The following is a 72,089-nucleotide window of genomic DNA, read 5'->3' as shown; positions in this document are numbered from 1 at the left end:
TCTCACACGTGGCCATACCCCAAGGAGGAATCCCTCCCTGGGCTGTGCATCTGAGGGCAGCAGCTCCTTTAATGTTCCACCAGTGAAAGTTCTGCTTCCAGATCAGAGGGAGTGCGCTTTTGGAAGAAAGTTCACTCTTTTCATCAGCATTGGGTCTCAAAAGGATTTCTCTGGTACCTGAAAATTCATGGCCCTGTTCCAGCTTCAACAGAAGTATTGTTATGGCTGCAGCATCCACAAGGTATGTTTTACAAGAGAAGCTACATTTCTTTACAATTTCTTTGCATTTAGAAAAAGAAAAAAGGACTTAGGCGTAGTGCAGCCCAGGAGAGTGACTTGTTAGGTTGCACCACGTGCAGGTTTTATGCCTGGTACCATGAAATGTTATGGTGTGAAGCTGTGCTCGGCTTGTGCTGGAGATGTGCATACTTTGCCTGAGAGAAGAGCTCTGGGATATTTTGGAGATCAGGTCTCACAGAAAAAAGAGATTATAAACACGTTACTACTTGTCCTAGCCTAGAGTATATTCAGCAAATACATCTTAAGGTTCTGTAAATAAGGTTACTACACATAATCCCACAGGTACCAACCAGTATTATACGTGCATAATAAAGCTTAAGATCTTACTCAATTCTCAGGTATTGTATGAGGAAAGATACTGCCAGATTCTCAAGGGTCAAATATTTCATTCAAAGGCAAGGAGATATTATCATACTCTGAATAGATACAGTAGTTAGTTTGTACAGCATCTCATAAAAACGTAATTTGAAGACTTCAGGAGGAAAAAAAGTGCTTTAAGGAACACAGGGAATATTTATGTAGCCACACAAATTACTTGATTGACTGGGATTGTCATTTCAGGATGATTTTAGAGACTGAAGTCACTCTTTGCAATATGACTTTTGCAATTATTATTATCTCTTGCATTTAGAGATATTGAAATTTGGTTCATGAACACGCAATTATGATTAAAGCAGTTCATCTTTTTGGCCCATTAATTCATCACAGCAACAAGCCAAATTCCTCTGCATGGAAATTCCAAAAGCAATGGAGCTGGGCCAGCTAACCTCACTGCAACACAGCGAATACCCCCACAAGGTGAACATATCACCTGGGCTTAAATATGCACTTTTAAGGTGTGAAGAGTTGGTGTGAAATGCAGTCTCAAAGCAATGACCCAAATACCTCCAGAACTGAGTTAGAGCCCTTCAACAAAGGCTCATCATTTAAAGACTCAGAAACAGGACCCTCATCCAACAAAGTGCCAGAATCCATCTGAGTGCTCTTATTGCTGCATCCAGCACTGCAGCCAACAGCCAGCCCACCACTGGCACGCACTTGCTACTCATGCCCACATTGGGAGGCAGTGATTTAAATGACCCACGGAAAGGTCTCATACAACCAAAGCACAGAACGAGCACCTCAGAAAGCAGAGCTACCTGGGAAAATGAAGTGGCGTTCACATTTTCTAACCAATTGTGAAAATCAACTCAACGATGAATTATTAATGTGAAAGAGACGCGTTTTTCTCATGCTTTGCCAAAGTTGCTCTAGCGAATTCCTTCTCTGCTCTGTTTCCCTGAGTGAGCTGTCTCTCACAGCAGCATGAAGCATGTTTTACTGAAGATATATTGTTGGAAAACTTGCATTAGGTAAGACTGTGAGATTCAAATCTTATGCAGAAGGGCTCTGGGACTGGAGTGTTAGTATACTTACTTCATTATTAAAGTTAATGAAGGCCATTGCTTCAGACAAGAAGATATGCTTATCACACTTGTATCTTATCTATCATTACTACGTTTAGTCAATAGACAATGATGCTGAACATATCAGTGCAAACATACCTAATTTTTTACCCTGAAAGCTAATCAATAATATTTCTGTTAGCATACTTCAGCCTAAACATTGGAAACCAGTGACTGGAAAAACGTAACTGATATTTCCTCCTTGTCCCATATTCGGGGGTACTAAATCCTGATTAAGAAGACTGCTAAGCTATGTCACATTCATATACATACCACACATTATATATATACATACACATTCATATCACATACCAAAAAAAAAAAAAAAAAAGGTATTCTGAAAATGAGAGCACAACTCAGATAAGTCATTAGGCAGCAAGTCAGAAAGCTAAACAGTGTCCACATAGGACTCCTTGTGTTTACACTGGTCACAAAGAGGTATTGTCCTGAGTGTAATTCTTCTGTAATATTCAAAGCTATGATTGCATCAATTGGTAATGACTGAAGCACGGATGTAAAGTCATTACCACTTTCCAGGGAAAATGGCAATAGTAAAAATAATAACCAGGAGAAAACAAAAATGGAAGGAGTATATTAATGTCTGAAAAACAACGTGGCTGTAGCCTTTGAGCTGGAGCTGCCTGCCTGTGTGTGTGCTTTCATCACCTGTGCAGTGCTCTCCAGGAGATGCTGCTTGAGCAGCAAGAGCTGGAGGCAATGCTGGCCCTGCTGCACAGATCAGCCTGGGTCAGGGTCCCAGGGCTGGGATTCTGCTCTTTGCTCTTTCTCCTCCTAGCACCAGACTGCTCTCTCTGCTAGGTTTTCAATGAAGAAGACCACAAGTTTCACAATATTAACTCGACAGAGGTGCCCCCCAGCTCATCCTAGCAGACAGCAGAGGGTGCCATGTTGGTACAAGCTAATGATAACCAGCACACAAAGCCACATTCCTCCACTCCTACCCCCTGATCTTCCACTTACAGCTCTAAAACATCACAGCTTCAAAGGCCATGACAGAGAGATGCTGCAGGTGGCTCCCAGTGCTCTTCTGCGACTGATGTACCTTTGAAAATCAGTCAATATTCACTGCTAAGAAATCTCTATTTCATCTGTTCCCCTTGGCTATAGTTCTTCACAGGTACACATGATATTAAAGAAGAGAACAAATCAGGTTATATGATCAAAATTTCATATTAAGCTTCTGATAATTCACTCCCATGTGACTCATATAGGAACCAGAGCCCTTAAATGAAATTACAGCTCCATGTAATACAAAATCATCTGCCAATTAATATATGTTAGCACTAACACCAATGAAAGCCTGACAACGCTCAAAATATGTGCATATTACAATAGTGAAGACTTCATTAGAAACCCTTTAAAAAAGTGACTTCCATATGTTTCATAAAAATTGAATGCTGGCTGCTCATCGATTCTGCTTTTGCTTCATTATGGAAAGCACATTTGAAAGCATTAAAAGAGTTACACACTATGTTTTATCTTTTTCAGGACTTGGAAGCAGAGAACAACGTGTCAGCTGGCCAAAGAACAAATTATTTCCCATTTTAACTCCAACTGGCTACAACTGGCAATATCATATCAATTAATGATATTCTGAGCAGTGCTGATGCCATTAAACAATATTGCAGTTGCAAAGATGCTCTCTTTTGTCAGTACTTTAGGGGCAAAAGCAAAAAAGCTTTCATAAGGGAAAAAAGAAAAACAACCAACAAAAACATACACAATAAAGTTCATTTCCTTTATGGAACACATTAAAAAGCTTTAAGATCTAGAGAAATCATGCATACTCAGAAAAATAAAAAAGTTAGTTAATTGTTTTGGGTTGAAAGGGATTCAATTCTACCAATTATATTCCATTGAGTGGGAACCTGTTGATTAGAAATTATAAATCTGACATGCTTCCACCCAGATCAATGCAATTCTATCGACTAGCCAAAGGAGCATTGATAATCAGGCTCATTAATTTCATATAAGCAGAAATTGATTTACCGGTCATGAGGAAGAGCCAAATCAGACTCCCAGATATATGTTAATTCTAGTAGACCTCCATGCAAACATTCTGAGTATGAAGATCTCCAGTAAATATTTTAACAATCTTACGAACACGATGAATAAGCAAAGTTGCAAAGTTTTGCTGTCTGAAAGGAAGGAGAAAAACTGCAATTTGGAAGGAAGGAAAGGATAGGAAAAGTCAAAGGAAAGTCTGTGAAAGTGAAGTTCTGGAAACAAATACATTCTAGAGACTGCAGTAAGGTATAACCTCAGCACAGCAGGGGGAGACGAATGGGTTGTCAAAGCTGTTCTGAGCATTCATACTTTCAGAACAGCCTTGTACTGGGATGATTGTCTGTTGCACCAAGGGACTTCAGCTTCCTGAAGTGTTTTTTATGAGTAGCTAGATCGAGGAGACAAATATTGGCCTATTTTTTGAGAAATATCAATATTAAACTTCCACCTGCCCAGGAATTAAATGGATGGTAGAAAACCTGGGGGAGAATGGTGAAAAAGAGAGGGGAAGTGTTCTACAAAATGTGAGACCTGTATTTTTCCCCAGTGAAAGGTTTGAAGGACTTCATTTAGTTTTGATCTTTCAAAAATAGAGGATATTGATTTAAACTCCAAACCCAAATGTTATATGTGCTCTCCAAATGAAAATTTCACTTAAAAAAAAAATAATAATAATACTTGAATATATGTATTAATGATGAAATTTGTCAAATGCAGCTATACTCCTAAGAGAGATGCTTTTTTTTTTCCCATTTCTCCTTACCTTCAGGTGGAAAATCAGGATAGTTGTACACAAACAGTAGTCTTACTCTGCAATCTCAGAAGCTCTTCCAAAGTACCTCCAGGACTGTGGGATTCTCATGACCTTTATGACCTTTCTTTTTTCTTTTTTTAATAAAGATGTAGGTGGTTATTTTTTAACTTTATTTTATTTACTTTTATCATTTTAACATTATTTTTAACTTTGTAAATGCATCATAAATGTACAAATCGTACTGTACAGTGTACAGAAGATTCAACAAATAACACAGGGCAGGTAGTGTTACTAATGGAATTAATTAATTTAGCAATGAAAGGAAGTTAGAAAGGAGTCTGGGCCATGCAGGATTTCAGTGGCACCTTAAACACTGGGAGGATCATGGATGTTCCACAATACTTGAGAAAATGCCATACCTGGAAAATATTTTTAGATTTTGCAGAGTTTGTAGATACCTGTGCATTCCGACCTCCAGTGAAGATGCTAAAAATAGGAGTCAAGGTAGATTTACACTGTGCCTTCCAAAAATAGCCTTGTAGCCTGCATTTAGACAGCTACAAACAATAGAGGAGCTTATGTAGGCATCACCTCTGAGCCTGGTGGTCAAGCAGACCCTGTCAACCTGAAGGGTTGACTACCAATTTCCCATTTTGTTGCAGATGTACATTTCTTATTCCCTTGACTGTTCAAAACAAGATGCACTGATCCCATGACAAAACCCATCAAAGTCACCAGCAAAGCTCTTCTGAACTTTGTGGCCACCAGCTGCAGCCCAGAACAGACCAGCCAAGGTCATTCCCAGTTCAAAGGGAAGATAATTTTATAAAACAAATAGAGATTATTACAGAGAAATCCAGTGGAGAAATTTGCTGCAATGCTAATTTAAATGCTCAATAATTAATAAGCCTGATGCAGGCTGTTTTTATCCTGAGCTCTCCAAGTCCAAGCTGCAGCCACTCCATTTTCTGCCACCATTATGAATCATTAGAGATCATCTGGAGAATCCTTTGCCTTTCCCCTGCAGCTCCAATATAATGCCAGCTCTATATGGCTGAACTGCAACCCTTTAATTACTCTGCTAATTTTTCCCTGAACTCCCCTGAATTTTCAGCTGGCTTCATAAGTCGTGGGCAGCAGAACAGGATGGCAGCATCGCTGCCTCGCCTTCCCCAGCAGCAGAGAGAAAGAGCAGTGCTCTGCTCAGACTTACTCAGCCACTTCCTATTGTACACTGATGCTCAGGATAAGATCTCCTATCCTGCAAGAATCAGCTACATTCATTATTCTTGGTTATACGACCTTACATTTTGCGGTACGAAACACATATTGATTGAATACTCATCTGACAGGCCTATAATTACTCAGGTCATCCCATTTGCCCTCTTTAAATAATGGCAGAACACGAGTTTTCATCCAGCCTACTGAAGTTTCCCTAGCGATCCAAGACTTATTAAAAATAAACATTAATGATCCAAAGAGTAGCTCAGCCAGCTCTTAAAAATTTTAGGTGCCCATTACCCAGACTTGTCCATTTAACAGAGCCCAGCTTCACGAGCTGTCACTTAACCACCTCTTAACCACTCCAGATGTAAACGGTCCCCCCCTGCCAGGCAGCAGTATTACCGTGCCAGGGAGGATGGCAGCACTGACAGCAAATCCCCTGCTGCACTTGTTGCACTTCTTGTCCATCCTGTCCTATCTAAAGAACATTATAAACAGGCTTAGGCTGGCTGGCCATACATTTTCTTATGCCCTTTAACCCTCTACCTCATCCTATCTGACTCCCTATGGATTCATATTTTCTGCTCTACATTCCCAACCACCTGAATTACAGTTTGATTCTTTTGCTAAGGGCGAGGGGAGGAATTTAGGGAGTTTTACTCTTTCCACCTGTGCGCAACTGGATCTTCTGGAGAACAAAAAGTAAATTACTGAGACCTCTTTCCCCATTAGCACACATCAGATGTAATCAAGTCATGCACCACACAAACCACTCTCTCCTCGTTCAGTGATCAGTTGCTCTCTTGCCATGGAGATGAGATCTGCCACAAGAGCTTCCTTCTGGTTGCACTGCACCTTCACCCAAGGAAATGTCAACCACAGTTTTTAAGAAAGTCCCACGGTTCTCTCATCCCTGGAGCCCTCCGGGTGGAGGAATGACCCACAGCTCTGTCCTCCACTCCCACCACCCTCCCACCCCGCAAACACAGCTAACAGCATCCTGTGTGGTTTGTTTTCCCAGCCGGCATGGCCAAGTGCCCCAGCTTGTATTTTAGCTGTTAAAAAACTGAACTCAAACGCTGATGGCTCATTTGTATTAATTGTCTGTGACTGACAAGGGTAATGCACTCTGATCTAAGTGCCATTTCTCCATGCTTTCTGCTTGCTTCCTTCTTCCAAAAGAGCAGAAAGAGCCACTAATTGTCATATTCAATACTCTATATTTCCTGCAAGCAGTACCAATTTAATTAAATTTACATGGTCATAAGTGACCGGCTACAATTCCTCTTGTCTGTTTATACAGGGCACTAGAATTGATGAATCTCCATTTCATTGCTGACATCTTCATGTGAAGTGCTCCCTCAGTCTCTTCCTGACCTTTTTTTTTAAAGCTATTTTCTACCCTTTGCACTCTGCTACTCACACTGCATAGCTGAGAGGGTTGGAAAAAAGGTCCTCTTCTTCCAGAGGGATTGGAGAGCAGTTCATAAAACCCAAACCTCCATACGTGCCACTACCTCAACCAGCAGCTCACTGCCAGAAAGAGGAAAAAGAAGGAAGGAGAGGAAGAAAGAGGAGGGAGAAAGAAGGAGGAGGAAGAAGGCCTCTTCTGAAGAGGAAACAATAGCAAACTTATTGGGGAAAAAACATAAAAGAAATCCCACCCTGCTGAGTTGAGAGATACACAAACCGACAATAAAAGTGCAGCTCAAATTCAATATCTTGTATGCATCACATCAGAGCTTGTGCCATGTCTAATTCACCTTGAATTGAAGTCATCACATTTTATTTTTCATGAGAAGTGTAAGAAAAATAAAGGATGTTTGGGTCTCTATGAAAATAGGGCAAATCTTTAGAACAATGGTAAATTATTTCTAATTCATTGCAAGAGAGTCATAAAATAAATGACATAGAGCTGTCAAGTAAAATTTATCTAAACAGCCCTACAAATCTCAGGGGGAAACTTCCTTCTTCTGCAAAACAGTTACAAGGAAGTGGGTCAGCTGTATAAATCTAAATGTAAATTCCTCAGTATACCATGACTAAATCAAACCATGAGGAAATCTCAGATTGAATATCTGACTTGATTTATATTAAATGCAGACAGCATACTTGAAAGGTTTGCAATGAAGGCAAACAGTTTCAATATAAAGACTTCTTAACAGCAAGTGAGGGGTTTATGTCAGACCCCACTGCAAAAATCAGACATCCTTGCATCCACATTGACCACAACTGCGAAACAGCAGAAGATGGAGGCTCTTTAACCCTCATCAGGTTTGAGCTGGGTTCCCAGAGCTGTCTTTCTGCATCCTTACCTGCTAGATGGGTCCCACTGTACAGCTGTTATGGAAGACAGATAGACACACATACATATATATATAAATTTATATATATATTCATTGTACATATATATATATATGCAGATATATATACACATATACATACACTTTTATATATATATATATATATATATATACATATATATTTTATGCCTTGGCTGCTGTGTGCACACCTGACCTCCATCAGAGCAGCCCTCAGGCCATTCTCTCCAATTCCTGCTGTGGCTGCTGCAGGAGTTCTGCAGAGGTATAGGCACTGGAGGAGCTCAGCCACTTTCTTCTCATCAGACAGCTTTTTCCTGTAGCAAGAAGATTGTCTTCAGAGTTAGCTGTGAAGATGCATTTGATATGGAGCAGAAGCAAAGCAGACTGATTATACCAGTGTTGCCATGTGTGTTCAGTCAGAGGCAGAACTCAAAGCAGCCAAAAGGCAAATCTGGCCCAGTTTCTCCTCTTTCCCTCCGGGGAGAACTCAATCAAGAATTGATTAATGCTTGAATTCTCATCAAGAATTAATAAGTTCCTGATGTGGTGAAAATGAATAGTCTCAGAGAAGCAGCTAGGCTTGTTGCTTTGTGCGGGGGGAAAGAAAAGATGTTTGGCAACTCTGATGCGATGTCTGAGCTCCAGAGAGGGGGGAGATTCTGAATTCCCTGCCTGTTTATGCTTTTTTAATAACATAATGAATGAACTGACTGAAGGCCAGTTCTCACAGATTGGAAGGGATGGTGTTTCCACCGCTGATTTCTCAAGCTCATGAGTGATGCCCAGACTCCCTACAAACACCTTAGGAGAGACCTGGGCACACCCCTTTGCAACCACAGCAGGAGTTAGATCCTAGTAAAGAGGAAACCCTGCAGCTCGGTGTGCTTTGGAAATGCCTTAAGGCTTGTGCTTCAACAAAGCTTTTTCAAGGAGAGCAACTAATGTTAAAAAAAGAACGGAGGAGATTTCTTGCAATGGGATTTTTAAAAAAAATATTTATAAATGAATGTTGGTCCATTGTCCATTGGTTGGAGCATCCACTGAGAAAGGACTCTCCCAACCTTGGCCAGGTCAGGCTTCTGTGTCACACCTCAGTCCCAGGGTCCTCATTCCCAGGCCATCCTGCTGGGCCCCAGTCCCACCACTATGGGAACATTGGAGGAGAACGCACCCCAGTGACCTCCTGCCCCCATATGTCCTGCCTGGCCACACCTGCAGAAGCTGCAAGGAGGCAGATCTGTCTGGAAATCTGCTGCTCATGCAGAAGATGCTCTGCACAGTTAGGACTGAGCTGTAGGTGCACACATCTGGAGAGACAGTGAAGGGTAATATTGAAATACACTTGCTCCTATAGAGAAATTGGATAATAAGCACTCGCACAGGTCAGGTTGCTGCTTTTAAACAAGAGTTTCAGAGCTGGACTGCAAAAAAAAGCAACTGAAGTTTCAAGAACAAAAAGCAGATGCTGAAACGCACTTAAGAGTTGAGCACTGGAGGCAAGAGAGAGACATTACTGAGGTAGGGAGAAGGCTTCTTTCACTCCAGGAGGGAGAAGAGGCAGGGAAATAATAATCTCAGGTGGTTTCCTACAATCACTATGTCCTCAAATCCTTCCAGAGGGCACAGTCAAGGAGGTTACAAAAGTTATTATCTGAAGAGACACAGGAACAAGCAATAACCCTGGCACAATTGCTGCCTGTAATTATCTTGAAGCATTTCCTGGAAGAGTCATCATGCGAGTTGCAACATCTGCCTATTTCCCCCATGTAACCACAGCAACACTTGTTTTTCTGCTCCCACTGGCAAAGAACGGAAGGAATTGGGGATAACAGCAGAATGTGGAACTCTGCATTAGGCCCATAGGAGCATTGGTTCCTTTTATAAAATAAAATAATTAAACAACAGTTATCAAATAGTGAGCACCTGGAATTTACCACCCAAGAACTTCAGTCCCCTTATCTTCCCTTATGGGCCCCAGCTCCCAGCCACGGTCCTTTAGCAGGGGAGCAACACAATTCATATGTAAAAACGCATGTTTGCAACAAAAGGTCCGAGTAGCACTCAGCCCAATAGCAACAGCTCCATTTGGACTATTTGGGAGCGTTCAGGAATAGCCCACCTGCTGACTTTTGTCAGAACATAGCCAATGGGCTTTGCTGCTGTAGTACAGCTCATTCCCTTGCCCAAGAAAAGCATCACAACATGGTGAAACTAGGGAAAAACCACAAAACCACTCAATATTTTCTCACCCCAAACCTCAGTATAACTGCATACAGTGGGACTGCACAAATACAGTCAGAAAGTGACGATGATAAGAACATTCTTAGCACCTTCCTCAGCTGCCTGGACAACTGAAATAACACACACAGCCCACCCCTGAAGAAAAGAGAAGAATAAAAAGAGACATGCTGCTTCAAGACTAATTGAACCAATAATCAAAGGCTGTCTCTAATTCCTGGACTAGGAGGTCAATTACTGAAATAAATTTGACAGCAGATAGATGGCAACAGTGTGCAATTACCATTTAAAGACTTGATAATTATGGCAAGAATTAGTCTGTATTTTCAACTGCAGCAAAAAATCCATCGGTTTTTAGCAGTTATTATCATGATTATAAGAAGAAAAGGTTCGTCTCTGTCTTGTCAAACTGACAGAAACTTGAAAATACAATGGGCACTGATAACAGGCTGATGAAATGAGCCGGTCGAGTTTAAAAGTTTCTTTTCCTTATGTGGAAACTTAAATCACAGACGGGAGAAAACATCTGTCAGGGAGGGATGTAGATAAATTTACATTCATAAATAATAGGATTGAGAAACTCATTTTTATGAGATTTGCCAAAATTAGTCAGAAAACAGTCTGCTCATTCAGACAAACTCCATTTTGAAAGCTAGAGGCACTGTCACAGTCCCGTGCATCTGAATAATTCAGGTGCTGTTTTTCCATCCACCTCTGCTGCTGGAACCATTAGGTTTGTGCTCTTGGTGTTTAGGGTTGGCTTTTTTGTGTGATTTTTGAAATCTAAAGCTCTCAGTAGAACAGGAATCATGCTTGATGACTTTTCTGCATTGGGGCCCATTGTAATTTTTTTCCCAGCTGAAACAACCCACAACCAAAAGAGTTAAACACAGGTCTGGAGTCCTGTGAGCTCCAGACAATCATAGGCAGACATTCCCCCTTGTCACAAGCATTCTTTACATGCAAACTTCAAACCTGCGGATCGGTTCTCCTCTCCCTTTTCTTTATTTCAAAGTCTCAAACTGCTCAGAAACATTAGAATCGTTAAGGTTGGAAAAGACCACTGAGACCATCAAGTCCAACCATCACATCGACCCAAGGCACTGGGTTGGAGCACGACAGAAACAACCCGTGGCTCTTGGTGAATGAGCTTACAAACCTGCAGTGCTTACCCGTTGGGCAGCAGGGCTGATGAGTGAGACCAGTGGCATTTCCCCAAGGTGTCCGAGGTGCATTGCTGTAATTCCATTTCCAGCAGGTGGCAAAAGTCCCAAAATAATGACATTTTATTGTACAATCGAAGAAAATAATAAAAGATTTGATTGTTAGAAAAAATGCTCTGCCCTCAAAATAGTGCCAGTTTGGTATGAAGAGCAAAATACCAACATGTTGTCTCCTCCAACGTCTGCAGCAGTGCCAGCCTCGCTGCTTCGTTCTCCCTCCAGTGAACCACATGATTGTGAGACTTCTTTCTCCATTATGCTATTAGGAACAGTGTAAATCTCATTATTCCAGAATATGAATAATAATAATAAAGATGTGGAATGCCCTTGATACCTTCCTGAAAGGTGAACGCTTGTTAGCACAGCTCTGCTTGCTCTGTGTCTACACAGAATCCATTCAGGAGGGTTGCCAGGTGAAGAAAGCATTAGAAAAGTCCTGAAATCTTGCTAAGGCGAAGCAGGGAAGCACGAGAGCATTTCTTTTCCTGAGAGAACTGTTCTCATGAGAGCACAGTAAACACCCCAGGGTTGGAAGCCAGGGATTGCTGTGTAACTCACATCTCACACCTGAGCACAGATTAAATCTTTAACATTTCTATTAACGACTTCTTTTTTTTTTTTCTCCTTTTTAAATTGATTTTGTAGCAATATCAGTTGCCACAGATTTGTCTGATGACTTTTAGTGACTCCTCAATAGCAGCGGTGTTGCTGTTCCAGGTGCTGCCTTGTTAACACCCCTGCAAAGTCAATGTAAAACCAAAGAAATCCCATTGTGTTGAGGATTCGAAGGAAAATATCATGCTATGAAATGAGGCCCTTGGGTTCAGGTTCACCCTGCTGGGTGGTCAGGTCTGTCTGTCCATATGTGGTGCCCCACAGCCCCCATAGAATCACTGCACCACCAACACTATAGATGGAGCCTGGAGCAAATGCCAGCACAGCTGTGCTACCCAAAAACAAACAAACCAAATCTGCTGATTGCAGCTAAGGCTTTTGAAGATTACACCAAGTCAAACTTTTATTAGCAAAGTTGAATTTCATGTAAAATGAAAATATATTTTAAAACCATACGTGCACATATGCATGATACAAACAGCCACTACGGTACAACACAGTTCTCTAAACTTTAATCAATGCACACTAACATTTAGCTCATAAAGGAACATCGTAATGGTGACACCACATTTGCTTTGATCTTTTCTCATGAAATTACAATGTGTTGTTTAAAGTAATAATAATGAAGAAAGGAAACAGAGGATGCTTTGGCTCAAACCCATGTATTGTTTTCTGCATGGCAGCTGAAAAACCAGCACAGAGCATGGAACTCACTCATCTCATCGTGTGGTTGGAACTTGTACATGAAAGATACAGAACTGCAATGTTAACACATACTCCAACGTTGGTACTCCAACGTTGCTATTTGCCATATATTGGGATGCTGAACATTTGAAGGGATGCAACTGATGCTCAATCTGTTGTCAAAGAAAGGAAATTCTCTTGCCATGAAGAACTGTAAGTACGTATTTTTAATATCTGTTCTTTCAGGTACTTAAACTAATCTAGACTTACCACACACCTGAAAGATAGTGGCTACAAGAAATTATGATGAGATTTCAGAAGTGAATGCTATTTTAACTTTAGTTTACAAAACTACATGTGAAATTACTGTAAAAAAAAAAAAAAAAAAAAAAAAAAGATAATCCTTAGTATATAAAGATTGTGCTAGCACTTGTTTTTACCTCGACTACTGACCTGAAAACCTCTCATGCACTGCATTTAACCTATTAAGTCAATGGAAGTAGTCATCAGAATAAAAAGCTGCTCATTAAAATTGGGATAATAAGGCCACAACAGAATAAAAATCATAAATCATTAAATGATATACGCTATTTAAATCCATTTAAAACTTGTATAACAGAGAAGATTTTATGCTTACTATACATGCAGACATTTTAATCCCGAGTGAAATGCCATTTCCTGGCGTGGTTTCTAACCCTGCTCCTGCTGAGGACCCAGCCCTGTATGCAGCCCACTGCTGAGGAGTGGCAAAGAAAAAAGAACTTCTGGAGACCACATCCCCAGATTTGGCCTTTTTTTTTGTATAATCCATACATGGAATAAGATCTTAGGACTGAAACTGCAACCCATACCAAATCAATGATGCACTCCAAACAGCTCACCAGCACTGCTTGCACATGAAGTTGTTTTCTTCAATTATTTGCTCACTTCTCAAGGGTGCGTGCTCCCCGTTAGTTAGGAGGAAAGGATTTTATTTGCTTATCTTACACACAGTCAAATCCTGACCACTTTTTGAAAAACATCCATACCTCTCTTGCTCCGGAACGGGCTGCTTAAGGCCACAAGTCATTCCTGCATCCAGGGAAATGCCTCTCCTTGCTGGATAAAACTGCATTCTACACTGGCACGGATATCAAATCTGAAAGTGTCATTTCTCCTCTTGTAGCAAAAAGCAACGGCATAGGATAGCCAGCTGTAACCAAAAAGCCCTGGAACCCATAGTTACTAATTGCCTGACACAGCCTGCAGGCTCATGCACTGGTCATCCCGACTCCCCCACCCCCTTTTAACAAACACCCCTGGCCAGAGCAGAACTGTTATATGCTGCATGGCCTCCTGTCAAAAAAAAACAAAAACCAAAAAACAAAAGAGAGGGGGAAATAAATGATTGGAAAAGAGAAAAACATTCATGTGAGCGAGACTCCCTGGGAGATTCAGCCATTTGTTTAATATTCATTGGGTATATTCCTCAAAAGTCAGTGCACACTGTACAAATTCCACTGCACATCTTTTTGTCACTGTGTGATTTTTAGGCCCTGAGGCACAATGGAACACTAACGTTAAGATTTAAGGATCGGAATTAAAATTTTAATAGAAAAAGCACTCATTCCAAGCATAGATGAGTAGCACATCACAGGAATGTCATAAACATAGCTTAGCAGCAGCAGAGCAAGTGATAGCACAGGGGATTTATTCATTCTTCCATAAGCTGACACTCTCTAATGCGATTTGAAGTTTGTGTCTGTTTAACATAGGTGTTTTCCAGGACAATGAGTTTGGTAGATTGCATCAACCCACAACACAAGAAAACACAGAGCTGTGGCTGCTGATAAGTGGCATCACAGAATGGCCTGGGTTGGAAGGGACTCAAGGATCATGAAGCTCCAACCCCCTGCCCCAGGCAGGCCTCTAGTGGTATTCTGGGTGAGAAAACCCCACTGCTGGGAACACTGCCTGCTTCAGCCCTTCCCAAGCTCTGCACAGGGACAGTGGTGCAGTCTTGTGGGGTGCCTACCCTGATTGCATTCCTCAGACATCCATACCTTGAGCATCTTTGCCTGAGGACACTGCCAGTGTCCTCCAGGTGTAACACCCAGGGGGGTTCAGGAAGCTGTACAGCTGGGGATGCTAAGAAAGGAAAGCGAGGAACCATTTGAGATGCAGCTGGAACTTCACTGTGGGCTGAAATATCTCCATGTAAAACACAACACGATCAATGAAAATGACAGAAAACAAACCAACGCAGCAGCCTGAGCCAGTGAGCAGGTGATTCCTAGAGGAAACACATTTAAACCAGAAAACGATTCCAACAGAAGCTGCCACAAGCTTCATCAGCTCTCAGGCTACAGCAGATAAAGATCCTGGCTCTGTAGACAAGATGCCCATTTTCACATTTCTCCACTTATGCTCCCTACTTCTTAAATGAAGCTTTTTTTTTTTTTTTTTTTTTTTTTTTAACATGCTGATGACTTTGGATTTCTTCATTATTCAGACCGAGTGAAAGACAAAATAGAAAACTTTATGAGTAATAAAAAAGTGAATGACATGGCCAAGTCCTTCACAACACAGGGCTAATGGATATGGACTGGGGGCTGTTTCTGACAGAATCCTGCCCATCCTGCTCACACATATGGCAACACAGCTGGCTTTTTCAAAATAGAGGCTGCAGGAAAGGTCCTTAGAAGCAAAATGCAAAACAAATAAATGAGGAATGGATAGACAGGAACATCAAGCACCAAAGCCCTTTCCTGTGTTCAGAAACCATGCACAAGTAGCTGCCTGTAGTCCATGGCCCTTCCATCGTTAGGAAAGTGCACTTCTGTGCACAATCAACAGAGCTTTAGTTGTGGGGGTTGTCTGTAAACCCGTAATCATTTGAGTAATTCTTGCTTCCTTTCTTTCTTCCACTGAAGTAAGGGAGACCATGAAGGAGCCATCAGGGATATTTGCCTAATTAATACCATGACATAAAATGGCTTTTAGGACCTCCTTGAATAACTGTTCCAAAAATATTTTAATTGAAGCGATGATGACTTGTAAGTTGAAAATGTAATAAAGCAATATTAACAGTCAACTCAAATAAGCACGTTTCAAAATACAAATGTTTTAAGAAGAAGATCAGGAGGTTCCAATACAAAAAGATCAAAAAAAATGTGCTGGGCAACGTTGCTGATTTAGTCGTGGGAAGCACTGGCAAAGAACAGAACCAGATTTAAACCAGCACTCAGTAAACACAATGTAAAGAAACTGTACTGTAGTATTTTCTCTTTGCTTTTGCTTCTGTTTATTTAACAACAAATAATTTGAAAATAAACAACTTTTTGAAAGTCAGGTAGATCTATTTTATGGGATACTAAAAAGATGACTTATATGACCGGTATACACACAACTCTGCTGAAATCCTGTTTTGCTGGTTGAAAGTCATACTGAGAAGCAATTCTATTCCTACACAGCTATACAGACCCATGCTAGCAACACGTCTCATTTCAAAATAAAACAAGGCTGATTTTCACTTGTGTCACTATTAATATCATCTGTACAACATCTCCATGAAATGTATGCTAGCACACAAATATACAGATATGAGACAGACAAAGCACTTTGCTTAGAAATGCAGCTTGCAGAGACTGAGGAAAACAAATTAAAATTCCTTCTAATGATGGTGGATGGGAACCCTGTTTCACCTTGCCACAGGAAAGTTACTGCAGCTTAACTTATTTAAGGAAATAGTGCCAGCTACTGGACAGATCATCCACAAGGCCAGAGCTTCATCTTCTGAGAGCAAATTTTCTGTGGAGAAAGTTGCACTGGCAATTGCAGTCAGCTGTAACCACTAGAACAATTTTAGAGTATCATAAGCAAAGGAGTTTATGCCTGTACGAAAATATTATACAATATAGAGAATATTTTTCTCCAGTGTTTTAAAATATCATTTTTCTCAGTAGGATGCATTGTGCCACTATGCAGAGTACCCTGCACTTTTGCTCACTTTCCTTGCTGTGTACTGACCTCTGTAATACTGAGATCATGATACACGAGGGAATACCACGCATAAATGTATGTACAAAGTGACAACAGCCACAGAAGGAAAAAAATAACACTATACAGAGAACGGCATTACAAACGTAAGAAACATGGAGTAGCAGTTAATCATACGTATGTGACACTGAGAAACTCTGTTTTGGTAAGACTGACATATTTTGTACAGTAAAGAATGCTTTCTTTTGTTTCAATTAGAAGAAAATACCTACGTATTAGGATGGAAAAGTCTCAAAAATCATCTCTTAGTGGCAGTGACTTTTTTTCCAATTACCTGATGTCAGTCTTGCTCAGTTGGCAACCTGCTTCCAATCCCTTCTGGTAACTGTGGAGTACTGATCAATATAAATATCACAATTAAACATGAACCTTCTCACTAGAATTTTATGCGTGGAGAGGAAAAGTTGCTGTAGAGCTCCCATTGCCTTCGACTGATCCTTTTTCCTTAGATCCAGAATAAGCTCCAATAAATGAACCATCTTCATTGAACATCCCGTGCTCCCCTTCTCCATAATCTACCAGACTATCAGCACTTTCGGTGGCTTTAATGTCCCCGTTAACGGACCGCAGGCTGCCTTTCAGCGGCTTTTCATCGCTGTCACTACAAAACAAAGAAACGCCTTTCCAAAAATCTAGCTTTTGATTGCATGCAAGGAAACGACTCTTTTACTGTGAAGAATGCAGCAGGAGGGAAGAGCAAAGGAAACATTTCTCTGTGGGTTGTACGTTCAGAGCAACCCAAGTCCTCTTTGGTGCAGTGCATCTCACACCGTTCATCTACTCTGGTCTAGGTTATGCCTGAATGCCATATGCATGATTTTCTGATTAACAGAATTAAGAACATATTAATCTGCTCAAATGTTGTATTTGTTCAATGGTATTTTGAGGGGTGAATGGACAAATCCGTCACCAAAATTAAGAAGAAAAAAAAAAAGAATCATTTACCTATTCATTCTATTGGTAATGCAGAAGAATAACCAAAGCAGCCTAACTTCTATTGACTGACTGACTTTCCATTGATCTTTAGAATCATCACATAATCATAGAATGGCTTGGGTTGGAAGGAACCATCAAGCTCCAACCTCCTTTTGCAGGCCGGGCCGCCAACTTCCATACCTTTACTTATTTCTAAACAATTGAGAAAACAGTTCCATGAAGGGCCACTGTTAACATCCTACAAACTCAGATTTTGCAGGTGGCTTGCTCAATAACAAATGCTGGTGAAGCCTATCATAGATATGGAGAGAAGTCTCATAGCATACGGCAACGAGCCCCCAGTTCGCTGCAGCCCCCAAGTGCAGAGCCCTGCCTGGCTCTGTAGGGGCTGAATGAAGAGAAGGGGACATCAGGATTGTAAATAAATCTATCATGTTCTAAATATAATTTCAATTCTCAAAAATAATCAAACACAAAGAGGAGAGGGAAATTAAAAGCTTATTAAAAGCATAAAATTATAGCTCTGAACTAGTCCTTGCTAGTGCTAATCCAGTTTGAAAGCTTTGGTAATGTTATATAGGGAATGACAGAAAAACACATTTGAACTTCAACTCAACCACACCTAAACTTAACCTCTTCAGCATATAATCAATTACACACATAATCTATACAGCAACAATATTTCTACTTATAAAAAAAGGCAAACTTGGAGTTTTGGGGGGTAGGGGAAAGGTCAAAGTGATTAACCTCAGGACTTTCTTACCTTTCTAATTATTTGTCCCATTAGAAAGCATTAAAAATTAAATAAAGATGAAATTATGCAGAAAAAAAATATTCCAGTACAAATAATGTAGTATATATAAGTGGGATTTCATCAGAAATGTTACGTCTTTAAGGCCAGCTGCAGCAGTGTTCCAGCATGGCTCTTATAATAATATATTTTTCTTCATACCATGGTTAAATAGAAATATTGACAGCTTTAGTTATTTTGATTCAGCCAAAGTGATAATTTCAGTTCTCCTACAGAACTTCTGCAGTGAGATGATATATTTTTCAGTTGGTTGTTTCTATTTTTTCTTGCCATCTCTCTTACAAGCTCACTGAAGACAGAGAATTCTTTCTATTGGCTTCAGTGCACATCAGAGCACGACCCCAAATTATCCAATATATTTACATTATTCATACAATGTTTAAAAAAAAAAAAAGTGAAAAACAACCACTGATGCATCAACATTTACTTGTCCCATTCTGGACGGATTTCAGTGTGCTGGATATACCTGTATATCCCTACTGTTATCCGCTCATGTCAGGTTTGCTTTAAAAATGAAAAATAGCATTACTTGCATGCTGTAAAAATGTCCTAAATAATGATGACGTCTGGAAACAAACAAAAGCCCAACAGACAGAAACGCTTGTTAACACAGGTCCTATTTACCTATATTCCCCAAAGATTTCATCTTTTATTGATTGAGCTTCAGGGTCTGGATGCAAATCTTCTTTTTCTTTCACTGTACAAATAAAATAAAGCACAGATCTGTATGCCATGTTCCGTGGCAGATTTTTCATTTTGCAGGCGTGATGGGAGAATCGCCTGTCATCTCCTACAGCCTAACCCAGGAGCAGCAAGGACCATACCCAGCAAGCATGCTTCTACCAACAGCTTGGCGCCATCACGGAATTGTTAAAAAGCCATTAGGTGTTCGCGCTTAAATCTTTACTCATTGTTTTGAAAAATAAAGAATTATGTTTAGCAAAACGGGTGCTCAGCAGCGTGGCTACTCATGCAAGTTATGGCAGTTGTTAAGCAGCAGTTATCAGGTAGGAAGTGGGCACATATCCCAGCCAGACGGGGCTCAGAGCCTTTGCTGAAGGACATGGCTCTGTGGGTGCATTACACACTGTGAGATCCAATAAGCAGAATCCAGGCCTGAGCTGCAGCTCTGACCTGCACACTGCACTGCCTCACACAGAGAGCATGGTTTCACTTATATTCATTAGAACCCATTCCGTGGATATTTATCAAAAGCTGCAAATCCTAATTGGATGTTTTCGCTTGCGGCTTTGCAGCCTCCAGAGATAACAGGCTGAAGAATATCTGTTATTAGCATGCGAGCACAGCAGAAGGACAATAAATCCATTTACCTGAGTATTTTCCTCCTTTATTTCTTCTGACAAAGCAAATAGTTAGCAGCATCAGAGTGAGCAAGGCAATGGCACACATCAGTCCGATAAACCAGCCCTGGGTGGAAATCCCATCGTAAATGCCTGCGTAGGCTTTGTGAAACAGGAGTTTAAAAAAAGGAAAAGAACATTAATCAGATGCAAATGGCATCACCCTGCCATTCAGCGAATATATAACATTTTATTCACTGAATCATGGTTGCATCAGACTATCACTACTTAATCGTGTTCAGCGTAAAGAAATACAAGGCAGAAATATGTCCAGAGCGTGACATTTCTAGACTTCAGGTGAACATGCTGACTACAGGTCACAATATAGACATTTTGGAAAGGTAATTCTGAGAAAGTATTTGACTCGAAGGATTAATGCCAAACGGGAAAGCTGAACAGAGAATTGTTAAGCTTCTCATGCAAAAGTAGTTTTGTGAAAGAAATAGAGTTAAAAGTACACCTGATGCATGCAAAGCACTGGACCGGCACATTTAGAATGGATTATATCACAGCACTACACAAAATCACACTGGTAAAGCTATGCTTTGTAAGGGTTTGTAATTGTTCCAGGTTCTCTTGCATCAATTAAAGCACAAGGCTCATGTCTGTTCCCTTGGGACTCGACTACAAGAGCCAGCTTAAAAATCACAGAACACAATGATGCAGTAAAGTCTTTGGTGCGCTTTCACTGCACAATCTCATATACAATGCCAACATTTACTGACATTCAAAATAAATCTGTATCATCTCAAAGGGTTTCATTTCTCACCTCTCCCCCTCGTCTCAATTACATCTTCAAAAATGCTATTGTTATCAACCCAATTCTTAGTCACTAGACGAACTGTATATTCAGTTCCAGGCTCAAGTGCCTCAATGGGGTGAAACTTTTGGGTGGGGTTTACTGCTTCTGAATTCTTGCCGATCCCTTTACCTACGGAACGTACATAGTCAAGTCACACTGATTAATTGAATTCATTGAACAAAAGTCCTGCGAAATGCACAGTTAGAAATGACATTAGTAGCATATAATACGAGACATGAGAATTTTTAACCTTTGTCATCAGATAATCTGATTTTCCAAAGCAGACAGTATACTAAAAAAACATTCCCCCATTGGATTTTTAATATTCCACCAAATAAAATAAACAGCAGACTGAAATAATCCTGATGTTTATGAAGGGTTTTGTACATTTTCCAAGATGAAAGCCAATCTTGATGGGGGATTATGGATCTGCTTTAACTAATGCGTACTTAAAAAATTACAACTTGAAAATGGGCTTGCTTTGTATAGATAATCTGAGCCTTGATGCTTCTCCCATTGAACCGAACGCAGTGGGGAAGCACACATAGCTTGTTAGCTGGAAATGGATTCTTATGCGTCTCATGAAAAAATTAACACTGGGATTTGTACTCATTTCTCCCCTGGCAGTGATTTTCCACGTCCTTTTAAAGTCCACAATGCCCATGGAAAGCACTGTTTTAGATAAAGAGGAGGTTTTCTTTTAAATTGATATTTAGGCTTTTAAACGCTCTTGACTGATTTAATACTTCACAAAGAGGCAGGAGGGAGATTCCAGTAGGCCTCACTTTCCAGCCTTTTTGCAAAAGACTGGAAGTCTTCATTAAGTCTGCATTAAGATTGCAGGATATTAACTCTGCTTTGTAAAAAATATCATTTTTGGATAACAGAGAAAGGATATCCCAGAGCATCAGCACCCACGGTGTGAACATCACAAAAGATCCACTTAGATCTGTGTGATCCTGGGGATCCCTATAGAGAATTTGCAGGTACGTGCCCTCAGTGATAGAAAACAAGTTTTGGAAGCTAGCAATGATAAGTACAGCTCTGTAATTGCATTCAATTGCCTAACTTGCCAGATTTATCTTTTGAAGTCTTCTAAATTAAGGACTGAGCCTGCAGTATAATTTGAAAACTACTTGACCAATTAGCACTGACAGTAAAACAACGCTCATTAATACTTAAACTAGTAAATGAGCAAAGCAAGAAGCTTTGAGAGATTAGGGCTTAGTCAACAGTGGAAGGAAAAAATAAAGATTAAGACCAATTGCAAGCACAATCAAAGGAGCAGTTCAAGAAAAGCATTCCAAGGCACATACACAGGTATTGCAATAAGCAGTTAAACTGGTACACTACTGGGGCCCAGAGGGAGCAGATACAGCTGAAATACTGCTGATAGCAAAGCACAGCATATTAGCATAAACTAATCCCTCTATCGGTGGTTTTGGCTGAGTATGTGAAACTGAGCTGTAATTTTTAATCAAACTACAAGTTAAACAACAGGATATCACAGGTATGTTTTAACCACATGTTCTAAAATCAAGACATTACAAAATACAGCTAATCAAAAGAGCACCCATAAAGTAACAAGAACAAATATGAACTTAAACTCATTGTGCATTAAACACCACGTAACATATACGCATGCCAAGCAGAGACGGTCATCACATGTTCCAGTCTGCCAACAACATAGGTCTCCTAGGGGTCACTGAATTCCTAGGAAGCAAAATCCTCAACCTGGAGCTCAACAGTATACCACAGCAGTGGTTCAGGAGTATTTGGTTACACTTGTCCACATACCCTACCTATTCGTTTCTACTTTTTGAATGCTCAGCTATTTACAGAAGCAGAGAGGGGGAATACAGCCCCTCCAGTGTCAGGATGGGATGTGCCAAAACAGTACCCAGCACTCACTGAACCCAGAGACAGGGCTTTACCATTGGCTCCCCAGGCTGTTCAACATCCCTTGTTCCACAACTCTAAACAATATTTTTTTGTGGGGGAGGGGATCTGTAAAACTTAGAATGGGCGTCCAGTGATAGGTGATTATGAGGTTTCTTTCCACATGATGTCTTTCTGGTCTGTGTTTGACAATCAAATTGGCACCTAGAGAGGAGAAAGAATTGCTAACTGGGACAAGCATGGTGCTTGAACAGAAAAAGCAGTGTAGCGTCCTGAAAAATAAAAGCAAAGATATTCAGATAAGGAAAAGCTCAATGTACAGAAAGGTCAGCGAGCTGCAGAAATTAGCTACAGAAAATTGAAAGCAGTTGGGTTAGATTTTTAATCTACAACATGGGAGAAGAAGCATTAGTAATAAAGGCATATCACCAGCACTTCTCTTCCTCCCCTGCTATTTATCAGCCATACCAGGGGACTCTCATGAACATTAAACACTGAACTGCAATTTTACAATATTCCTACTGGGCTTAGAGATTTATGAGAACAACAGAACACACTTTTTTTCTTTTTTTTCTTTTTTTTTTTTTTTTTATATATATAGAAGCTTATGGCATAAAGGGAAAAACAATATAAACTGCCCCCAAAGACTTACAAGAAAACTAGTTCTCCAAAAGTCAGCACATCTGTTATAAAGCATACTTATATAAAAAAAAGCTGGCAGTCTAACAGCTAAATACTAATTGTGGGCAACATCCTAATTTATTAGTGTACCTTTCTAAATACATCTGCTGCAATAAATGGAAATTTGAACTTAGTTTTCCCCAACTGCCTGGCTATGAAAACTGTATAAATATGCATCAAATGTATTCTTCATCTTCTGTGCTTTTTTAGTGCAGGAAGTAATTCATGCTAAATTGGGAATATTTAAAGCTATAGAGATTAGCAAACCTGCTGTGTGTAAAGATTATTGAGGGTTTATAGGTGAGGCTACTAAGTTTGCAATCAGTGGTTTGTAGGAGAAATCTGAGCTCAGACAAGAAAAGATGTGGTGGCTTGTTTCATCTCTTGCTGCTGCTTCTTTGTGTTGGCTGCACTGGGAAAGGCTGCTAGGAGAGGAAAAGCAAAGCACAACACATAGCTGAGACAGTTAACTGCAAATTTGCTTAGAGTAGCTGAAGGCTGATATGTTTAGCACATTATATTTAATAGGCCTATTTTTCCAGCTCAAAGTGACAGGGTTTTGAAACAATTCTATATCACATCCTTCACCCTATGCTACTAGTCTGCTGGCTGCAGAAGAGACAGAGGATGAGGCAGAGACATAAACAACAAAATAGGAAACTTGTCACCGAGTTCATCAAGTTCTCTCCATTATGAGCAAACAGGGTAGACTTTCTGCTAGGATTTGGGACTCTGCTGCTAACAATATAGTAGTTACATGTGGCTAAAAGTTGTGTTTTTCCTCTTCCATTTTGCCTGTGGCAAAAGAACTAAAACCATATTTTTGTTACAAATGACTGCTTTCCTCATCTTATGATGTGTCCTGAAGGTTAGCACCCTCCAACCAAGGTTTTCAAAAAGGCTGTGGGTGTTTGGTGCCAACTGCCATTGATGTGTGATGAAACTGGTGAACTTTCATCTTCTCTGAAAAAAATAATAATACTCCAGCTGTGCAGCATCCACTGCATGGAGTTTTCATTTAACTGAGTTTTTGGACACACAGCAATCATTGTCAACATGTAATATGTATGTGGTAATCCTCCAAAAACACTGTCAGCCCTAAGATAAAAAGGAGCTTTGTGTCAAACATGGACTGCTGCATTGCCTCCGAGCTCTTGCAACACATGGACTGTCATATTACTTTTTTTTTTCCACTTATGTAAAAACATTTGGTTTAAACTTCTGAGGGTTAACAATTGTTGGCAAACTGACATTTTCAAGGGGAAAATTAATTAGTTTGTAGGTCATTTAGGAAATACTGCCTGAAAATGAAGAATGAGAGATAAAATGTTTTCTAAAGACAGCATACCTTCTTCTGTGAAATGAATCCAAGATAAATCCACAAAAATTAAACTTATTTATTTTTCAGTACAATGCAAATATCCCTTTGCTCAGGTTCTTCACAATTGCCCTCAGTATTTTATCTAACATAGATAATGACCTCTGGGTGTACAGCAGTGTTTCAAATCTGAATAATTCTGAATACATTTGATATATTTCTTAGGAAATTGGTCTTTTAGTTTGGGGACTTTGCATTAGCTGCCAATGGCAGTAGTGTTCAGTCATGCAACAAGGATGCTATAAACGAAAGCTTTTCTATAGCCTAATTCTGTCTCACTAATTCCAGTGGGTCTTGGCTTAATCCCAGAGACTAATATTAAAGTGTGCTTCCCCTTGGTTAAATACATATAGGGAAACAGCATCTTCTGCAGCACGGAGGTTTCTGCCCCTGCTGCCAGACATATGCAAGCTGCAGGCATTGCTCCCCAGGGAACAAAGAAAGAGAGATGGGAAATTATTTTCTTTCCCTATCATAACCACTGATAGACTTCTTGGTAAAGTGCTGCTAATTCAAGGAAACATGCAATTCCTGACACAAAGAAGTGAATCAGGATGATTCATTCACAGAACAAGATGCTGGAGTTGTAGATGGAGAGCAGGATGTACTCTTTTATCTGCACAGGAAACTAGTTATTTAATTGGGATGAAGCTTGTCTCTCAAATTTTGGACTTTGCCAACAGGGATATCTGCAGGTAAATGAAAGCAACAGAAGTGTTGTAGTTGCAGTATATCAATAATAAAACGTGATTGATTCCATTGCTTCTGCCTTAACCCTTCTGCTTTCCTGGCAGAATGCACTATGCCATTCTGCAACACCCCAGCACGGGTTGCACTGCAGCAGCAGAAGCTACTCAGTCTTAAAATGAATAATGAGAGATTTATCTTCACAAGACAGCAGAGTCTGTTTCTGTAATAATGCTGAGGACAGATTATTTACATCTTCAGTTTTCTGTTCACAACGAAATGCAAGGTGCTGGTTCTAGTACAGCTCAAGGGGTTGATGGTGGGGACACAAGCACAGCACTGCACAGCAAAATGGAACAGATAAGCTCTGCTTTTCTGAATAGCTGCATGGCTACTTTAAGGAGTTTACTGACTGTTCTCCTCAAAAGGAAAATATATGTATTTCCTCTAATTACAAAGGAAACGTCAATTCTCAAATATTCCCAATAGATTTTCCCATTATTGCTAAAACTTCTCCACAAAAAAAGCATACTGCCCAATAACTTACTCCCTTGAGCCACTGTCAGCCCTTCTTCTGTCACTGGCTTCCCACAGCCTTTGGCTGTGCAGGCCTTGACGTAGAACTTGTACTTGGTGCTGGGGCTGAGGTCCATGAGCCTCCAGCTCAGTGTGGTGTGGTTGGCCACGCTGATGTCCATCAGAGGCCCAATCTCGTGCGTTTCGTTTACTGAAAGAGAACAAAAAGCAGAGTCAGTTTGCAAAAGTAGCCTCGTTATTAGCAAAGAGCAGTGAGAAGTGAATCACAGAATGGCCTGGGTTGAAAAAGACTACAATAATCTTCTAGTTTCAACCCCCTGCTATGTGCAGGGTCACCAACCACCAGAGCAGGCTGCCCAGAGCCACATGCAGCCTGGCCTTGAATGCCTCCAGGGATGGAGCATCCACAACCTCCTTGGGCAAAGGTAGCATTCGGTCTAATCCTGTTCCACCCTCAAAGAACTCTCAAACCTGATGGCACATTGGGCAGCCAATGCCACTCCCTGCCTGCGGTTATCTGCTCAAGGTCTGCATCCCTGTTACACAGTGCTTCACAGGCATGTTTTGCACTGAATAAGTTTCAATTCAGTAAAAGGCACCTCAAATTTAATAACCTTCTTAATCGTCACATGAGGTATAATTTGTGATTATGAAATAACTGAATTAGCCTGTATGACATGGAACAGAGCATGGCAGCAGTTAAGAGCTTATTCAATCAGAAACCTACATTAAAAAGTTTTTTGCTCTGGAAAATGACTTTGCCCTGCCCTCTAGCAGGCCTGTGTGCAGATTGCAGCTCAAAACACACTGCTCTGCTGTGTGGCTGTTACTCAGAAATACAGCCTCTCTCATCAGTCTCTATCTTAAAGGACTCTACACATACAAAACTATTTAAAAAAACAAACAGAACACCACCACCTAACAGTGCATGAGTTTAAAAATCGAAGAAAAACAAGGACGTACTTATCTGGTATTGCAAAATGTAGCCAGTAATGTGGCCATTGGCTCTCTTGGGAAGTCCCCACGACAGGGTGACAGAGTCCTTGTCAAAGTTCAGGATCTTCAGAAAACGGGGCTGTTCAGGGACTGAAGAAACAAGGATTAGCTTACACAGAACACTGCTTCTACATGTGTTTGTTTACTGAGAACAAAGATTAGCTCAATACCTACAGTTCCCCACCTGTGGCTCTATGAATACTGGAGATTTTACAACCAATGCATGAAATCCAGTTGCCTGTTAAGTGAACAATTTCAGTTTATTCCTCTCCATCCCACTTTTTCTTACCTCCTTCCGGAGTTTCAAACACCACAGGAGCACTTTCTGGTCCATCACCCCTGGAGTTGTATGCCAGCACAGTCAAGCGGAACTCGCTGAAGGGATCCAGGCCAGGGATCATCCCGTAGTTTCTGTCTCCTACAAACGTCAGGAAGTGTTTCTCCGGATGATGCCTTTTTCCATCCAGCATGCTTTTTGTTTTCCACCAACTGACCTGCGTTGAGATTGGCATTTCTATAACAAATTACCTTTGTTGGGGCTGAATACCATATTGATTTCTCTCATCGTCCCAGAAATGACAGACTGCGATCTATCATTGACAGAGGACTTATTTAATAGCTTGTTAAACTGCATGCAATTAAAGAAAAATTCATAACCTTATAGCCTCTTAAATGTCCACGAACTCTGTCCCTTGGTATTCCAAACCAGAAGACTTTGACCAGCGTGCTGTTGACAATATCCACCGAGACGCCGGAAGGAGCGGCATCTGGAACTACAAAAATAGGAGTGCTGCATATTAAAGACACTTAGGAGCTCAATTTCACAGTGTTTATATGCTACAGGGTTTGGTTTTTCAGCTCAAGCTGTGCCAGCTCTCCCCACAGGCAAGAAAAAAGCCATTCCACCTGCATCCAGTGGGTGATACGGGCCAATAAACATTATTTTGTGGTATCAGAGCTTTCTGCTGAGGGCTGGAATACAGGGGAACTGGGACATATGAATTTCTATTTATGATTTCCTGTTTTGAGTAATGCTTACAGCAGTGAGAAGAATAAAAAAATGATTAACACAGCACTCAAGAAGGCAATCACAACAGTTTTGTTCTGTGCCTTTTCTTTTACAATCAGTTTCATTTTACAGCTAAACTCATTAAACAGTGGGATTTTAATCACTGCACATCACAGACAGCTATTATAGAGCAAGAAAAAATATTTTTTATTTTAAAAAGTCTTGATCTACTGACGACTGAATAGCAAGGAAGATTTTCCAGTGATAGAAGCAGATGTAAAATTAGACCTACCTCAGACACACAGTGCAAACAAACACGCCATGGTGTCTCTTTATTCTCACTGTCTTGCATAGAGGGCAGACGAATGTATCACCAGAGGTTCCCATTGCCCACACCTCTGACTCAGGCTCTGAAGCCTGTTGGTGAAACACTGGGCAGGTGTTAAGTGTCTGAATATGCTGACTGCTTGACATCACCTGCAATGAATTCTGGTACACTGTAATGGCTGCTGCAGGAGCTGCAGCAAGTGCAGAGGTGGCTGTAGCATCATGTCCTGACACAGCAGTGGCAGGATAAAGTCAGGTCATGGCTGGATGTTTCAGTAAGCAGCACAGCACATGCTGGTCTCAGTTGGTTAAGCCACTGTAGACCTTCCAAAGGCCAGTCAAGCTGTTAGTTTAATTCGTTTTGGGGAAAACAGCTGCAAGATTTCAGATTGTGCATGGGATGATAACTGTCTGACTTTAATAAGATTAATTGGCAGATCTGAAATGCAGAGTGCTCACAAACACCATTGACCCTCCTTTGCCAACTGTTCCCAGCCCCTGCTGCTAAGCGTTTGCAAATGTAATAAGCATTTGTATTTGGGATCAGGGAAGCTTGGAGCCACACACTGGCTGGCCACAAGGCTGCTAACTCCCTCGATGATTTAAATCCTTAAATCCCACAGAAAATATATTCTTTTTTAAGTGGTGGTACTGCTTAACTATGTTGATTTCTTAAGTAAGGCTGGCATTTCATTACTGCAGCTGGATACAGTTCCAGTTTTCCAAATCCCTTCTCTTGTCATGTAGTAAACACCAGAGGGGAAAGGCTGCTTTCAGAGATGTTGGGAACTGATGGCCACAGCAATGCCATTATCCACTGTCCTATACGTCATATCAGTTGTCACAGCCTGGTGACACTGGCATTACCTGTGCCACCAGGGAACCAAGGAAAGCTGCTGGGCAGAAACCCAGGCTGGAGAGGAGGAGCTGGCCAAAGGGACATGGGACAAAGGGCAAAATTGGGATTACAAGTGGAAACGTGGCATCATTTAGAAATTAATTTACAATGTCCAAGAGCTGAGTGCTTGTACTTAGTTCTCAGACAATAAAAGTTCCCATTACTCACTGTCCTCTCCCGAATATCCAGTGGTAATATTTGGTTCAGGCCCAGCTCCTAAATTATTTATTGCTTGGACCTTGATCTCGTAGGGCACGAAAGTGGGGGTGTTCCTCAGGGTCAGGGAGTGCTTCTTCACTGTTTCTTCATTCCATTCAGTCTCAACACCCCGCTGCCTCCAGCTGACTTTGTACTCCAGCCCCGGCCCATTTCGCTCCATGGACTTCAGTGGCTGTGGAAGAAGGAGAGAAATTAAAAGAGAGCCACAAGTTGGGATTACATATTTATTTATTTATTGCTTCATTTTGCTGGGAAGTAAAACTGCATGTCTTCTCGCACAACTAAAATGCATATTGTGGCATAAGGCTGTTTGTGCCTTTCAGTACAGCTAAGATGCATTTTATCTTGGAATTTTATGTAGCACAGCAATTCGGGTCATTAAAATTTAGATTTGTTCTAAATATGCACAAAATGCCTGAAACTGAGCCTGGACATTTAATGGGCCACTGCTGCGCTACTGGTTTTTACTGATCAAATGAAGAATTCATCACAGCATGGTTCTCATCTAATTAACATGAATTTGTAAAATATTAGAAGACACACAGCAAAGGCCTGTCGTGACACATTCTCCAATTGAGTTCCTTTCTCTGAAAAGGTATCTCTGTCATTAATAATGTTAATTTGTCACGTGTGCTGCCCTAAAATGATGGGGTTTGGGGAATACTACACACTACCACACAGCCTACTTTCAGTAATACTTGAATTATACATTATACATATCAAATACATAACATCTGCTGTTTAGCCAAGCCACACATAGAACCCAGATCAGCATGCATTGGTTGGAGAAACCTTCTAACAGGCAGTGCTGGGTGAAGCACCTCCTCAGCCAAGATCCCAGGGAATGGGATTTGCAAGAGAACCTGGAAAAATAAAATTTTCTACTCAAAAATAACTTCTCATTTGGACTTAAAATTCAGCACTGCTTGACTCTTATTTTGATCTCCCTTAATGCCGCAAATCCTTGGCAGAAAAGCTAGTCACTAATGCTCATCTGGTCTCCTAATCCAAAGTAGGCAGATTAACATCATTTTGCAGCTTTTGTCTGCCAGAAATAGGTTTGGTTTGGTTTTGTTGCTTTTTTTTTCTAGCATATTCAGTGCCTAGCATTTCTTCTGAAAAGCATGCAGGACACACACAAATAAATGAATATCCTGCTTAGGACGTTCAAATGATTCAACAAGATTTAACAAAGCCTGTCCATCCCATTCTCTCTCTTTAGTGTCAATTTTCACTTTTACTTTTGCCCTGTCTGAGCTGGGAATTATTGGCTGCCTGGCAGGGAGGGTGGCCAAGCTTTCTGCCCATTGCTGTTCCCAGCATTGCCCACCCAGTGTTGAGCACCACCTCTCTGCATTGCTTCCAAGAAGCAGATGTGTCTTCCCTGACCCTGGACCGTGTCATCCAGCAAAAAACCACATCCAGATCCAAGTCAACAGATCTAGAGGGCCACCTCCTCTTTGGCATCATTATAGCCTGGTGGGGATTCACACTGGGGAAATGTTTATTGTTTCTTTGCTGCGAGCAGCAGATTGATGAGTAAATCTTGTGTAAATTGAGTTTAATTCAAGCTGCAAAAAATACGCTTCCTTCTACAATTGTTGAAAGTTGTGTTAAATGGAGAAATATATATCTCTCTAAATGGTTGGCACAGAAGCAGTAAGCTTCAAAGCCAGAGAAATTGAAGACTGGAATCTATCCTGAACACTTAGACACAATTCTTTTGACACATGCTTAGGAGCTATATCTGCACTCCTTGAGCTCGGTGGTGCAGAAATTCCAGCTCACGTTCTCTTGGCCAACTGAACAGTCATTTTCAAACCTCCAGGCTCAAAGAACAGAAGCTCTATGCAACTGATCCTCTCTCTTCCTGGCCCTTACTGCAAAAGTTGCCTCGCATGCAGGATGCAGAGGAGCATACTCTGGGCAACTCTTCATGCCCATACAGGGCATCTCTATTTCCTTACAGCCTGCAAAGCTTAGATGTAAAAATTTGCCTTTTGAAACAAAAATGAAAGTAGGAGAGGAAAGCCAGAAGACATTTAAGACATCTGTAACTTTACCTTCCACTTCATATCATTAATAATCTCACCTATGGAATTAGTTAATGCTTCCTAAAGGATGGAGAGATCAAGACAAGGGATTCATTATCTCTTTTTTTGTGTGTGTGTATTTATATTAAAACATGCTGATCAATTCCATGCTTGACTTGTTGCTTGAAAGGAGAACCTGTCCTTGATATTGTAGCACTGACAGACACACTTGCATTACCTCCCATTTCATCACCATTTCATTTGGTTCAGAAGCTTCAACTCGGATGTTTTCTGGGTTCTTGTCTGGAGCTGGAAACACAGTTAATAAAGTTAGTTTGCATATTCCTATTTTTATTTGTAGTTATTATTTAAATGCAAAAAACCCTTTTCTTATTTCAGCATTACTGAGAGTGAAAGACACCTAAACAAAGAGTGTTTACGAGATTAATTACTTGGATCAGCAAAACTGTTGAGAATGAAACATATTTTTAATGCAGTTTTGATTCCTAAGTGCCCGTGTTGTTCGGAGCCACCAGCTAACATGAAACTGTGACTTTTGGATTTCAAAGCACCAGATGTAGGGGGATTATCAGGCTGACATTTTCCTCCCTACAGGGATAGGAAACAGAAGGTGTATCATTAGTGGGGTGCACACAGCTGAAAAGCTGGAGGACCTGGAATTGAAGTGAAAGGAGGGGAAAAAAAAAAAAAGAAAGAAAAATGCTGGGAATGCAAATGCAAGGCTGAATAATTGGCCTCTAAAATGACTTTCAGGGACTCAACATTTTCTGTTACAATGAGAAATACACTGTGAATGGACATTTCTGACAAGCCTAGCGCTGCTGAAAGGCTCCCCATAAATCTTGAAAATCCTCTCCAGCATCTGTTTGTCTGTGAACGGCAATGGGCCTTAAAGGTGCACAATCAGCAGAGCTCAGGAAAGTTTTCTGTTGTAGGTACCTTGGTAGCAAGCACACTGATAACCACAGCAGTACAAATTCCTCAGTTGGGCATCCTTAGGCTGATGGAGGCAGCTGCAGAGTGAATCCTCTCTTTGAGCAAACTACTGCTTTGGCACGCAGGTTTGGCCAGAAAGCATTTGTGGTGTGCAGATTGCTTTAGTTCATCATCACCTACCATGCACATCGAGCAGAAAAAACAGCACAAGGGGCCCTGGCTTCTTTACACCTCTCAGAAGCACAGGAGGGTAATGCTATTCCCAGCAAAGCACTACAAATATTAACATTTAGAAAACTAGATGGCAGTGTTTACCAGCCGGAGGTGTCACGTAGCGCAGCGATGGTTTACTGGGCTGGCTCCTTCCGACAGCATTCACAGACACGACACGGAACTGGTAATTGGTGTATGGGGCCAGGGACAAGAGGGTGGTGGTGGTGTTCCCTGGGGCTCGGGCCAGCTCCTGCCACCTCCCTGGCTCCCACCGGCTCTCTTCAAACTCTATAATCGACTCTGGAGAAGAGAAGAAAGAAAACAGAGGAAAAAGGACAGCGCCGATATGAACTGCTTCTGAATAGCAGGATGGAGATGAACTTACAGCAAATTAACTGTCACAGTAAAACCAATTAAGTATAGCATTGAGCATAGTTTATTCTGACAGCTGTGATGTGCCATTATGTTAAATGATGTACAGTGATGCTACTGAAATCCTTCATACCATTAACAGGGCTGTTGTGGCTGGCCCCAGCTTTCCAAGACAGTCGAACACTTCGGTTTTGATGTTCTGAGAGCTGCAGGTCTTCCGGTGGGTCAGGAACATCTGAAACACAGAAAGACTGTCAGGAGCAAGCCAATTACTTCTGTTTATTTTGGTATTTTGGAAAGGACTGAAACAGAAAGCTCTGGTGAAGACAGTGGTATAACGCCTCCTGATTTCAAAGTGGACAAGATTAGAAAAGCAGGAATTGCTTTGAAAGACCCTGCTTTGTAACAGAAAAACACACTGAATCATCTGGCCCTGCTTTCTCTCCCATAATGCAACATCCCTCTTTAAGTGCATTCCCACCTACTCTCATTACTGCGCTAGGAGCAACATTTTTCTTTTCAAATCATCACTAAGATCTATTGAATCATTAATAGATATTGACACTGCTCAGCAGAAAGTTATGTCAGCATCGCTTGGATTTACTCCATGCAAACTATAGTGCTAGAAGAGGCCTCGGCCATGACAGCTATTGAACCTTGTCTGCTAGAATGAAAGGATAACATTCATTATCCCAGCCACGGGGATCTATATTAAAAGGAAACAAGAAAATTCATTACCTGCCAGCTCAACTTGTGCTGTCCTGAGAATATGTTAAGAGTCAGCTGCGTATTTTGTGTGGTAACTGCACTGCACCTCCTAGGGACAAGAGTGGGACTACCCAAGCCCTGAGCACAAGGCTGCCCCTATGGTGCTCTGCACACATTGAAGCTCGCTTTTCGTATACATGGTTGACAATTTGCAGTCTGATTATATTGGATTAGTTTGGAAATTGGATTGCATAAGGTCTTATGCAAAAAACAATTTCTGACAGCAGGAGGCTGATGGTAACCTCTCATTCCTTCACAATCACACACACACTGCAGTCCTGAACACAAAGCTGCATTCACCACAGTCTCAGAGCCGATGCAGGAAATGCTTCCTGGTCATGAGGCTACTTTCAAAATTTAAGAACTCTGTGGACCAAGGAAATGAGATTGCAGAGTTCTTGATGGGTGTCTGACCTCCTTCTGCCCCAGTGTTCCAACTACATTTTTGGCTGACAGTGTCATTTCTTACAGCAAAAACAACCGGCTCAATACACAATGCTGTCCCTGTCACTGTGAAAGCAAGGAACAGGGAATGGACAGAATTTTTCAGATAACGATCCTGAGTTTTCTTGTGCATCTCAAGGCACATCAAAAAGTGATAAAGGTTATGATTTTTTGTTTTTCCTTTCTTTATATTTCCTTCCCATGTTTCCTTGGGAAAAATCAGGAAAGCCTAATTTGATCTACAAGTATTTTGCTGTTTTACACTTGGAGAGTTTATGGGGCTAAAATTCTGTATATTAATTTGAAGACATTGATGGTGTTTCTTTGAGGTGCCCAACCTGCTGTCTGTTCATCAATAATAAAACAAATACCTAGAAGAATTCTAACTAAGCATTTCTTTTGCCCATATTCTTACACATGCAGTTGTTCCACACTCAATTCTTAAGTTATCTCACTAATCTTTCATTGCAAAAGAAGCCAGAACTTTTCATTTGGAATATAAACATTGTTCATCTAGCAAGACCTTTCTTATGTACAATAAACATAAGAGTAAAAGACTGCTCTTCCTCTACTGCAAATTACCTTTTTAAAAGTGAATACAGCATGCCATGAAATTTTCATAAGTAATTTAAGATACAGTTTACAAACATCTTGAATTATATGGTACTAAAGAACACAGTAATATAAATAACAAGCATAGCAACTTCTTAATTTACTATTTACTGAAAAATATCATTCGCTTAATGTGTGGAAAAAAATCTTCAGTGTCAGATTGTGTTAGCTCTGTTGCAAGCACTGCCAAAATGAAAAAATATGTTAAAATTAAAAAACCCCTTGAAATTATAATGACAAAAGTTCCCTGCAAAACAACATTCTAGCAGTTGACTCATGCCCTCAGGTAAGCGTTAGAAGCTGATGGTGCAAAGGACTGTGCATTACTACACAGGTTCATCCCCTTAATTCTGAGTGGTTCTTCAGGCCAGCAGGCACTGGTAAGGATGGTAAGGCCAAGTTGGAGGCTGTCTGGGTTGAGAACCTCCTCTGCTATGGATTTGCTGTTTCCCTCCAGCCAATAATTTATGCTCACAGAGATAATTAGTCCTTTTAGATGCATAACTGCTCTTTAAGAGAGTTGGACATTTAAACATCGTCCTGATGCCTTCCTTCCTCACAACACAGTCCAAGTAATGATCAGCACAGAAGTCTCCAGTAAAGTGCTGCAAAGAACTGACCAATGACTTCAAAGCAGAAGCAGTGCCATATTTAATATGCTATTACACTTCCAGCCTGGATAAGTTCCTACAGCCCTGGGTGACTCCTGAACTGAGAACAACAGCTACTTAATCTTTGAAGTGATCAACTAAACACAGATATTTGCTTCAGCATTCCCATTCCTGCGAATATAAAAAGAGGGCACGTCCTTAACTGAGCTTAACAAGTGAGGGGCATGCTCCATCTAGGTCACTGAGGTAATTGAAATGGGCAAGAGAACCAAATAAACAGAAGTACTGCATCAAGCTGTAGGCATCCTAGGAAAATATCTGCTTACCAAGAACAATTAACCGCGTTTTGGCAGTGACACTGTCAAGAGAAGTGCTAGCCACACATGTGTAAATGCCTTGATCCTCCGGCATCACATTTGATATGAACAGCGTGTCCATGTCCATAATTATCCTACAGGGAAAAGAAGGGCACATACAAATAGAAAAAGTACAGTCTGTAAGACAAGCATGTAACAGACTGACACTGCTGAAAAACTGTTCAGGAAAAGCTTAGCAAAGGAACATTTTGAATAACCTAATTGCACATTAGGTCTATTTATTTTAATGCAACTGTAGTTGTATTATCTATTGTGGCATAGACTGTTATTTGCACTTTGCAACAATTTAGACTCCATGGCCTGAAGGTGGCATGTCTTTCTCGTTCTGAAAAGAAACACATTGATATGCATCAGATGAGCATTGGGAATGTAGGGTTTTGACACGTCACTAACAAGGGAAACCAATGATCTTAATGTATAAACTTTTAATAGGGCTGAGTAAAACTGAATGTTCCCAGCCCACTGGTGTCATGCCCTGTGCACCAGGGCAGCTGGTACTGATCCAGGCCCCTGGGTTCACTGGGTTGAAAACTGATTGGGCTTTTCCCTGGATCTACCACCCCACCCTCCCAGGCCTTGACAGGACCCTCCTCCACCTCTCCTGTACTGCAGTGGTTAGGACATCATCCCTCTGCTATGTCTAATTAATAAAGATATCTGAGAGCCCAACGTGGGGCCCTTCATACAGACTAAAGGCTGATCTCCATCCCATTACAGTCAATGGAAATAAAAAAGTAGACAGAAATTCAGCCTGCACTTGCACTCCCCTACTCACGTAGGAAAAACTCATTGATGTGACTATATACTGTCCCACAGACATGTTTTCTATTCACTTTGTTTCGGCCAGCTATAAAACATGGGAAAATAGTAGTTTAACTGAAGTGGAGAGACAGAGCTCCAATTGACCCCAAAAGGGTTAGAGTTTTATTTTTGGGTTAAACCAACATTTACTGATATTGTGTCATGACAGTGAGACAGGGTAATTCTGTCAGGTGTAATTCTCAAAACAAAATATTTTGCCAGTCATAGCAATGCACGGATATAAATGTGTATTTACATGTATATAAAAATGCAGATCTATTCACATGTCAAGTGAAGAATTCTCACAGACAGAAATTTGCATTTCAAGCTACTAAGTTTCATGTTTATTAATACTATTGCTCCAGCACCATACAGCATTATTTCAGCTGAGCTCAAGAAAACTCTTGTTCTTCTCTGCTTACCTGCTGTCTTGTATGCTGCTGACTGACAGCTCATATCCATCTTTCCTCCAGGATAATTTGAAGCTGTTTTTCAAGTGTGAATCATACTCAGACTGACATTTCAATAAAATTGAATGCGATTTTAACACTTGGGGGTTCTTCGGAGTAATGACAATTTTTGTAGCATCTGGTTGATCACAGAAAACACTTCGATTAGGAAAGAGAGATTATTACATCCAATTTTCACCAAGCACCTCATATATAGGAATCAACTTCAGGAGCAATGATCATGTCTTTATCTATCTGTCTATATACAAACACTTCAAGCAGAGGAGGCTGGTTTTGAAATGAAGATATGACAGGATATAATTTTCTATCTTGAAAAATTCTTTTTTAGCTTAGTCCAAACCACAGTGTTCTAGAAAAAAAACAAACATACACACTCAAAAAAAAAAAAAAAAAAAAAAGCTGGAATATGATTTTTATGTCCAATTGCCATTGAAATAGCAATAGCTTTGGCAGTGAACCAAGAAAAATTACAAGCTTATTAAAGTCAAGTGAGAAAAAATACTGCAATCAAGTTTGTTCTTTTAATTGCCTCTAATCTGAATGCAGAAATAGATGAGTAAGTAGGAAGAAAGCACTTCTCTTTACAGTGAAATATTGCTTTGTGAGAATTTCATTGTACAATTTCATGTTTATTATAACTGTAAAACTTACAAAGCAAAGAGACTGGCCTGAAGTAGAACACAAAAAGACTTTCTTCTTTTTTGACTGACTTACAGCAAATGTGAATCTCAGAGTGCATTTGAGGACTTTGCTAACGGAGCATTTAAATTCTTTCTGTTGGCAAGGCCTAATTCCTAAATAACTTCGTATACAACTCACCATCCTGAATCTGTGTCCTCAACAGAAAATATCCATCCTCATCATGACCCTTAGGGAACATGCCCAACCAACCAATGAAGTACTTTAAAACAGAACCTTACAATCAAAGCCTCCTCACTCATCCTACTGCAATGCACATGGTGTTCATTGTAGACATTCATTAAGTTTGCAAGGTAAATGAGGTATTACCCCTTATATCCAGATTTGCTGTGATTGCTCTTTTTCCAACAGAATTTGCAACCCAGCAAGCGTATGATCCTGCATCTTCCTTCTTTGTTTCTTTGATTTCTAGGGTGCCATTTTTATTTAATTCATAGCGTAGCGCTGAGAGTGGCTCTATGCTATCATCCTTAGTCCTAAAGAGAATAACAACAGTTATGGCTCATTTCAGTGATTGCAGGAACCGCTATTTCATGGCTAGGGGACAGGTGAGTTTAGAGTCAACATGTCAGTCTACTCACACTCAGGCAAATCATAAAGGGACATAAGCTTCCTGCAAATGTACAACATACTGACAGTCTCTAGCAAGACCTTTAAACTACTCTAACTGAGCATCTAATCCATAACTGTCATATGTAATTTTATTGCAACTGTCAACTGCTATGTCAATCCAGTGATTTCCAACCATATGGAACCACTTTCAGGTAGATGTACTCTTTAAATTATTGCCTTTCCAACTCAGCAACGTGTCCAAACTTCAAAAGGTGCCAACATTAAACTAAGGCTGATGATTTGGCTACAGACAGCTTGGTTCTGTTTAATAAATATCCCAGCAGCTCTTACACAAGCATCAAGGGCTTTTATCCACCTTTCATTTATTTAAAAATTAATTAAAAATATACATGTATCAGGGATCTTGAAAGAGAGTGCACTTAGACAAAGCACACAGATATTAAACACAGTCTTGCTATAAATTGCTAATTTATCTTCTCAAAACCAGCTAATTTTTCAGTGTTTGGGAAACCTAGATAAACTTATTTCATGTGAAAAAGTCATTCTCAATAGCTTACCATCTAACATCTGCTGCAGGTGAGGCAAAAATTTCACAGTGCAGGAAGGCACTGTAACCAACAACTGCAGCATAGTTTTCACCATCTGAAGTCAGGATTAAGGGAGCAATATCTGCAGAACAAGATGCAAAACAAACAGCACTACAATTCAGAACTGGCCTATAAATATGGGCCCTGTATCATACCCTTTTCCCACCATAGAGAGGTCAACTGAGCTCTCATAAGCCTCAGTGGTAACAGTGGTTGATTGCTGGACGTTTCAGATCACTAAATCTTGGCTTCAGGATAGAGAACACGCTCAGTTCTGCTTCCCTGTGAGACCTATCTTATAAAATAACTTCCCATCGCAATGTTTCTTCAAACAACAGGCTAAGCATCACAACTGAAATTAAAGATTGACAATCCATAATACCTTTAATAATTCAAAAACACAACTGTGGCCACAGTCCAGTCCCCGGTGGTCTTAATACATCTGAATTCTAAAGGTTTTGAGCCCAAAACAACCACCACGTTGTTAAAAATATCAACACTCAATCTAAGTGTTGCTCATCAAAAGGCTTGTTGCGTGAGTTTGGACAACATATTTCTTAAAATCTGGCTCAATGCAGCAGAACAGTGACATGATTACAAACCCAAAGCTATTCCAAAGATCTAAGAGTTATCAAAGTGGGACACTTCAGTTACATCTTTCCTGTAAACACAAAAGAGGTGGGAGACTACTCACTGAGGACATTCACGTTGGCACTAGCAAGGAGGGTACCATGCTTATTACTGGCCTCACAATGGTACACAGCAGTGTCCTGAAGCTGAAGGTTGGTAAGGCTGAGCTCCCCATCAGAGACTCGCCCTCTGAAGGTCCTACCTGCAAAGACCCAGACCATGTGAGAAGATGGTGCTAATTAAGAAATATGAAAAAAAGAACAGAAGTCAATGAGCATGAGTGTTACCCAACAGATGGGAGCAGCACTGGGTGAGGGACTCATGGGTACCGCCCCTACTTTATTCAAGACCACATTTAAATAGCTTAAATATTCGAAGTATTAATTAAATAAATCTGAAGTTACACCTAAATAAACATCAGACAAGATGTCATTTGGCGCACTGGAGTTTGTGCATTCCCTGGGCGTGATACATGTGCATCTCACCCACTCCCAGCAAGGTGATGTTGGACCTTTACTTACTATCAATGGGCATCCCGTTAAGTTTCCACTGAATGGTTGGCTCTGGGTTGCCAATGGCCTCACAAAGCAGCAAAAGATTCTCTCCTAAGCTGTAAACACCACCTCTGGGCTCCTTAATCCACCGAGGAGGCTCTGCAAGAGGGACATGGCATGTAGCAGGCGTCACAGTCAGAACAGTATAACTCTGTTATTACCGTGGTTCTCCAGGAGATGGCAAATGCTGTCAGCAGTTTCCACAGCTCCTGGCAGCCTATTGTGCAGCTGCAGTGTATTTCTTGCAAATTGACATTAGAAAAGGTAAAAATTAGCATTAACACATATCAATTTCTGTCCTTCGGCTCTGTAAAATGCAAACGTTGGGGAAAGCAATGGGCAGTGTCCACCCAAGTGGAAAACAAACATTGAGGAGATGGAAGGTGAGAGGCTGGGAGGGAGGTAAACTTAATTGTGTCAGTATTTTCACAAGGATCCTCAGAGAGGAGATTGCTGCCTTTGAACTGACATGAGACTATTTCAGCAAGTCAGAACACAATGCAAACAGCCATTCAGCTGAGAGACTCACTAGATATGAGCAAGGGGTTTGCATCAGCTCGCCCAGGAGGGCAAAGCACGGTGATGCAGGAGCAGTGTTGACCACCTCCATCTGCTCATTTCTGTGTTCTGGGTAGATGCACTGTGCTATTCATTCAACAGCCTAGTTTTCCATTGTGTATTCAACTCAGATGCTCACACATAGCATGTTAAAGCATGCTGAGGCATGGAATGGGAGGACCACTACTCTAAGGAGCAAGTTGCCCACAGGGTGGAGGTAGAGGAGCAGCAGTTGGCTGCTGCATTCCCTATGCCCTCTCTCCCCAGCACTGCCAGTTAAACCAGGACAGCTCTGTCTTTTGTAGAACCACCTCTGAACATCAGATATCCAGATCTCATTAGAAAAAGGAACAACCATGAGGGAGGGAAGGGAACTGAGAGAAAAATAAATGCATTAATCTGATGAAAGCTTTCTGCTACCCACAAACCAAACGCGTTGAGCCTGCCTACACTGCAGAGGATGGCCTTGATCCAAAAAACAGCCTCACATTTGTCATTATCTCTCCCTGAGAAGCAGCAAAGTTCCAAGTTTTAATTCCAGACCTGATGCTACCTCTCTCCTGCTGGCCCTGAGCTGATCGCCGGACTGCTCCATCCCTCCTTCCCTATTAGAAAAAGATGAGCTAATGTGTGGGAAGCATGAGGATTCATTAGTTAATTCTCATAAAATGCTTTGAAGATTAACAGTGCTGCTGTCTGGTAATACATCTCCAGATGCTATCAGTGTGATATACTAAAACAGTGTCATTGCTCACATTCACACAGAGACATTAAAAAAATACCCCTGATCTATGCTAAACAGGACACAAGCTCTGCCATTGCCACTTCATAGCACCCATGAAGAGGTGCTGTTCAGCAACAGCTAAAAAACAAAGTAAAATTTAACACACCAAAGCCTACACAAAACTATAACATCTTTGCATTTCGTTCACAGTACAGATTTCTTCTTTCTGTAATGCTGGTTGCCCTCCTGCAGCACAGCACACACAACCACATTTGTTATGCTTCCTTATATTTGACTCCAGGAAAAAAAAAAAAAAAAAGCATGCAGCAGAACGTTTTGGTTTTGCCAATCTCTTTCTCTCTTCTCTTTACGTTTTCATCAGAAAAAAAAAAAAAAAAAAATAGTTCAAATGCATGGAGGTAAAAAGGAGGTAATGCTCCTGATGATTTTTTCCCCTTACTGTGTCCACCACAGAGTACTTGAGACAGGATGATTCATTGTTTTGGAGGAGGTCAGACACCAGGCACAGCCTAAATACAAAGCATACAAAGCACACTTCCTATTTTCATCTGTCCATTCCCTTTTGAAAGTCAACTGCAGACATATTCCACTGCTGCTTTCCTTTCTCAGCACGGCAATTGCTGTGGTTGCCCCAAGGAAGTGATGCAACTGTGAAGTTTCAGTCAATGAGATTTTGTCAAGTATGAAATACAATTTCACAGAAAGGTTGAAGAACTTCTCTTCTTTGTGGCTGATGTGCTATACCACTTATAAGTACATAAAAGGTAATGATAACAAAATACACACTTACACTTTAACAACTGCAACAACCAGTGGTTGGACAATCAAATTGTTAATCTGCACAAGTAAAATAGCATGGCAAATGTTTTACTGCACAATATATCCTTGCAGGTAAGAGTTATAAATCTGGTCTATCTAATCAACAGATTTATACTTTTTATATGAATATAACGATAGGTCTGAAAACAGAAAGGATCTAAAATGGTAATCAAGCCCATTCTTGTGCAATACACCTACAACACATGGGGTGTTTTTTTTTCTTCTTTTTCTGCAAGGGCTGTGTTTCTGACCAGAGTTCAGATTGTGATCCAGTATATCTTCCAGACCAGTCTCAGCAGACATCTTCCATCCTGTGTTTAGGAAGCCAATTAGTGCTGCCTGATGAGAACTGCTTTGCACTTGTGCTTAGTGAAGCCCATCCTTTTTATTCCTGACAACTTTCCCAATTTGTCAAGATCACTTCAAATTCTCCTTGCATCTAAGGTCTGGCAATCCATCCCACTCTAGGATTGTCATCTTCAGATTCATGTGCAGTTATCACTTTGGGGTCTGCATCCCAGCTGAAACAGCTTCCCCGTGAAACAGGGAGAACTACAGCTTGAGTCTCATTAAACCAAGCAGCAATCTATCTGCTGGTTTCACCTATTGTATTTTTCTCTAGCTCAGTAATGAAAGTATTACAAGATATAGCTGCAAAGGCCCTTAGCTATTCTCTCATTACGATAATTAATCATTACATTGTAATGATTATTTCTATTAAAGACAGCCTTGAAGTCTCAGTCAAGATCAAGGCACCATTAGATCAGGCACTGTGATAGTGGCAAGAGTTTGAGGTTATATAGTCCCCCAAGCCTAACATATAAGCAATAATTGAATAAACAAACATTCTCAGTTAAAACAATATGAGAGCTTGTTTCCATTTTTTTAATAGTTTGTTCTCTCTCTAACAACAGGCTTTTTGTGCCTCTTCCAATGTTCTAGGCTACATCTTTCCTTGCAGAGAGATTAAAATATTCAAGTAGTCAACAAATTTGCTGGCTGAACATTTTCATATGATTGGTAATAGTTGCCTGAATCGTTGCCCTTGGAGTACTGTAGGATTAGAAAGTGGGCTGCCTGAAAATATCATCACTTCAAACTGCTATTCAGAAATCTGATGTGTTGGTTTGAGAGCCTAAAATATCAGAAAGAAGAGCAGAGGAAGTGACATAGTGCAGGAATGATAGTGAAGTCTTGATTTATACACCAGCATCAGATTGAGCATAGTTGGCAGTTAATAACTGAGATAATTTTTCTTCCATATTTAATTTTCTTTTCCTTGCATACATCCCTTGAGAACTGCCTGTCAGGCACGAGGATGCCCTACGTCAGCAAAACCTCCCTGAAACCAACTGAAATTAATAATGCTCACTTCCCCCAACTCAAGATTTGCCCTTGAGTGTGCACATGCGAGTTGCAGCAAGAATGATGAACATGCCCATCTCTGATGAATGTTAATGACATTTTCTGTTTTGAAATTACAGGAAAAAATGCTATTTGTGCTCATGATACTCTGCATGTGAGGTCCTAATAGGCAGAATTTCTGTTAGTGACACCAGCTAATGTTAGTTATACAAATGAAAAATGAACTCAACAGGAATTGCAAAAGCGTTCTTTACATTGCAATGGTTAGAGTGTATTTCTTTCTTTCTTAAAATACTTGCTTGCTAATGAGTAGGAACCACAATTTGTCCAGAAGATTGCCTTTCCTCTAGAGATGGGGAGAAAGAGGGTCAATAATCTGGACTTCTTAATAAATGTTATTTCCCTGGTACTTCAGCTTTTGCAGCTCCTGCAATTTTCTTTGAAGGATTAAATTTTTACAGGCAAGAAAATCATAGCCAGACTGTTAAAATATTCAGCTAGAGCAGTGATGCTCCAAACCATCTGTAATGATTTCTAGGAGTCAGCACTTCCCCTCCATCGCAACTGAACACTTGCCATGCTTTGGTATCCTCTGCCTCACTTCCAGGAAGGGAGAGAAGACTATGACACAAAAGGCTGTGCCAAGTGAAAGGGGAGAATTTATCATGTAAGGAGAGAATTCAATTTTGTAAACGAAGAGAGGAGTGGTACCATATGCATTTAACTTTGGTGTAAACTAAAAAAAGATAATTGAGCTAAATGATCTGGCCCAGTATAGACATTTTTACATTTTTAAGATCAAGTAGAATAATTACATTCTCTAGTCTGACTGTCAGATTAATACAAGACATTTTATCAATACCTCCGCTTGACTAACTTGCATCTTAATGTATTGGATCTATAATTTATGCATATATTTGTGCTTTTGCTTACTCCTTTGTAAAGCCTTCATGGTTTAGGAAAAAATCACACATTAATTCTATTCAAAAACAAATGCTCCTTTTCTGCAATTTTCCCAGAACTAGAGGGCAGGTCCTGCTAGCAAAAGTTGATATCACTGGTTAAGTTTATGGTTTATTAAGCAGTGATATTAGAAAAATTTACTTCCCACTGATCACCTATCAGTGTTCAAAATAAAAAGCTCAGTAAAATGTACTCCTCACCTTCTACATGAACATGGAATTCATGTTTTGCTCTGCCCACAGGGTTGCTTGCCATGCACTGGTAGGTTCCTTCATCAGCTGCAGACACGTTCTGTATCTTCAGTACCTTCCCAAATTTATCTGTTACAGGTTTGTCCTTGGGCAAGTTTTCAGTAACTTTGACCCAGCTTAGATGAGGAGTTGGGCTAGAAGTAAAGAAGAAAAAAAAAGATTTTGAGTTGGATACCAAGATGCTGTAATGATTCATATTAGCATAGCTGCTGAAGTTCATGCATATGAGCTGCAATAAGTTTTCAATTGTTTGAGCTCTTTCAAAACCCCAAGCAATAGTACAGGCTGTACTATAGACTACTTCTAGTCAACACTGTCCCTTGATTTGAAGGACCCCTATGAATAAGTCCTTCATAGCCAAGCCCAGGCCATGGCACAAGGCTGCATTCCTTGTAAACATTGGCATGAACTGTGTCAGAAGGAATGGAGCTCATCCTGTCTGACTCCAAAAGGGCATTCTAGGACAACCAAGGAGGTAAAGACTTCACTGGAGTGACTTCATTCAGCCTTGCTGGATTAGGAACACTTCCAGACATTGGAGATGGCTGAAAATGCTCCTTACGCTTTCAGAAAGCAAGTGGCAATGACACAGAAATTCAGGACAGACTGCTGTATGCACAGTCCCAGCTGGGATTCATGACCCCGACACCATACACTTTGTCATATCTGCTTACACTTGTGTCCATCTGTCATGGTGGCAAAATGCCCAGGCACAAGCTACTCAAAGGCCCAGGTACCAAAAAACCCTATGGCTTTCCAAGAGCAGCGAGCATAACAGTACAAATGTTCTGTTTCCTGCAAGGGTTCTTTTCTTGCTTGTCTACCAAAGTCTGGCACCATGTTGCCTCAGTGCCACACTGAGGGAATGCCCTCCCGACACTGATGTTACTCAGATTATAAGGTTTCAGAAATGACAGATTGGAAATGTACTTATTTCCTTATTTTGCAATTGGCTGCCTCCGATCTTAGTTACTTGAAATCTGGTTCAGTCCTGTCCACTTCCCTGCTTTGTGGGCATTTGTTTGGATGGACTGGCAGAGACACAGATAAAGCTAATCATTTTTCTGCTGGAAGTGGAGAATTCAACGAATATTTTATTTTTGCTTAAGTGCTGTGTTTTTGAAGCATCGCCATTAAGAAAAAGACTAATGACTGGAGAAATAAAGCTCCTCTTGAGCAGAGACTTTGTTGTCCTTTGAAACTGAGTAGTAAAATAAAAAATGGCTTTTCGTTTCAAAAATAAAAAAGTTTCCTAGAAATTATTGAATGAAACAAAATCATTTCTTCTTTTCATGTTTTTCCAAACAGTGCCTTTTTTTTTTCTCCTCTCCTTCTGTACATATTATTAGTTCCTGCACGTGAAAATACATATTTGTGTATTTCTGAGATGATTTGCCTGTTCAGTACCTTGACAACATTATAAACTCATAGCTATGGATTTGTGGCCTGAGAATTAGTTTGATGTGCAATGAATTAGACAAGAAAGTGCTGCAAGAGGGAACTAAAACTCACTGCAGATAGCTGGAGCAAATCCAACCGAGACAAGTAATTCACCACCTCTCTAAAGATGGCAACCAACTGCAGAGGCATAATCTTGCCAACTCAAATGATGATCAAAGAGCGATGCCTTTTCAACACAGAAAAACAAAATGCCCTAGAAATGTTTGTTCGGGCAGATAAATATCCTGATTTCAGAATTTTATGGGGGGGGGGGATAATTGTAGAGCTTTAATATGAGTTATCAGTTTAGTAACTGTAGTGTGCATCCACAGACCTGCAGCCCCACAAAAGACCATGAGAACACAATGGTTTAAGTCTCCATTTAATAAAAAGCCCTATCACAAACAAACCAGAAGCAACTGTGCTTTCATTGTGGTTTAGCAATGACAGAGATTTTCTCTCTACCAGTTTTCTTCTCTGGTGGTAACTCTACTGGGGCAGACTACTGGATCTGCAAGCAGGCAGTAAAATCAGAAAGCTGGACTGAGAGCATAGTGGAGCTTATTTCTGCCCTGAGCTATGGCTGCAGAAACCAGGTCCAGAGATACAGCTTCATCTTGAGGACCACACTTAAATGAGCGCTGTTGCTTTCTTTATTTACCTTATTTTGTCCTGTTAATTACAATGCAAAATAAAATTGCTCTGATCTCATTTCCCAGCACATAATAGCTCTTGAACTGCTCCCTGTATTATTACAGTGAGCATATCCTCACTGAGATATTCTGCCATGCTTAGTACAGCCAAAGCCATCACTAGAGCTGCCAGAGCTCTGTGCTGCTTTACGAGGAGCACACTTGCTCTAGGAAAACACTGCATAAGTCTCAATTTAAAATTAAACAGACATATACAAACATTTGTAGCAGAATAAGGTGATTAAATCTGTGTATTATTGCACATTACTCACAGCCCTTCAGCAATACACTCGAGTTGCAGGACACCTCCCTTGATAACAGTGACTGATGAGCTGCTGCCAGCAGATTCAGGAGGGATCAGCAGTTTGGGTTTTCTTTCTTTAATAAAATTTGCTAAAATAGAAAATATATATAAGTTAGATTCAAAATCTTAGTATCTTTGCTTTTCCTTCTAATAACATTACAAACATTATTCTAGTCTGAAGGCTTCTGACATCAGTTTCTTAGTTTGCTTACTGTTTTATATGGTTTAAGATCAATGCAGGAAGAATCCTGTTCCGCTTACAGCTAGAAAATCGTGGCAGTGGTAACAGGAGGCAGCAGTTCTAGGGAAGCTCCTTTCCTATGGCTTTCCAGCTTCCCCAGCTTTACTTTCCCAGCAAAGTGCTTTCCCAGCACTGGCCCCTTTCTATCATATATGTTGGCCAGTTGTTGATACACCTGATCTTTCAATTACTGATCTTCTGGCATGCAGCATCTTTCTTAGCACCCTTCTTCTACATTGACTCTCCATCATCTTCTAAAACTCATGTGGAAACCCATCTTTCTGACTTGAACATCCCCCAGAAACGCCCTTGTTATAATTACAAAATCTACGGTAATGGAGATAGAATTAGTAAAGGAGACTGTTTAAATAATAGAACAAGAGTGGCCTGCATTTGATTTCAATGGACCATTTATTCCAGCCTGCTAAACAATGGTTTCATGATGAAACATGCATAGAGTTAAATGGCTGTTCAGTTATTGCTATAATAACAATTAGTACAGTAATGAATAAGTCCCCAAATGGTCCTAGTTCTTAGAAAGTAGTCAGTTATGGATGATTTGGTGAAATATCATATGTATCTTTCTGAAAAATCTTTTATTTGTTTCATCACCCTGCTATTTATCTTTTCAAACCTGTGTTACAAGTGTTCAGAGCTGCAGCAAAACACTTTGGTGCTTCTGGACATGCTCACATGTTCTCCATCTGCCCTCCTGCTGCCATAGGCAGGCATGCATCCCTCCACCAAAGCACTGCACACAAGCCTTGCCTGTTCTGCTCACACTGACAGCTTCCTTGGGACAAGTCCTGAGGATTTATCAGTACTTTGAGCTATTCCACCTTGAAATACTCAAGGAGAATCCACTTTTCTAAAGCTCCAGTGCTCATTCGGCAGAATGAGGTGTTTCAGGAGTTTCAGATTTGGCATCTTGAAAAACAGAGGCTCTCAGAAGCAATTTAACCAAACAAACTGGCTTCAAAAGCTACATATGAAAATGGAGAGACTCATTTTTTGTTAGTTTTTTTTTTTTTTTTTTTTTCTTTAACTAAAGAAACTAGCAGGTTAGAGAACAGCAGGAATAGCCACCAGCTGCCTTCTGAACTACCCACATTGTCTGCATACATTTCTGAGCATTTTTGGGGTATGACTCCACAAAGAAGTGAGCACAAAACAAGGGAAGAGGTGAATCTTCAGGATGAGAAGTGCTTTGTTGGAGTGCTTACCTGTGGTGAATATCAAACAGCACAACACACAGCCAAAGTGAACCATCTCACGTTCACCCTGTGTACAGCTACAGACGTGCACAATTAACACACAGCAGCTAAAGCTCTGCAAATCCACACCTTAAGCTCACCCTGGAGTAATGCAGCCTCAGGGTGACCTGTTAGACATGGATTCAGAGTTTCAAACCACAGCAGCTTAATGCCAGTGTCTCCTTCACCACCAGAGGAAGATGCAGAGTGCCATGCTCCGACTCCTGCTCTGAACTGATAACACTGCCTGACTCCTCTCTTACATTACGTTCTGAGATGTGAATATTCCTTTCTTGAATAAGAAAACTACCTCTTTGTTAAAAACCCTTCAGATTTCTGTCAAAAAGTACAAGATGAGCAAATTGTACTCCACGGACCACTTAAATCCATCCCATTGCAATAAAAAGGCTTTTGTGATTTTTTCTTTTCATCCTCCCAAGCAGCAGCTCACATTTCATTTCAGCTGGTAGGTTCTCAACGTAAAGGCTAAATAACAGATGCATTCAACTCACCCTTAGTAACTGCAGCATTAGGTGAGCCTGAGTCATTAGCATGCTTAACTGAAATAAATAAAAGTGACAACCAAATACAAACGTGCATAGTTGACATAAAATGAAAAGAAACAACAAATCAACCAAAACCAAACAATGTCTCCCCCCCCAGTAAATTTCTGCCATGTAAGAAAAAAAGAAACAAAAGATGACATAAATCAACAGATGAACAATGAATTTCTGAAAATAAAGAAAATCATTTACATATATGCAATATTCTGCAAAATACTTCATGGCGATATAACCAACTTGGCAGAGAGAATAGTAGGCAACCTCCAGCTGAAGGTACAAAACCATGTGAATGCACACCTCACATCTACACTTGCACTCAGTCTCAGGTCTCCAACAGCATGCATGCACACCAAAGCCTTTCTTTCAGAGACCCAGAATCAAACACTGCCCCATTTTCTCTAATCTGCATGTGCACGACTGTGGGACTGGACACATTATAAATGCTATGGAGGGCAACGTGGCATTTTGCTATTTATCTCACAATTATTATCCCAAGATACAGATTAAGCAAGTATTAAGATACACAAACCCAGTATTAATCATTTATCTTTTTTTTTTTAATCCTAGCAAGAAACTCTCAAAATCATATATTTAATATTAGGCTTTCATTCACAAAGAAAAATCTCCTTGGCTTTCTGGACCACATAAACCCAAAAGGTCAGAAGCATTAACGAAACAGAAGACTGATATTAAGGGCACAGGCAGCTTCGGCTCTTGCTGCAAACCTTAACTGAATTCATTACAGCCAAAAGAGATTCAAGCAAAACAGGATGGCTCTGCAGCTGCTGTAAGCTGCCTCATCTCCACCAGCTTCTGCAGGGCCTTGCGCTTTTAACAGAGCTGACAGCATGCCCTGAAAACCTTCTAGTGTTTTGCAAAACACTCTGACGCTGCTCCCTGCACAACATTTCACAAGGAAAATGTTAATGCCCCATGTGTCCCTGTGGCAGCCTAAAAAGGGAGCATTTTGCTTCTAGCCTGCAATGCACGGGCAGCACCTGCTGTTGCTCTGGACCATCGCAGCAGTCACTGTTGCAGAGGTTGAAAATCAGACCTATAGTTCTTGCTGCTGAGCAGCCCATTTCTCCCTAGAGAAGAGGGGAGGGACAGTTGTGTCTCCTTTTTCATGAAAGCAAAGGCACAGAGGCTTCCAGGACCAAGCCACCAGCAGGGCTGAGCCTGCAGCCCAGCCCCCAGGTGCTGTCCTCCCCAGCCCCACAGCTGCACCCAGACCAACCAACAGAGCAGGGATGTGGAAGCCTCCATGTCCTCCAGACCCAGGCAAGTCCTGTCAGGGACTACCAGTGAAGCAGGTCTCCCTCCTGCTTCATCACCTTTCACTGAAGGGAGAGCAGGAGGAAGGACAAGGTACGTTGGGGGCCCAACAGCTGCATCTGGGGGCTTTGGGGCTCACATCTGCTGATGTGATGCGATCACACTGATGTCTAGGGAGTCCAAAAAGAAAAACAACAGTAAGCAAGAAAGAACACATCCACAAACTTACAGCGGGAAACCTTCAGTGTCATTGGCATTTTCTGTACAATTGTCCTCAGTTTTGGAAATGCTGCGAAGCAACAGTAATCACTTCGGCTGTCATTTTCTTCCACGTTTGCAAAGTAGAGATCTCCCTTAAGGCTCATGGAGACCCTTTCATCTTGAGGAATGTGCTGCAAATCTAGCAAGAAAAAAATAATTACAATATGGTAATGATACTGAGCTGCTTCACCAGTATGACTACCAATGCTCTGCTGTCATGTGTTTGCTTCCAGAGACAGAACACAACTTCGATGTGAAAGAGGCAGAAGGCCCAGCACAACCCATGGGTTATTCACCAATACTCAGCATACAGAACTGCATGCACAGTTCCTTCTCAGCCAGAGAAAATGTCCAACCTCCCCAATACAAAGGCTTGTAATGCTGATATGGAGGTCACTATTTGCAGATGTGCCAATCTCCTGACCACTTTGCTCTTCTGTAATTACATATTAGAGCAGGGCAGCATTAGTATGGACTGGTGAGACTATACTGTCTCATTCTTGATCCAGCCATATGCAGACCTATGGAAAGTATGTATGTCAGGAGTGCAGAGGCTGCCTCATAAGATCAGAGGTTTAATCTGGCACCCTGTCTCTGCAAGAACTTGGTCAACATCAAAAAGAAACCCTTTGTGTCACATCGGTATCTTGCTTCTCAGTAGCCAGAAAACCCTACAGAATATAAATGCTGAAGAAACACTGAAGAATACAACAATGAAAATCACATCAAAACTAAGAAACAATTATGCATACCTGAACTGAAGTTGTTTTTCTTAGTATCAGCATAAGCTAATGGTTGATTCATGAGAATAAAACAGTAATAATAGACATAATATATTGGTACATTTTATTTTCTCTGCCTTAAATGCAGCAGTCTTCCTAACTGGTAGATGTACTCACTGATATTTAAGCTCTGCTATGTAAAAGTTAATAAAATGTGCTGTCAATGTACTCTACAATTTGCTTTTTCTATGTAAAGACATCTCTATTGCACATTTTTCAATTTTTTATTTATTTATCAATATCCAGATCTTTTCCCCAGACACCTGCAGAATTACCACTCCCATCAGTTATAAAACTGATATGAAACCGCTTTGGAAAACAATTGTTCTGTGTTTCCTTACATGAAGCACGTGTAAGTTGTTTACTTACCAATATTCATCCAATAGATATGCAAAGGTGGGATCCCTTTTGGGGGGTTACAGTGCAAGATCACAGAATCACCATGCTCCACGTCAAGGGGCTCAATTTTTTCTTTAGGGAATTTTGGTACATCTGTGCAAAAGCAAAGAAACTCCTCTTTTACTGTTACCCTTGGAAATTTTCCTTTTAATTCCCAATAAAATACTTACCTTAACATCATCATTTGCATTCTTGGCCTTTAGGTATTCCTGTTGTTTACCAAGTGATAAAGAGTAACAAAGCACTTCACAAAGAGCAAGACATTTTGTGTGATTTTCATTCATTAAGTGATTTGTCCATGCTGCCCATGAGCTCTGCTGAAGAATTATTTTACTGTACTTATTTTCAAATGCTGTCATTTATTTGACTAGTCCCTGCCAGACTGCACAAAGAGACAGATAACTGAAATGGGATCCTAAAATGAGCACAGAGGACAGGGTTCTGGCAGATCTCTGAAGATCAAAAATCAGTCTGGGAGCACAGGCTCTTCTGGGAAGTCTTTGGCTGAACAGCAGTTCCCAAGAAGCCACTGCAAGTCAGTGCAGGTGAGGACAGACATCAGACAGCTGTTCTGCCTTGTGCTTGCAGCCATCCCGACTCTTATCCATCTCCAGAATGAGATGAAGCAGAAGCCTTATGTAAAGACAATATTGCCTCCACATGCCCTCAGGTGTAAAACCTCTGCTGTGCAGATCTGCAGGGCTCTCAGCAAGCTTGTCCTTCAGGATGCAGAGACGGGCTTGGCACAAGGAAATACACTGGAGGTCCAAAAGGAAAGCATTATTTGGGCTTAACTATAGGTTAAATAATTAATGGATCAAGAACTTGGATTAATCGCCAAGGGAGTCAGCAGACTGTTTAAAGCCTGAACGACACCTGGCAAAGATCATCAACCTGGACTGTATCAGCAGCTCCAAATGCAACTGGAGCACATCCAAGTAGAAAGGAAGTCGAGCTGGGCTGGAACCCTCCCCCCCCCAAAGCAAGCACTGGAAGACTGCAGCTCAGGGATTACTGTGAAGAAATCAGTCTGCAAAATGCAACCACTCCTTAAACGAATTTAACTAAGGCAGTTTCAGGGCGGACACTTCTCTGATTTCAGGCAAGTTCAAACTCATGAAAGTTTCAGTTCAGGCAACTTCATTAAACATTAAAATTATCAGCAATTAAACAGCTACAGAATGAAAGCATCCTGGCTGTGCAGGGCCAGATCGGCACAGAACTACTGCCATCGTGGTGTTCAAGGCATGAGAAGGCACTCTGGGAGCAAATAAGCAATTTAATATGTTAGTAGTCCAGGAGCACTGCAAGACAGCTGCAGTGTCACACAGCAGAAGTCAAACTGAAAAGGAGGTTGAGAAGAAATACAGGGCCAGGACTGGGGAGCTTTTTTCATTGTAGCATTAGTGAACACAAAATGAAGCAATCAATTCAATGCTGAATGCCTGAGTGCAAATTGGTCGTAGGTTATTTGTTGTTTGTTTTTTTTTTTTAATCTCCAAAAGTGTTATTAATACAAATAGAAATTATTAGGGAAAACAACACGGATCTAATGAGCATCACCCACTCTGTAGTTGGCATTTCAAGTAAGGGAAAGAACTGTATGTTAAATCCAATACATTCAATAGTCAATACTCTTCAAGCCCTGAAAAGTGCATCTCTTGACTCCTGGAGAGGGAAAACATTTTCCAGTGGGAAAAAGCCAATTTGTTGATTTAAAGCTTGCTTACTTTTCCCAAAAAGCACATCACTCAATAAAGCTAGGAGTGCTGGATTGGGTGAAGGAGAAGGGATTTCTGACTAAGTCAACAAAATCAGGTCAACAAATAGACCAATAGAGAGACTGCTCATCTAAGGCACGGGAAACTTTTGTTCAAACCCATTTTCTGCCTCATTTGGCACAACAATAAAATCTGGGTCTCCAATACCCCAGTTGGGTGCCATAATCACTGGCCTTTCCAGTCAGCTTCTGTAGCCAATAATTAGCTAATTATACAAAAAGATATCAATTCCCACCAGGAGACAGTGAAAAATCATCATCTTGGAGTCAATAGCAGGTAGTGCAGGCATTCCTTTCAGCACAGGCCCAAATGCCCACTTTGGTCCCTACTGAGGGAAGCAGCGCTGTGAACCCCAATGTCTTGTATAACTTTAAAACCTATTTGAACAATGAGGAGTTTTGAGGCTCCTTGGGTTTTCTACACTGTTTCATTTCACTTTGTTCAAAACTTTGATGTTCCCTCAATGCATAACTGGCTTTGAACCCTTCAAGTTTTACGAGAGAGGAAAATTCAATTTTCATAACAAATTCCTCAGTCAAATCTCCTGACAAATATATTTACTTGCTGGTGCCCCATCGGTCTCAAAGACTAGAAAAATGATTGCTTCTGAAAGGAGATTTATTAAGGCTCAGAAGCTAATATCACTTTAGGCTTTGGCTCTTGCACATCAGTTTTCAGTACATACATGGAAGAAATGTCTGGCTTTCTTTTCTGCTGTGCTGCTCTGTTTTAATTGGTGGATATTCCAGAATCAATCACTACTGATTTGTGGCTGATCTCAGAAACTATCACCATCAAATTAAGCTAGGAACTACCACAGAAGATTAACTGTGTCACAAAAGTGACACAAGATGGAGTTACCAAAGCAGCACATGGACGCTGTAAAATTTACAACCAATTGATCTCCTTGCAGCAATACCACTGAAACTGTCACGTCAGTCCTACACGCAATTCCCCACATACAGACATAATGAGAGAGGCCAGAGAATCCAGAGTGGCTCTAGTGCTACATCTCACATATCCACAACGCAGGGGAGAATGTTATTTAATGGCTCTGAGAAAGGCTTGCTCAAGTACCAGTGGGAGGACACTCACAACACAGGCAATCAAGGTGTGAAATAGCCACAGGGAAGATGACAAACTGCACACCTGACTTCAGTTATGGAAACATCTTCTAAAAGCCCACATCGATATATAAAGCTCCCAAAACAGTAGCGGGAAAGACTTCATTGCTAAAGTATTGTTTCCTGCCAAGGCTGTATCTTGACTGATGTACAGCATTCAAAAACCAGAATCACAGTGCTGTGGCAGTGTATAAACCATGGAAATGAAAGATTATCTGTTTCCAGAGTCATCTGTATAAGGAACCAGTCTCTCTTTAATCCCCGGGGTGACTCAAAGTTTAATGACCTAACTGCACTTGAGATTAGGCTGAAATACCAGTGACAAATTAGGCTGGCTGAAAGAAATTTCAGAACAGAGGCTGGGTCAGTCCCTCCTACTTATCTGTTCAGAATATGCAGCAGAGACATGAAAAGCAAATATAAAATCCGAATTTGAGTTAAGCTGCACACAGAAGTTTAGCACCTGACTCTCAGCACTCTGGTGCAAGCATGACTGCTGCAGGTTTATTCAGACACCTGTTAGCACACTCTTTGTTTCTGTCCTAATGCTAACAGCTGTGATGACTTTGTACAATTACAACTGTACTGAGGATGAGAATTTATACCAGATAGAGAATGGAGTGCATTTAGCCTGGTGTTTTACATGTTCCTGGGAAAAGCACTGAGAAGACAAACTGAAGGCAAAAGATTTCTGTAAGTAGCTGTAGAAGTCCTTGGTACTGGTACTTGGTACTTGGTACTGGCTGTACCTGGTTCCTGTCATTAACTGGTTTAAAATGGGAGCTGATTCATTATTTTAAGTCAGCAATTAATATATATTTTGCAAAACCACTGTAGGAAAACATCACTATGCACGAGGTCTCCTTTTATAACTTTCTCTGTAGTCATTGTTGGAGATGTGTCCTGGATGCACAGTTGTATCATGGATATACCAAAATCCCTAAAAGATATAAGGGTAATGAATAATAGAAATAATCACTTAAATTCTATACCCTGGAAATTCCTAGCTCATCAGATGCTTTGATTAGGAGCTAAACAATTTGTTATACACATGTATGGCACGACACATCAAAGAATCTTAAACATCACTTAAAATCACCAACCAATGAGTACAGCTAGAGCAGCTTCCTGTATTCAACTCAGTGCATCAACTGCTATTCTGGTCCATGCTGTAAATGCATTAGTTAAATCTGTAATTTCCACTGCAACCTTTGAACTGTTTATCAGATATTACCTGCTTTTGTAATGGATTTTTTTAATTGCTTCATTACACTGAAAAAGTTAGGAAGCCTGACTGTCAGGAAGTCTGGGGATGTCAGGCCCCTTGCTCTCAAAGAAACAATTGTCTCTCAAGCAGACAATTTTATGTGTAGGCTCTGTTTCCACCCTCAGAACTTTGGTCTTTTAGAGCAAAGGCTTTAGAAATACTGAGCATAAATTTTAACTGTTTGCCATGAAGAGTCTTTTACACTACAGTTAATTAAAGAAGTTTAAACCCTACTTCTCCTTCTTCTGGCATTGGGCCTGCTCAGTAGTTTGAGCAACAGACTCCCTGAATACAGGAGGAAAGGAACAGAGGTCTGTGTTCTCACCACTACATCCATCTTCATTTTGCATGTATCCTGTAACAATTTAGACTTTGTAAATGATACAAAAATGCAGATTATTCTCACAGCCAACTCTTCCTCCTTCTCCTTAATGTCATCATATACAGAGGAGGTGGGGTATTTTCATTATGTAGGTGACATTTAATGATCATTCCTCCTGACGTTGCTAATGCTTTCCTGGAACGACTACTCTGAGTAAACACTCTTTTGTTCTCTTTTTCAGCAGCAACTTTACTTTCCTTACAAACCTGGCATTATACTTCTGTACAATAAAATTTAATTTATGAAAAAAAACCCTATCCTAGTCTGTCTTGCTGTTTTCTTCTTTACTTCATTGGCACAGCAACTTGCCAAGCAGCTTACATTTTACTTGAATACAGCTGGCAAAGCACTGCCACCTCTGCATCATTATCATGAATACATGTAGTGATCTCATATGTACCAGTCACTGCTTCAAAACTTGTGGGTGAATAGAGTAATTTATCCCAAAGTCTTCTGTGTCTGATTGCCTAATTTGCAGCAGTTCTGTGCACCAGCAGATCTCTTTCATTTCAGCAGAGCTATAGACTATCCAGCGCTTCAGAAAATGAAAGGTGTCTTCTGTGATCCCTGAATCCTGATTTAATTCACAGCATCTACGTTATACAGTTAAAGAAATAGAGGCAGAAGTATATGAATTCAAGTAAATGCCCTACTGTCATTTAGAGGGTTCTCAAATTTTCCTCTTCTAATTTCATGTTTTCCTATACTGAGTTTATGACCAATATTGCCTTTCTCTTCCTCAGTTTCTCTGAAAAGACAAGTTCCCAAATTTCTTGATATGAAGCCATCATAAGAACATTGTCCTGGCCAATGCCCAGCTAGATGACCTCCTGCTTTTATCAGTCAATTTTGTTCACATCCACAACCCCAGTCCTGAAAGCCACCTCATTTTCCCCCTGCCTTCCTCTGTGCTAACAATGGAAATACTCATTTCTATGATCAGTAATTTTCATAACTACATCACAGTTTTGAGAGCTCATTTTCCATTCAACTCCAGAACTTTATATTCTTCCCTTGAGTATTTAATACTACACCCTGAATGCTACTGACACCAGGCTAATGAACTTATGGTTGATTGGATCACCACCCCCCTTGAGTTTCCAAACACTTGCATTGTTTGCTGTTTCACAACAATAAGCTGCTATTTCTCCCATCCTCCCTCTGACTTCACATTCCATGCTCTGAGATGGAGACCATCCTGTCTGCCCAATTTCTGGGCACTCAGCCCCACAGTAACCAGGCTGGAATATTATAGGCTTATGACTCTAAGCAGCATTTACCTTCCAATAAATATTTGGAAAGTGAAAGTATGATTCTTAATTCTTTATCAAATACACTTCTCTTGTATTAGAAATAACGCTAACTGAAAAGTTGCCCCCCTTTTTTTAAAAAACATTTTCCTGGCCTTAGATTCAAACCATCTTTGTTTTCACATGCATTTCTATTCACTGCCCACCATATTTTTAATTTTTCAAATATTTCTTGCACTACTACTTATGTCACTTTTTTTTTTTTTCTTCTTCTCATTTCTGCCATTTGTTTTCCCTCTACAAACATTTCAATATGCTAATGATGTACTGGTATCCTCTCTCAAACCAATTATTTCTGTCCAGATTAGGCAGAGAATTTTATCATGCGGCAATTACCATCAAGAGCTCTACTTTCTTCTTCACAGAAAAAGAAAAGTATTAGAAGTGGAAGCATCACAAGAGATAGCAGAGGCTTTAAGCAAATACAGATCAGAATAGAATCCTGATGGGTTTCATGAAACAGGCAAAGAAAGCAAACTATAAAGGCATTTAAATAGCCAAGTCGAAACAAATAATCGTTTTCTGTCACTGGACATTCGGTTCCCCTGGGATGGTTATTAGAAAGTTTATATTAATTTATCCACTAGCCACTTGAGGCCAAGTGTAGCTCAGAAAGCAGAAGTAAACAATAAATGTTTTCCAGACTAATTTATCTGGGAAAACAGATGTGCGATTTACCCCACTGTTTTTGTATTAAGTGAAGATGGTGAGGAGCATCACTTGGAAACACGTAAGACGAATGGTGTGGTCTGAATCTCCTGCATTCAGATTTTATTGTTCAGATTTCTGGTCTCAAAAATTGGAATGAAATAAAATCAGTTCAGAGGGCACAAAGTTTTCTTTTGGGCATCCACTGATTTACGAACACTATTTCAAAAGTTTTTTTTACATGAGGTATAATGAAAGTGAAGCAAAAGCCCTTACTTGGAACAATGAGTTCAATTTCTTTTGACATGGCAGTTCCCAGCACATTGGATGCATAGCAACGGTATTTCCCTTGAAAATTGGTGATGATTCCATGGTTCTGAATCACAAATGTCCCAGAGTTGTTACGTGTGATTATTCTGGGATCAGATAACAGATCAAATGGTTTTCCATCCTTTGTCCAGTTGAAACTGAAAAATAAAACAACAATTACAAAGGAATGGCCACAGTATAGAGAATACAAAAAGCAGTGGAAATTATGGTTCCAACACTGCGGTGTCAAAACAAAAGAAAAACGAAACTATATAAAAGGAGGCGATGGTAAAATGAATGCTGTGCTGCTATAATTTGTGCTAGCTATTGAGCTATTGAGCATGTCTGCTATTGGACAGTTCACTTTTGGACAACTGCCTGTGACACAGAATAAGAACAGAGAGCTTAACAAAAGGCCAATAAATGAGAGATGCCACCTGTGAAAACGAGAGCCACACACTGGAAGGAATTACAGGTCTCCAAAAAAAGCTCTGTTTGCAGGACAGTTGGGACTTTTGGCAGGCTCTACATGAGGTACCACTGTAGAATCCAGGAGAACATGAGCAAGTCTGCTCAGAAATGAAACCTCTCCCAACAAGAAAAAGGCACGTTGCTATCTATTCACAGAGAGAGCGAAGAATTTCAACTAGCAGAGCTGAATGGTTTAAATGGAAACAAAGCTTAACCTTGCCTTGCAATTCTGAGCGGGTTCCTGGACATCTGCTATTCCTTTCCCCCTCAAAAAAGGAATAATGTTTGGCAAAGGCTAAAAGCCAACTCAATTTCTGCTTGCTTCTCCAGGTGAAAGCAGTACTTACGTGGGCTGTGGGTTTCCACTGGCTTCACATTTAATTGTAAAGTTCTCATCAAAAGGGTAGGCAACCTGGGTTTCAGATTGCTCCTTGATTGTTGGAAGCTGTGCAACTGAACACAAAGAGACAGCAGATTAAATCCTCTTTCAAGCATAGCTGTGCACAGCTCAGGGCCTTTCTTTCAACAAGACAATGTCAGGATTACCTCACTGCTGCAAACTGTGAGGCTTGCCTTAAATAAGGGATGATTATCATCACCCTCCTGACATCGACAACACTTTGCTCCCCAAATCTGTACATGTCTATAGACTCACGGGTGCAGATATACACAAAGTCACAAACTTCTGTCTTAATTCTGGATAAAATTACAAGGAAGACCATTGACTGCAAAGATGAGAAAGCACCCTGCAGGACAGAAGTGCCACGAGCAGTCACACAGTTACACAGTGATTTTTCACTATCTTTTTTTTTTCTAAGGGAATTAAAAGTGTCGCAAATATCAGTGTAACAAAGCCACAGAAGGAAAGAGGTGCCCTGCCATGTAGCTGGGGATAATGGGATGGTCACATCCTTATAGGCAGACAGAAAGAAAATTAACATCGTCTTTGGTTTCTCTCCAAAGTCCAGGAAGCTCAGAGCTGAAGCAAATGATACCATACCATATGGTTTCAAAGCTGAGCAATTTCAGGCCCACCAGCTTCACTGATCAGACACAATTCCTTTTTATTAAAACATAAAGACCTTCATTAAAACACAGTAAGGGCTGGATGACTCCCCTGTGTAGGTACTTAAAGCCAGTGGTTGCCCAGACAGTTTGGCCTGCACTTCGCAGTCCCAGCTCTGCTTCTGCTTTACTTCAGCACAGGGAGTCACTTCCATCTCCTTCACTGATAAACAAGTTCAGGTAGCTTTATGAAAACGTGCTAAAACCCTGCTTAATTGCCTTAATCCTCTGCAACCAGGGCTGCTCACAGCAGGTACCCACACTGCCAATGTCCTGCTCTGAAGCTGCTGCACTCAAAAGCCTGCTGAGACCCTACAGTTCTTTTTCCATCAGTATAATTCATTCAAAACCCAATATGGTTGAATTTTGTTTTGCTTCATCCCCAGAAAGCAAACTGTAGTGTGTAATCCTCCTGGCCACCCAGGCAGTGGAGTCCACTGGCCACCACTGGGTTGTCCCACATGGGCCTTATCTCTTTGAATGCACACCAACCATGTAGAATAGGCAGCTTGAACATCCCAGCCAGCCAGAGCTGGTGCTCCCCAGGGTGGGGTGCACGGCATAGGAGATTCTTCTCTGGGGATTCATGTGCATTCCAAGACATACACCTGCTCTTTCTCGAGGTGAGACGGAGGGTTGGAGACAAGTAAACACAGTTTCATGTACATCAAAGAAGCTTCAGGGAGACTCAGAGCCAAAATAATGGATTTTTGTGAAGGACAGATCTGACCCCTCAGAGCTAAGCAGTGCGTTGGATCTTGAACATCAGGTAGATGTTATTAGACAAGTTTACTGCTGCATCCAAACAAGTCTAAACAAAGTGCTTCACGTTTTTATCACTTCCAAATTTCCCAAAGGCCATGTTCTGGCAGAATTAAATTCAAAATGGAACAACTGAAAGTAGGATTTAATACTTTTTTCTTCAGGGAAAGGGAAAAAATGGAAAAAAAAAAATAAAAGCAAGCATGCCAAAACAAAACAGCAAAGTGTTCAGTAAATAGCTACAACTCACCTGATAACGGTATTTCAATAGCAGCTGCCAAACTCAGTACAAAGAAAAACAGGCATATGGTGATCCTCTTTGTGCTTAATAGCATCTCCATCACTCTTCTGTAAACAAGGAGTCCAAACAGAACGAGATATACCTTATGCTTCCTCTCACCATCAATTCAAATCAGATGTAAGATGGGAAACTGGGAGCCTAGCAAGGAGAAGAAACAGCCATATTAGCGGGTATTAACTTGGCTCTAATGAGGTTACTAAATTAAAGCAGTGCTTCAGGATTTGCAGCTAAATTGCATGAAAGTACTGTTTCCACTCCCCTCTCCATCTCCTGGCTAGAGGAAGGTCCTATATTAAACCTCTAAAGTAAAATACATGCAAAAAGTAAAAATCAATTACAGAACAAAAGCATAATTATTTTTTGCTTTGCAATTAAAGTAGGAATAGCTTAAAATATGATATATTTGTAATTATTCCAGTTCATAAGTTTTTCTAATGAGAACTGTGTAAGTTGGAAAGTAATGTAACAGAGCTAATGAGAGAAATTTAGTAATTTAGTACATTAATGACCTTACTCATAAATCTCATACATCTTTTTATCTTTTATTTATGTCTTAAAAAAACATAAAAAGGACATTTAGTCCAATTTAGTTCATTAATAAGGAGCAGAGCACGAAACATTGCCTTTTACTCCATTATCCCAGAACTGCTGCACGTAGGCTTTTACACATTCCATTACACGTCCTCAGCACTGCATTACAAGGTAAAAACGTCAGGCACCAGCCAAAAGGAGGAAAAATCTGTGCTAATGAGAGCTTAGGTGCCACTCACAGGGGAGTAAAGGAGAGGGCTCCACAAGTGTGGGTGTATGAAGGATTTCAGTCACCAGCACCACTTGCAAATATCAGCGAAGTATTAACAAGTGTAAGGTATGCATCGTACTGCCCATCTGCTAACACAGTACTTACAGCACATCTACCTCAAGAAATTCAGATTTCAGCTGTCAGGATCGTTTTGCAGGAGCAGTGTCCACTACTGGGAACTTTTATTCACTCAACTCATGAAACCTTCCTGGAAATCAACGTCCTCGAGACTAAAATCCCTGGTTTAAGATTGAAATTGGCCAGTGAGGGGACAAGAGACAGACATGATAATCCCATAAGCCTCATTTGTGTAGAAATGAGGCTAAAAGACAGATGTCATACAGATATCTTAGGCACTGAACTCTCCCTGGTGGAAGATGCTGGCTGACCTGCTCAGTGCCATGCTCATCAGAGAGGGACAGCACAGAGGGACATGGGGATGGAGACCCTCTGACTGCAGATCAGCAACCAGCAGCAGCACACTGGTTTGAGGCAGAACATAATCAGCTCAGCTGCATTCCTTCTGGTCTCAGTCTGCAAGCAAGAGGCCTTTCCACAGTTCAGGCTTCTAAGATCCTTATTCCATGTCCCAGGTGCCAACACATGGTGGCTGCACAGCCTCTGCCCATACCTACCAATGGATCCACAGCCACATGGATGCTCTGGCAGCACACTCCCCAGCCACACACTTGAACTTCAGGTTCAAACATCCCCCAGGCTCTCCCATCCATCCCAGCCTTGAGCTCTGCCACGTACCCAAACTTCAGGCAGTGCAACACTTCACTTCTACAACCATTCAACTCCAAACCGAAATTTCTCATCTCATGCCAGATCCCAGCAAATGAACAATTTAGCTACTGAAGTAATTTGGAGCAATAATTGAGGTGGCTGCACAAGAACTTGGCAGCAAAGAGCAGGTTTCGGTCTCAGCAGTGCCAAAGCACAGCGCTCTCCTGGGGCCCAATGTGTGCCAGATAAAAACCTGCAGAATCTTGACCCTAGTAAAAACAACGACTCAGCAGGGAGCTGGAGCAGCCCCACAGCTTGCTCTGGATACTTGTTTTTTTTTCCCCAGGAATCCCAAATTCTCCTCAGTTCTCCTCAGGAGTTGTCCAAAGCATCCCTTGCACCCGGGTGGCAAAGACAACAGCAGAAAACCTTTCCTTGGCGCAATGATCAGGAGTGCCACAATGAACAGTACACTTAGGATCCCTTCTCCTCCTTTTTCCTCTTCCCCCTCCACCCCCGTTCTTCTCTTCTCTCAGCCTCAGGCTTAAGCCAACTAATTTGAATTCACCACAAATACTTATCTGCAGTTCCCTACCTGCAATTCATTATTTACTGCGCTGTTTGGTTAATAGTAAATACTGATTGCTCTAAAGACAGACCATTTGTTTGTTTAATGAGCTGCCTATTATTTACAGTGAGCAGATCTTTCAAAATATCAGCATTTCTAAGGAGTGATGCAGTTCCAGATAATTTCTATGTATACCACCACTTCCAAAACATGCTATACAAACATTGGACGGCTAAACAGGGAAAAAAATTAAATTGTCATTTTTTTCCTCATAAACCTCGTGAACAGTTTTCCCTACATGTAATTACTGCATTAAAATTGCTCATCAACAGTAGCAGAATGACAGCCAAAAATCCCAGATTAGAGATCTACTGCTTCCAAGAGAAATTACATCGTACTGTTAAATATGGAATCAATCTCAGCTATTTGGTTCTCTCAAGCTACGCAAGATTTGGCTCCTGTATAATTTCTGTATGGCACAAATATTAATGAAAGCTCTGAATTCCCACAGCTTAATATTGCTGTGTTTCTGAGCTGACCTTTTCATTAGCTAGAATCAGATTTAATTTCTCAGTGACACATATATTTCAAGACTGTTAAATAAAAGCTGTTGGTAATTAGAAGTCTCGGCCTTCAGGGTGGCCCCAGTGACACAACAGAAAAACAAAACTCTGGAAAATAATAAAAAAAATCTTTCCTGGTATGAGAAATGAAAGTTTTTATTTAATTAGATCATATGTTGCAAGATAAATGACCGTACAGCACAGAAGTTTAATTAAGCAGTCTCACTTTTGGATTTAATCACAGAAGAATAAAATCCCAGCCCTGGACAAAGACAGGGAAGCACACTGCTCTGCTCCACGCTCAGCTTCCTCAGCACCGCTGCTCCGGAGCTGTTAGAGCACAGCTCAGTGCCAGCACCTCCTCTACCTCCCCATTTCCTTTATGACCTCCCACCAGTTTGGAAATGCCACCTTCCATCACCCGCAGCACCACTTAAATCCCAGTGGCTGGAAGAGAAAAATTCTGCATTTTCCACGCCCTGGGCAGGAACACCTCACTGCTTCACTAATTAGCTAAGAAAGGTTGATATTTATGCCAGTGAGGCCTTAAACGTAATGCTACAGCTGCAATATTTAGGCAGCTGTTGTCTGTTTTTTCCTCCTGAAAACAGATAAAATAGCACCAAAAATAATGACAAAGCACCACCACCTGTGATCATTTATGTTTGGAAAAGATGAGAAGGAACATTCACAGGGACCCATCATTTCACTCTGAGTGCTGATGTCACGCATAGCTTTTTCCCCTAAAAAGCACACACAGCAGTGAGAAGATAACCTTCACTTGACTCCATCCCTATTGCCTATTTTTGGAACTTGCTGCTTTCTCCGGAAAGCAGTCCATATGCAAATGCTGGAGATGATTAAAGTAATCATCCAAATCAGAAAGGTGCCCTTCCTTCTGCAGGGAAACATTTCCCAAGCAGGTATGAGGCTGCAGCACACAGTCACGACACGGCCTTGCTCCCAGGAGGCTTGGTGAGATGAGCCTATGCACCATGCACCTTGCTAAGGATTTTGTCAACATTTTTGGACTGCACAGGTCTAAGTTTCCAGTGTGGTTAGGCAAGATTTCAGTATTATTTCAGCAAATTCATGTTTTGAACGTGATTTTAACCATTGTGCCTTAGTTTTGTGATCTATCAGTTTTTAGGTCTTTCAATCTCAAGAAAACACAAAGCTATCACTAGAAATGTGATAGATTGCATATAAAGGATAAAGAAATACGCGTGCAAGGCTGTGAAATGTACTCCTGCAGTGCAAGCAGCAGTAAGACTGCTGATCCAATAACCAGTGTAAGTAGCATAACTAATTTCCCTGGGATGAGGCTTTAAGAAACAAATAAGGGTTCAGGGAGCCCAAACCTTGCCTGGTTTGCAGGAGGAGAAGGCCAGCAGACGTGATGTCACCACCAGGCAGGCAGACACCAGCATAGCTGCTGCCTATCCCCAAGGCAAGGCCTGCTACCCCCAGCTGTGACACACAATTCATCCTTGGGCTGATTATGTGGAAACTCATTTTATGCAATTTCTGTCTGCAAGCTCCACAGGTTGGAAAGGGCAATATGTGCATCACCTGTCCTGCTGCCTTCCCATGGGGAAACACAGCAGCACCAGCAATCCAGTTCTGAACACATTGCCTATCTGCTTCCAGCAAAATCCTAAAATGCAATCCTGAGACCTCAGTACCTCTCATCCCATGTTGTTCTCAAGCCATTTACAAGCTCTAGGAGTAGTTAATGTTGTCTCTTGGCCAACACTCTCTCTGTGTAAGGATCCAGCTAGCAGGTCTGATTTAATTTGTCCTGTGCATCTCACTACTGGAGCACCATACCACTGCATCACAGGGTACCAGCACCATCTTTCTTAAAGCCTTGCACACGTTATATACAGAGTGCCTGAAAAGCACAGAAACAGTGCTTCTAATCAGTACACATGATCTGCTCATTGGTAGCTGCTTGCCAGCATGAAGCTTTGTTCTTCAAGGCAACTAAGAATGTGAGCTCTAGCTGCCACTGGAGCTGTCTGCCAGAATCACTGCCTTGTGCTCACGTCTTCCTACCCTCTAACATCAGCAACCTGGACATGCAACACAGACTTTTATGGACCACCATAAAAACATTCCTCTCGTGGGCTGCAGAACGGCCCTCGTTATTTTAGGCACTTAGAACCAAGAAAATACAGAAAATTAACAGTTATGAGCTGAGGGACCCAGAGGAGCAGAGCTGGACAGGGACCTGCAAGGGGCACAAACTCAGCTTGTGGGGACACCAGGGCAATCCTTCTTTGAGTAGGAACCAATCTGAACCTTCACACTCCATTTCTTCCAGCTCCTTGTTCTACTGTGGCAGCAATCTTTTTTTCTACTTTTTTTTTTCAGGGGAATATCTGGATTTATGATGGTGTACTTGAGCTGTACAAACCCCATCCTGCAACATAAATTGCTCTCGTAAGTGCTTTGCAAACTTCTGAGAGATATACAATGATTTAATTAGCAAGGCTTTATGTTATCTAAAGTTAAAGTAGAAATAAAAATACCCTACTGCAATTTCAGATTATATTTCTCCATTGCACTATACAGCACAATTTACATAACACATGTATCAAGCACCATAAAATAAGGTGCTTGGCTTTATACACGCACAGCTTTACAGATGCAACCACAATCCAACCCCATGCACATGCTGCATCACTTTTCTTAAAAGCAAGGCCATTCAGTTCTCATTAACCATTGGAACCAGAGACTTCCCCAGCCCCAGCAGGTGATGCAGTGCAGGAGAGACAAGCACAACAGCCAGCTAAAAATTCAACTACTCTCAGAGGCTTTTGCCATTCTTTTTTTCTTTCCTCTTGACATACTGCACCCCCTAGATGAGTTGCCTATATTTCTGGCTGAAACTAGTTTTACATTAATTGAAATTTTCATCAGCAATTAGCATTTCAGCTCATAGGTCAAGCATGAAGCACAAAATAAAGTACGGCAGCAGCGGGGCTGAATGACTGGAAAGGACAGCGCGTCAACCATGCACCAAGGGAATGAAAGCTGGTTGCAGTTTGTTTTCAGATCAGACTGCCAACGACAGCCTCCTTTAGTGGAGGTGATGCAAATCCTCCTGATTGCAAAAGGAACTTGCACAGCAACAGCACTTTCTTCTTTTGTATGCTCATTCTCACTGTTTCAAAGCAGAAAACAATAGGAAAATCGTGAGCTTTCTCATGAATCACCTTACAGTGAAGCAATACCTCCTGGAGGAGCCTCACCTTGATGCCCAGCTCTCAGCAGTGCTGGCCACAGCTCAGGGCTGGGTTTGCTTCAGAGTTCCCTGTGCTCAAAGCATGGTGACAACATGAACGGGAAAAAGGGTATAACTGCAAGCAAACTACCCCTACAAACAGCAGTAAACAGCTATTGTTCCTAAAGGCAAACTAAGTGGAAGTTGAAACAAGCCTCTTTTCGCACCCTATATTCCTGTATCCTCCTCCATCTTGCTAGAAATTAAAGTACAACATCAATAAGCATCCATTTGGAAGGGAAAACTCTGCCCGAATTCTGTTAAGTTGCATGAAATTGGAAAGAGAATCTTAATGTTCAACATCAGCCTCGCAAAACTGTGGCCTTCATTACCCATTCTGCCCATAACACAATATTCCTCAGAACAAGTGTGACTTCTGCTCACCAGCCTGTCTGCAGACATCGTGTACTAATCAATTACATGCGCATGGGGAAAAAGCGCTTTCCACGTTGTGTACGTGAAAACTGCGCCATACACTTTGCACAGAGCCTCTATATAGCACCACAGGTTGTCCTTTTTTCTTTAGAAAAAAATGAAGAAGTCACAAATTCTGTTGGTCACGTTGTTTTTCCATCTCATTTGTATGGCACACTTGGACAGATCCACCTCATTACTCTGCCGTCCTCGCCCGTAACTCACATCCCGTTACGCACCATAGAAATGCTGATCAGAAAACAGCTCAGAAAGCTGCAGAGAAGAGTCACTTATTAAAAAGCCAAGCATTGCATGAGGCCTTTCATGCACTTCACTTTCCAATGCCTCTGACCTGTCTCCTGCCTCCTTTGTGCTCCCCTGCAGCTCTCTCTGAGCCTATACACATCCCTGGAGCACAGGAAACCCCCGAGCTGAGCTGCTGCTCTTATTTGGTCAGCAAATGCAGGAAAGGAACAAATCTTCCAGCTACTGCATTCTGCTTTATTCCACTCTGCAGAACAGTCAGTGGGGGCCTTCCTCATTAGATCCAGCTGGAGCTGCAGGTGACACACTGCTGCAGTAATACTTCCATAACCCATGGATACCCCACACTGCAAACAGGCACTAATGGCTGGTAAAGGCATTGCAATGGGAAACTGAAAACTGCTTTTGCAATTACAGCCCATGCCCTTTGAGCTTTTCCCTCCTCTCTACTCCTTCTCTTTTTATTTAGCTGCAGTTATTTAAAGCCCAGATTTCTGTTTAAGCAGCTGCCACAACCAGGCAGCCCAAGCAGCTCTTCTAATTAAATATTTGCTGCTGTGCAAGTTTTCTCTCCCCTTCCTGCTGTCCTCCTGGACAACGTTTGCTCCTGCAGAGATAACAGGTCACCTGAGCACCCTAAGTCCCATGGCTGAAGCATCCCAAATGATGCAATGCCTCCATGAAAATTAATTTTATGATAAGCACCTTGTCATTTGCTATCAAAGAGAGCCATCAATAATAAGGAAAAGAAATAAAACTTGCTTGGATTTAATAATCATTATTAAATTATGTCATTTACATAATTAGACTTCAGTAATAACTACTGACTATGGCATCTCTCTTCTATGACATGGAAAATTGGCACAGTGCTTCACAAAGCGATAAAATGATTTTTTTCTTCTATTCCCTCTCTCATCTATAACTGCAAGCGTTAAGTTGACCAGGTAAGTGATGCCAGACCACAACAGCTACTGAGGTCCGCATACAGGATGGGAATGGAGATGGGTATCACAATGTGAAGAGAAAAATTGTTGAGAAATCTGAATTTCAAGTGGCTTTCTCAGACATTTGGAGTTCGTCCTTAGCCTGTAGAGCAGGATCCTGGGCACAGCCAGCTGCAGCAGCACCATGGGATGCTGTGTGCCCTCAGCCAGCAGCAGCGCACAATGGATTTCCCCTCCCACCTGCACTCCCAGCAGAGCATCTCACAAACTGCACAGGGTTGAACACACACCACCAGGGCTGAATTGCCTGGGGGGAAGGCAGCTGGTGGCAGGGGGGTCACACAGCAGAGCTGTCCTGACTCATCCCTACGTCGTCCATGCAGACTTGAAACAGCAGAGTCAACTTGGTGTGAACCCCGCATTCCTCTATCTGACACTACTTGACATCTGAAATAGAACAGGAAAAGGAATAATAATTAAATGCTTGTTGAGAGTGGATGTTCGCAGCTCTCTTGCATGCAGACATGAGAGCGGGTTGGAGCTGAAGGGGTGCAGCACTGTGGAACTGTACAGATCAACACAAGACTCGGATAATGAAAAGGAGATGGAGAGAGAGAGATTTGGGAAAGCAGGAAGCAGCAAGAAGAGTACATGAGGAAATTGGAGCAGACACCAACAAGCATGGTACAGCCATGTGGGGCCATGAAGCAGCTGCTATCAGATGTAGATGAGAGAGGGAACAGCTCCTAGGAGAGCACTGATGCTGTCAGAGCAGCGGGGATGCAGATGAGCTCAGGTTGGTGCTGGGCAGAGACAGACAGGGCAGGGAGAACACATGCTGATGAAGCAGAATGCACTGGGGAGGGAATAAAAACAGCACCGGGTCCCTGAGCACCAAGTGAGGAATGGGAGATGCTGTGGTGGTGACAGCAGCTGCAGTGATGGGAGAGCAGCATGGAAAGCACAGTGCCCATGGGGAGGGATGGAGGGGGGGGATAGAAACTGCTTGATCTCTTCCAGTGCAAATTTATTGCAGAAATACTAATAGGAGCAAGCAAACTTCACCTGTATTTATTTATACATATAAAATACACACACACAGACACACAGACACACAAGAACCAAGTGGTTCATTTGCATCAGTGCATGTGTACAGGAGGACTCTCATCTGCACCACACTGTGTGCTCTGAGGTCAGGAGAGATACGCCTGGCTGACATCACCTCCACAGGCATAAACCAACAAACAAACAAACCTGACCTTCTGTCTCTGTAGGAAACAAATTGAATTCTGCTTGTGTGCACCAAATCTCTTTCCCAGCCTTTCCAGTTAATGGAAGAGATTGGTAAAGCAAAGCAGGGCTGAGGTTAGAACCAGACAAGAAAACCTTGATGAGGTAGGGCATGGTATTATAGCGATATATATATATATATACATATATATATATATATATGGGTTTAAAAATGTTTCCAAATATCTGCAATTCAGTGCTTCCAGAGAGAAACAGAAAAAGGCAATGCCTGAAATGCCTCTCTTCTCTAATTCTTTCTCCAGTAAAGTGCAATCCACTGGCAGCAGGCAAATAAATGCAAACAAACAAAGAATTCTAAGGGACAGACTCTCATCTCCAACTGTTGGGCTGGAAGCCCCAAAGTGAAGACAAATGAGTTTCCTCCTTCAGAGCTAACGCCTTCTGCAGTTGCTAACCTTAAATTACATTTAAAGCAGTCTTGCAGGGCACCAGGACTACTGCTTTCACATTCAAAGAATCAGCGTGTTCCCTAAATACTTGAAGCTTGTATAATCCGGGACAAGTTTGGGCACCCCAGGTGTTTGGGAGTGGCTCTCTCTGGCTTCTCCATCAGCTCTGGGGCTGCAGCCAGGAGGACCCACCCAGATAGAGCCTCTTATCTCCAGCTCCACTTCTCAGGGCAACAGAAAACACACAGAAAACAGCCAGACTGGCAGAGAGCCTGGCTGCTGCGTTTCTAGAGCTGAGGGATGCATAGACAGGACCAGTGCTTCAAGATATCCCTGTGCAAAGCAGGCTGGGTTTAACCCAAGCCCTTAACGCGCCAGCTCAGCGTTCCAAAAAAGCTGCAGGTGAAGCACACACGTGAAGCACTCAGCTCCAATGCTTGCACAATGGTTTCACCCTCACTTCAGAGCTGACCGTTGCAGTTTGCTGCTTTCAACAGTTCTTCCACAGTGAATAGCCAGGAGTACATCTTTGCATTTCATCACCAGCACAGCACACCACCTTTGCTCCAAGGCTTTGCAGAACTCAGGGTTGACCCCAAACCCATGACCTTAATGCCATCCTCAAAAGCCCTTGCAGTCCTCCACCAGAGATGGAGCTCCCTACAGTACCCAGGTCCCTCCATCCTCCTTGTGTAAACTACTCCCAAACCACATAACAGCTTAAAATATCTGTCAGCCATGCTCCCTCCCTGCTGTTCTCCCCATGTCAATGCTGGGAGCACCACAATGCAGCAATAAGTTCTGGGAAATTACCCCCCAGCTGGGGAATCAACAGCTACCGCAGTGGATGTCATCAGTGGGACGTGGGATGGATGCTTGTAATTCTAAAGCATACATTTTATTTTATTATGCATTTATTCTCATCTGTACTTCTTGAACCAATATTTTGCTTCCTAATAGTTGTATTTTATAGCCAAGACAGAACTTCATGAGGTACAAACTTCTGCAGTATAAAGTCAAGCTCTGCGGTAAAGTCAAGCAAACACTTGTAGCAATTACATGCCCAGGAGATTTCATAACATCACAGAATTAACAAGCTGTCAGTTAATGATATATCACTCCATCTGCAATGGCTCCATCTCCAGAGAGGAACACCACTCCATGTGCAATGACAATGACACAGCACAGTGGGGCAGTTATCACACACCAATATGAGATTCCACCTTACCTCAAAACATTTCTTTCTGAAGTATTCAAGTGCAATTTGCTTCCATTTTCTCTCCGAGGAGGCATTTTTTTTGCAGAGCCTCTGGATTGGGAAAACGAGGTTCTGCTGAACAGAAACAATCTCAATGAGTAACAAGAGGCAG

At 41.2% G+C, this 72,089-nt stretch overlaps 1 protein-coding gene across 1 annotated transcript; it reads right to left on the bottom strand.

Moving 5' to 3' along the window:
* Positions 1–17,257: 17,257 nt before the first annotated feature.
* CHL1 (cell adhesion molecule L1 like) lies at positions 17,258–61,486 on the bottom strand (the record flags this gene model as incomplete). Its single annotated transcript, XM_079540341.1, has 26 exons — positions 17,258–17,474; positions 19,245–19,317; positions 19,952–20,083; positions 20,751–20,912; positions 25,976–26,155; positions 26,929–27,051; positions 27,251–27,455; positions 27,619–27,734; positions 29,364–29,586; positions 31,686–31,756; positions 32,720–32,917; positions 33,123–33,224; positions 35,751–35,875; positions 37,025–37,190; positions 38,081–38,247; positions 38,902–39,013; positions 39,626–39,763; positions 40,083–40,214; positions 44,766–44,950; positions 47,221–47,341; positions 49,259–49,306; positions 50,814–50,984; positions 51,997–52,119; positions 58,815–59,005; positions 59,666–59,771; positions 61,396–61,486. 26 exons carry the CDS (start codon positions 61,484–61,486, stop codon positions 17,258–17,260), a joined length of 3,678 nt encoding a protein of 1,225 aa, XP_079396467.1.
* Between the last annotated feature and the right edge of the window lie 10,603 nt (positions 61,487–72,089).

Source organism: Tetrao urogallus (assembly GCF_951394365.1).
Source record: "Tetrao urogallus genome assembly, chromosome: 10".
Taxonomy (NCBI): Eukaryota; Metazoa; Chordata; class Aves; order Galliformes; family Phasianidae; genus Tetrao; species Tetrao urogallus.
This window is presented reverse-complemented; position numbering and strand designations above follow the sequence as displayed.